Source organism: Globicephala melas, chromosome 3 (assembly GCF_963455315.2).
Source record: "Globicephala melas chromosome 3, mGloMel1.2, whole genome shotgun sequence".
In the NCBI taxonomy this organism is placed as follows: domain Eukaryota; kingdom Metazoa; phylum Chordata; class Mammalia; order Artiodactyla; family Delphinidae; genus Globicephala; species Globicephala melas.
In genome coordinates, this window is record NC_083316.1 from 53,559,758 (window position 1) to 53,631,846 (window position 72,089).

The window sequence follows — 72,089 nt, forward strand, 5'->3', positions numbered from 1 at the left end:
ATCTTTTCACTTCACTCCACTCTTTCAATTATTTTTACTTTTGCTTCCATCGTTATTGCTTGGCGCTTCTTAGCAGTACCAGCTATATCTCTGCTGCTTTTACACTTGCTTCTGGACATCCTGGGCTTGAAATAAAGATACTGTACTACTGTACTCTATACAGTACTGTATAGTAAAGTACACAAAAGCACAACCACTTGTAGAGGATGCATGCATATGACAGTGTACACCAGACACGTGAACTAACTTACGTGATTGGACATGTGAACACAACGTTCCCATCTTTGAAAGTCCTCAACCTGAAAGTTTGTATGTAGGGCACTTACTGCATATCTTATGAACTTGGATATTCAGTGCTTCCAAGTTTATGGTGACTGATGAAAATAAAAGTCATCTCTAAGTGAAAGACTTCATAATTGATGGTTTTGGACTTCAGAGATAAGAATTGACCTTCTGATCTTTTGGGTTTGAGGATGGACAGGGAAATCAGCCTCTGCTTTTGTCTGTCATATGATAAGCCCTTTATTTATAGCCTAGCCCAGAGCACTGAGGACCCAGTGCTTTCCCATATGTGCAGTGATGTGCTCCTCGCAGGTGAAAACCAAGACCTTGGCTTCTTTTTGAGCACTTGTTTTAATGTTTCAGATTTTCCATTTTATTGTAATTATAAACTATTTGGGGCTTTATTTTTAGACCAAGAAAAATTTTAATGATTGGTCTGAGGGCTTCAAGTCTGATAACAATGATCAAAACCCATGTGTCAATACCTGTTAGAAAACTCAACAAAATGCTTTGATTATGGGGATGACTTAATAGGCAATCAGTTAAAGTGTTTTAATGGAAGTGGTATGGTTAGGGCTCTTTTGCAAGGCGACTGGGCTGGATAGAAAGCAAAGCTCATCCATCAACAGAAACTTGGGCAAAGACGTTCTTCCCACAGTTTCCTTACATACTGCAATAAAGGAAGTATGAAATCCTGAGCAAGCAAATTAATTTTACAAAGCACTTAAAAGCTGAATTTAAAATGCCAGTGGAGACCATTGGAAAAATATGTTGAGTGCTTTTAGTGAAAATTCTACTTACTGCTCAGTTGTAACCAACAGATGTAGTGGTATAACTGCCAGGGAGTCAGATTGTTAAGTGGAGGACAGCTAACAGAGTGTAACATGATGAATCCATGGCAAACATGATTCCCACGTCTTGATTCCAGATCGGGACTATCCATTGGGATGTAAAGTACATTTTCCAGATCCATTCCCTTAGAAATTGTTCCAAAGATTTGTCCAGAGACATCAGAAGACATCTCACAAAACTGCAAGTTGTTTTTGTAAATACTTGACTTACGAATAAAATGACCACATAAATTATTATTCAGAATTTTATTTGGGGAGAATGTGAAATCAGGTAGAATGTTGAGACTCTACTGGCCACAATGAGAATTGTGGTCACTGTACTTAAGAAGAACTCGCCCAATGACGGAGAGAGTGACCGATGGTTCCTCTACCATCTCTCAGTGTGAACAGAACAAATTGCTTATTGATACTGTTTTCATTTCTCATTCCATTTGTACATGCTCCTGTCTAGCCAGCAACAAGCTACCCTAGGCAAACCTTTCAGAAAGACAGACATAACTGAACTCAGGGTTTTTCATTCGTTAATTTTGGAGTTATTTGTTAAAATTTTTTGAAGAAATTTTTACCTCCACGAGTATCTAGGACAGTGGTTTTCAACCTGCATCTTGTAACACATCGGAGTGTAATCAGAGGTGTATCATAAATGATAGGTAAGGCACCAAAATTTGTAACATACTATTTATGTATAAATTCAGGTGAATTTAGCATTATCACTATAATGATATAACCCTCAGATATTCCAAAATGCTTTCTGGAGAAACAGAATGAGGGAGAGCTTGAGAGCCAGCCTATCTTATTTTTTACGTCTGGTTGAGTTGAACAGTGCCTCCTGTGCCATTGTGTCTCTTACCTGTGTTTAATGAGGGAAAAAAGTTGAGAATCTGTCTTACGCTTATCTATTGCTACATAACATTCCAATCCATAGATAAAGGCTTAAAACAAAACAATATTTTTTTTTTTTGCTCATGAGTTTGCAACTTGGGCAGGCCTCAGTGGGAATAGCTTTCTTTTCCTCCACTCACAATCAGCTGGGTTGATGCTAAGGCTAGAGGTTGGAATTATCTGCAGACTTGCTCACTCTCATGTCCAGAGAAGAAATGTGAATTGTTGTGGACAGTGGACTGTGGCTACATTGTATTTTGCAAAAGTGGTTATAGCTTTATTTCTGGTCCCACATGCTTTCCCAGGACCTTGGCACTTGCTCGTCAAGAAGTGGGGTTTATATTCTTTCCCCTCGATCCTGGGAAGGATAGGGAATGCTCTGACTATTCGAGTATGGCAGAAGTCTTGCCAGCCTTGACTTTAGAGACTGGGATGGAAGAGGTAATATGGCTTTCCACCTGGCTCTCTCTCAGAATGCTTACCCTTAGAAGCCCAGTCCACATAAAGAAGACATGGGTAAGTGTTTGGTTGACAATCCCAGCAAAATCCTCAAATAGCAACTAGAATCACTCATCAGACATGTGAGTAAATGAGACTTCACTCACTCCAGCCCGCAGGTTTCAAGCCGTGCCAGCTGATGCCATGCAGAACAGAGACAAGCTATCCCCACAAGGTCTGGTAAAAATTGCAGATTTATAAGAAGAATAGATAACTTCAACAGATAACTGAAACATTATGCTTTAAAGATTAGAGAGAGGAAGTATTAAAATTTTTCTGAAGATCCCAGAGATTACTATGGAACAAAAATGGCTTTATTAATCGTCCCTGCTGAAATATTTTTCCTGTCTAGTTAGAAATGGGCATGAGGCTCTTGTCAAATTTCACTCCCTTCTACCAAAGCGTATACTGTGATTTTCTTTTCTAGAAAACATCCTTGCTGTAGAATGCAGACTCAACTGAGCTAAATTGGTAATTTGCAGATTTCTTTTATCTTTGGCAATGTGTACCCCCAAATTCTTTACCTCTATCCTCTTATTTCTGAGATGCTAAATGAGGTAATATGAAACTCTAATTTTTGAGCTGTATGGTAATGATAGCATAACATTCTTATTACATTAGCATTGGTGGATGCCAAAATTTTAGGGCTTTGGTGTTAGCATGAGTCCAACTTAATGAACACACATAGGGTACATAGAAAAATTACATGACAATGTGTAATGGAAGATAAACAAGACCAAGATTCTTTTAGTAGGATTTTGTCTTCCGCATGTTCCATGTTAAACAGAAACACATTGATGTATGGTTTTTCTTCTGAAATGTCACTATATTGTTTATTCATGACAAGAATTCTGATAAATGTGGAATATTTACCTTTCAGACATAAGAAATGATAAAAATGCTGTAAAATTTCCACAAATACATCATGGAAGAAAAAATTTCCTATAGATTTTAGCTATTGTGTTATTCTGTTCTCTTAAGTAGATCTTTAAGGATCTGTATCAAAGACCACCTGAAACAGTCATTCTCAAACTTTATATTCATTGGAATCATCTAGAGCGTTTGTTAAATAACTGATGGCAGTGCTCCAACCCCAGAGTTTCATATTTAGTAGTAGAGGGCAGCCCAAGAATTTACATTTCTAACAGTGCTGCTGCTCCAGGGACCACATTTTGAAAACTACTGATCTAGAGAAAGAAGTTAAAGGGCTATTGTGTGTGTAGAGCTTTCTCTAACCACTATTCTCTGAAATACTACTGTAAATTTGAGACAGCTTTCAAGTCATCACATGACAAAGTTGTTTTCATTTATCCATGGGTTAGATAAGCCATTTCTCTTAGGCACATTTCGTCACATATTGGGGTAATGTTAGAGAAGAAATAAATTGGTTCTTTCAGTCTGAATGTCGTCAAGTTCCAAATGAGTTCTAAAATTGAGGATGTGTCATGAGAAAGTTATTGCAAGCTTTTCTCACCAATGCACAACCAGAGAATTTGATTAGTTTTGCCAGTTTCATTATAAAATAACCAGTGTTCTGTCTCAAATATTTCAGTAATAAATGATGCAGTAGAAAAATTCAGTTATTCCTGGGAGCTCAAACACCAAACTAGTTCTGGTCTAGATGCCTTGGACATATGAGTTTCAAGAGAATTTTATATTCTCACTCCTAAATACTATCACTCTTAAATATTTTAAAAATCTTTAGCATTTTAATAAGCTAAAATGGCATCTCATTATGTTTTGTGATGATTTCCTTTTTTTAATAAACAATTTTCATAGGTTGAGTGACTATTTGCATTTTTTAATTTTCTGAATTGTCTAGATATAGTTGATGTCTATTTTTTCTATTATTATGTTCATCTTTGTATTTATTTGTAGTAAATCATTATATATTAAAGATACGTTGCAGTTTTTAAAACTAGTGTATCATTTGCCATTTCAATTATTCAGAAAAATTTTATATAGAAGTTTAAGTTTTTATGAAATCAAATACAAATTTTTTTTTAATTTATGGTCTCTGAAAACAGCCAGAAGATATTTGTTACTGTTTCTCACCAGTGAATAATACCTACTATCAATAATAAAAAATAATATTTTTTATTATTAATAGTCTTAATGAAACCATTTTGTTCCTTTTGTTCATGTATTTGCATAATCATCATCTGGGTCAAGACATATATCAGCCTCTCCCAGAATCATCTCTGTGCTACCACTCAGGCATCTCCTCACTCCCAAAGATAGCCAGACTCTGATTTTCTATAACAATAAACTACTTTTCTTGATTAAAAAATTTTATTGAGGTATAATTGACATATTCATTAGTTTCAGGTGTATAAAACAATGATTTGATACTTGTATGTATTGCAAAATGATCACAATAAGTCTAGTTAACATCTGTCACCATACATAGTCACAAAAATTTTTTTTCCTTGTGATGAGGACATTTACAATATACTGTCTTAGCAACTTTCAAACATGCAATACAGTATTACTAACTATAGTCACGCTGCTGTACCTTACCTTTTCATGACTTATTTATTTTATAAATGGAAGTTTAACTGATTGATTTTTGAATGTTAACTACCTTTGCATCCCTGGAGTCAACCCTTCTTGGTCATTATGTATTATCCTTTTTATATATGGTTAGATTCAGTTAGCTAAAATTTTCTTAAGAACTTTTCCATCTATGCTCATTAGGAATATTGGTCTATAGTTTTGTTTTCTTTGTTTTAAAATTTAATTTAATTTTTTTATATGAGGTTCTTATTAGTTATCCATTTTATACATATTAGTGTATATATGTCAATCCCAATCTCCCAATTCATCACACCACCACCAGCTGTCTGCTGCCACTTCCCCCCTTGGTGTCCATACATTTGTTCTCTACATCTGTGTCTCAATTTCTGCCCTGCAAACCAGTTCATCTGTACCATTTTTCTAGGTTCCACATATATACGTTATTATACGATATTTGTTTTTGTTTTTCTCTTTCTGACTTACTTTACTCTGTAGACAGTCTCTAGATCATCCACATCCCTACAAATGACCCTGCTTCGTTCCTTTATATGGCTGGGTAATATTTCATTGTATATATGTACCACATCTTCTTTATCCATTCGTCTATTAATGGGCATTTAGGTTGCTTCCATTACCCGGCTATTGTAAATAGTGCTGCAGTGAACATTGGCGTGCATGTGTCTTTTTGAATTATGCTTTTCTCTGGGTATGTGCCCAGTAGTGGGATTGCTGGGTCATGTGATAATTCTATTTTTAGTTTTTTAAGGAACCTCCATACTGTTTTCCATAGTGGCTGTATCAGTTTATGTTCCCACCAACAGTGCAAGAGGGTTCCGTTTTCTCCACACCCTCACCAGCATTTGTTGCTTGTAGATTTTCTGATGATGCCCATTCTAACTGGTGAGAGGTGATACCTCATTGTACTTTTTTTTTTTTGCGGTATGCGGGCCTCTCACTGTTGTGGCCTCTCCCGTTGCAGAGCACAGGCTCCGGATGCACAGGCTCAGCGGCCATGGCTCACGGGCCTAGCCGCTCCGCGGCGTGTGGGATCCTCCCGGACCAGGACACGAACCCATGTCCCCTGCATCGGCAGGCAGACACTCAACTACTGTGCCACCATGGAAGCCTCTCTCATTGTAGTTTTGATTTGCATTTCTCTAGTAATTAGTGATGTTGAGCAGCTTTTCGTGTGCTTCTTGACCATCGGTATGTCTTCTTTGGAGAAATGTCTATTTAGGTCTTCTGACCATTTATTGATTGGGTTGTTTGTTTTTTTAATATTGAGCTTCATGAGCTGTTAATATGAGTTAATATAGATATATGTGATTTATATTTTACATATTATATTTATAATATATAAATACTATATATTTTGGAGATTAATCCTTTGTCAGGTGATTCTTTGGCAAATGTTTTCACCCATTCTGAGGGTTGTCTTTTCGTCTTGTTTGGAGTTTCCTTTGCTGTGCAAAAGCTTTTAAGTTTCATTAGGTCCCATTTGTTTATTTTTGTTTTTATTTCCATTACTCTAGGAGGTGGATCAAAAAAGATCTTGCTGTGATTTATGTCAAAGAGTGTTCTTCCTATGTTTTCCTCTAAGAGTTTGATAGTGCTCAGTCTTACATTTAGGTCTCTAGTCCATTTTTAGTTTATTGTTATGTATGGTGTTAGGGAGTGTTCTAATTTCATTCTTCTATATGTAGCTGTCCAGTTTTCCCAGCTCCACTTATTGAAGAGACTGTCTTTTCTCCATTGTATATCTTTGCCTCCTTTGTCATAGATTAGTTGACCATAGGTGCGTGGGTTTATCTCTGGGCTTTCATCCTGTTCCATTGATCTATATTTCTGTTTCTGTGCCAGTACCATATTGTCTTGATTACTGTAGCTTTGTAGTATAGTCTGAAGTCAGGGAGTCTGATTCCTCCAGCTCTGTTTTCTCCCTCAAGACTGCTTTGGCTATTCGGGGTCTTTTGTGTCTTCATACAAGTTTTAAGATTTTTTGTACTAGTTCTGTAGAAAATGCCATTGGTAATTTGATAGGGATTGCATTGAATCTGTAGATTGCTTTGGGTAGTAGAGTCATTTTCACAATATTGATTCTTCCAATCCAAGAACGTGGTATATCTCTCCATCTGTTGGTATCAGCTTTAATTTCTTTCACCAGTGTCTTATAATTTTCTGCATACAGGTCTTTTGTCTCCCTAGGTAGGTTTCTTCCTAGGTATTTTATTCTTTTTGTTGCAGTGGTAAATAGGAGTGTTTCCTTAATTTCTCTTTCATATTTTTCATCATTAGTATATAGGAATGCAAGAGATTTCTGTGCATGAATTTTATATCCTGCAACTTTACCAAATTCACTGATTAGCTTTAGTAGTTTTCTGGTGGCATGTTTAGGATTCTCTATGTACAGTATCATGTCATCTGCAAACAGTGACAGTTTTACTTCTTTTCCAATTTGTATTCCTTTTATTTCTTTTTCTTCTCTGAATGCCATGGCTAGGACTTCCAAAACTGTTGAATAATAGTGGTGAGAGTGGACATCCTTGTCTTTTTCCTGATCTTAGAGGAAATGCTTTCAGTTTTTCACCATTGAAAATGATGTTTGCTGTGGGTTTGTCATATATGGCCTTTATTATGTTGAGGTAGTTTCCCTCTATGCCCACTTTGTGGAGAGTTTTTATCATAAATGGGTGTTGAATTTTGTCAAAAGCTTTTTCTGCATCTATTGAGATGATCATATGGTTTTTCTTCTTCAATTTGTTAATATGGTGTATCACATTGATTGATTTGCGTATAGTGATGAATCCTTGCATCCCTGGGATAAATCCCACTTGATCATGGTGTATCATCCTTTTAATGTGTTGTCAGATTCTGTTTGCTAGGATTTTGTTGAGGATTTTTGCATCTGTATTCATCAGTGATATTGGTCTGTAATTTTCTTTTTTTGTAGTGTCTTTGTCTGGTTTTGGTATCAGGGTGATGGTGGCCTCATAGAATGAGTTTGGGAGTGTTCCCTTCTCTGCAACTTTTTGGAACAGTTGGAGAGGGATGGGTGTTAGAGCTTCTCTAAATGTTTGATATAATTCACCTGTGAAGTCATCTGGTCCTGGACTTTTGTTTGTTTGAAGATTTTTAATCAGTTTCAATTTCATTACTTGTGTTTGGTCTGTTCATATTTTCTCTTTCTTCCTGGTTCAGTCTTGGAAGGTTATACCTTTCTAAGAATTTGTCCGTGTCTTCCAGGTTGTCCATTTTATTGGCATAGAGTTGCTTGTAGTAGTTTCTTAGGATGCTTTGTATTTCTGCAGTGTCTGTTGTAACGTCTCCTTTTTCATTTCTACTTTTATTGATTTGAGTCTTCTCCCTCTTTTTCTTGATTAGTCTGGCTAATGGTTTTTCAATTTTATCTTCTCAAAGAACCAGCTTTTAGTTTTATTGATCTTTGCTATTGTTTACTTTGTTTCTATTTCATTTATTTCTGGTCTGATCTTTATGATTTCTTTCCTTCTACTAACTTTGGGTTTTGTTATTTCTTCTTTCTCCAGTTCCTTTAGGTGTAACGTTAGATTGTTTATTTGAGATGTTTCATGTTTCTGAGGTATGCTTGAATTGCTATAAACTTCCCTCTTAGAACTGTTTTTGCTGCCTTCATAGGTTTTTGATTGTCGTGTTTTCATTGTCATTTGTCTCTAGGTATTTTTTGATTTCTTCTTTGATTTCTTCACTGATCTCTTGGTTATTTAGTAACGTATTGTTTAGCCTCCATGTGTTTGTGTTTTTTTATGTTTCTTTCCCTGTAATTGATTTCTAATCTCATCTTTGCTGTGGTCAGCAAAGATGCTTGATATGATTTCAATTTTCTTAAATTTACTGAGGCTTGATTTGTGACCCAAGATGTGATCTATACTGGAGAATCTTCAGTGCGCACTTGAGAAGAAAGTGTAATCTGCTGTTTTTGGATGAAATGTCCTATAAATATCAGTTATATCTATCTGGCCTATTGTGTCATTTAAAGCTTGTGTTGCCTTATTAATTTTCTGTTTGCATGATCTGTTCTTCGGTGTAAGTGAGGGGTTAAAGTCCCCCACTATTATTGTGTCGATTTCCACTTTTATAGCTGTTAGCATTTGCCTTATGTATTGAGATGCTCCTATGTTGGGTGAATATATATTTATAATTGTTAAATCTTCTTCTTGGATTGATCCCTTGATCATTATGTAGTGTCCTTTCTTGTCACTTGTAACATTCTTTATTTTAAAGTGTATCGTATATGAGAATTGCTACTCCAGCTTTCTTTTGATTTCCATTGGCATGGAATATCTTTTTCCATCCCTTCACTTTCAGTCTGTATGTGTCCCCAGGTCTGAAGTGGGTCTCTTGTAGACAGCATATATATGGGTCTTGTTTTAGTATCCATTCAGCGAGCCTGTTTTCTTTGGTTGGAGCATTTAATTCATTCACGTTGAAGGAAATTATTGATATGTATGATCCTATGACCATTTTCTTAATTGTTTTGGGTTTGTTTTTGTAGGTCCTTTTCTTCTCTTGTGTTTCCCACTTAGAGAAGTTCCTTTAGCATTTGTTGTAAAGCTGGTTTGGTGGTGCTGAATTCTCTTAGCTTTTGCTTTTCTGTAAAACTTTTGATTTCTCTATTGAATCTGAATGAGATCCTTGCTGGGTAGAGTAATCTTGGTTGTACATTCTTCCCTTTCATCACTTTAAATATGTTATGCAACTCCCTTCTGGCTTGTAGAGTTTCTGCTGAGAAATCAGCTGTTAACCTTATGGGAGTTCCCTTCTATGTTATTTGTCATTTTTCCCTTGCTGCTTTCAATAATTTTTCTTTGTCTTTAATTTTTGCCAATTTGATTACTGTGTGTCTCGGCATGTTTCTCCTTGGTTTATCCTGTATGGGAGGGACATTCTACACTTCCTGGACTTGGGTGGCTAATTCCTTTCCCATGTTAAGGAAGTTTTTGACTCTAATCTCCTCAAATATTTTCTCTGGTCTTTTCTCTCTCTCATCTGCTTTTGGGACCCCTGTAATGCAAATGTTGTTGTATTTAATATTGTCCCAGAGGTCTCTTAGGCTGTCTTCATTTCTTTTCATTCTTTTTTCTTTATACTGTTCCCCAGCAGTGAGTTCCACCATTCTGTCTTCCAGGTCCCTTATCTGTTCTTCTGCCTCAGTTATTCTGCTATTGATTCCTTCTAGTGTATTTTTCATTTCAGTTATTGTATTGTTCATCTCTGTTTGTTTGTTCTTTAATTCTTCTAGGTCTTTGTTAAACATTTCTTGCATCTTCTCAATCTTTGCCTCCATTCTTTTTCCAAGGTCCTGGGTCATCTTCACTATCATTATTCTGAATTCTTTTTCTGGAAGGTTGCCTATCTCCACTTCATTTAGTTGTTTTTGTGGGGTTTTATCTTTTTCCTTCATCTGGTACATAGCCCTCTGCCTTTTCATCTTGTCTATCTTTCTGTGAATGTGGTTTTTGTTCCACAGGCTGCAGGATTGTAGTTCTTCTTGTTTCTGCTGTCTTCACTCTGGTGGATGAGGCTATCTAAGAGGCTTGTGCACGTTTCCTGATGGAAGGGACTGGTGGTGGGTAGAGCTGCCTGTTGCTATGGTTGGCAGAGCTCAGTCAAACTTTAATAATCTTGTCTGCTGATGGGTGGGGCTGGGTTCCCTCCCTGTTGGTTTTTTTGGCCTGTGGCAACCCAGCACTGGAGCCTACCCGGGCTCTTTGGTGGGGCTAATGGCAGACTCTGGGAAGGCTCACGCCAAGGAGTACTTCCCAGAACTTTTGCAGCCATTGTCCTTGTCCTCACGGTGAGACACAGCCACCCCCCACCTCTGCAGGAGACCCTCCAACAGTGGCAGGTAGGTCTGGGTCCTGATGCACACACTACTTTGTGTGTGCCCTCCAAGAGTGGAGTCTCTGTTTCCCCCCAGTCGAAGTCCTGCAATCAAATCCTGCTAGCCTTCAAAGTCTGATTCTCTAGGAATTTCTCCTCCCGTTGCTGGACCCTCAGGTTGGGAAGCCTGACTTGGGGCTCAGAACCTTCACTCCAGTGGATGAACTTCTGTGGTATAAGTGTTCTTCAGTTTGTGAGTCACCCACCCAGCAGTTATGGGATTTGATTTTATTGTGATTGCGCCCCTCCTACCATCTGATTGTGGCTTCTCCTTTGTCTTTGTATGTGGGATATCCTTTTTGGTGGGTTCCAGCGTCTTCCTGTTGATGATTGTTCAGCAGTTAGTTGTGATTCCAAGGCTCTCACAAGAGGTAGAGAGCACACGTCCTTCTACTCCGCCATCTTGAACTGATCTCTAGTTTTGTTTTCTTGTAATGTCTATCATGTTTTGATATCAGGCAATTCTGGCTTCATAGAATGTTTGGAATTATTTACTTCTCTTCACTTTTCTGGAAGAGTTGATGGAAATTGATGTTATTTATTCCTCAAGTGTTTGGTAGAATTCACTAATGAATCCATATAAGCCAGGAATTTTCTTTGTGGGAAAGTTGCTATGAAGTTTCTTTAGCTGATATGTAGCTATTGATATTCTTGATTTCTTTTTGAGTGTGCCTTGATATTTAGCATCTTTCAGGGAATTTGATCATTTCATATAATTTGTCAAATTTATTGGCATAAAGTATTTTTTATAATTGTCCCTTATTATTCTTTTAATATCTGCAGAATTTGTAATGATGTCACTTTCTCATTCCTGACATTAGCAGTTTGTATCTTTTCTCTTATTTTTTTTCTTGCTTAGTAGTCTAGAAGGTTAGCAATTTTATTGATTTTTCTTAAAGAATCAGCTTTTGAGTTCATCGATATGGTATTTTTCTTCCATTTCATTGATTTCTGCTCTGATCTATATTATGTCATTTTCTCTACTTTATTTGTGTTTAATATACTCCCTTATTTTCCATTCAAAATACTTTCTAGCTTCCCTTTTAATTTTTCATTTGACCCATGGGTTATTTAGAAATGTGTTATTTAGTTGGTACATATTTGGGTATTCTGGATAGCTTTCTGTTATTGATCTCTAATTCACTTCCTTTGTGGTCAAAGTACATATTATGTACATCTTGAATCCTTTTCAATTTATTTAGAGTTGTTTTGTGGCACAAAATAATGTATATAATGTTAAATGTGTTGTGTACACTTGAAAAGACTATATTTGCTCATGTTGAATGGAGTGTTCTATAAGTATTCATCAGGTTGATAGTGTTGCATCTTTTATAGTCTTACTGATTTTCTGTCTACTTGTATTATTTACTGAGAAGGAGGGTATTGAAATATCTAATTTCATTTGTGGATTTTTCTGTTTATCTTAGCAATCTATCAGGTTTTGCTTTGTGTATTTTGAAACTATATTAACAAGAAAGGTAAAGTATCAGAAAGGATACATATGTGGGTGAACATAAAAGTCAGTTAAAAAAAAGATATACAACAAAATAACAATGCTTTGTGATATTTATAACATGTAGAAGTAATATATATGACAACAATACCAAAAGGCAGAGCGGGTGGTAAAAACATTTGTGATACCATAAAATATCCAAGGTAAATTATAATCAGTTAGGTGTGCATATTCTAACCTCCAGTGTAATCATTAAAAATAATACAAAAGATATAGCTAAAAAGCTAATTGAAGAAATATAATGAATAATAGAAATATGTGCTTAATTTGAAGAAAGTAAGGAAGAGAAGAATAAAAGATCAAAGAACAGATTAGATAATTTGAAAACAGATAGAAAAATTGTAGAGCTAATCCCAACTTTATCAAAAATTACATTTGCTGTAAGTGGTCTAAACATTCCAATTAAACGAGATTATTAGAATACATTAAAACACACCTGTGTTCACACATGCATGACGCAAATATACTGTTAACAAGAGACACACTTCAAATATAAAGACATAGGTTGTTTGAAAGCAAAAGAATGGGAAATGATATGTCATGCAAACTCTACAACCTCAGAGATTTTTTGACTACTTCCTTTTCAAAAGTGGGATTTTCTTGTAGGAAGAGAGGGAGAGGAGAGAACAAAAAATAGAGAAGATGGAAGAGAGAGAGAGAGGGTTTGCAAATTTAGAGGAGAAAATAATGGAGACAGGAGAAGGGAAAGGAAAAGGAGGTAGAAAAGAATAGTGAAGGACAGTGGAATATTACTCAGCCATAAAAAGAAACAAAATCGAGTTATTTGTAGTGAGGTGGATTTACCTAGAGTCTGTCATACAGAGTGAAGTAAGTCAGAAAGAGAAAAACAAATAGCATATGCTAGCACACTGTATACATGGAATCTAAAAAAAAAAAAAAAAAGATTCTGAAGAACCTAGGGGCAGGACAGGAATAAAGATGCAGACGTAGAGAATGGACTTGACACGGGGAGGGGGAAGCATGAGCTGGGATGAAGTGAGAGAGTGGCATGGACATATATACACTACCAAACGTAAAATAGCTAGTGGGAGGCAGCCGCGTAGCACAGGGAGATCAGCTCAGTGCTTTGTGACCACCTAGAGGGGTGGGATAGGGAGGGTAGGAGGGAGACGCAAGAGGGAGGAGATATGGGGATATATGTATATGTATAGCTGATTCACTTTATTATAAAGCAGAAACTAACACACCATTGTAAAGCAATTATACTCCAATAAAGATGTTTAAAAAAAAAAAAGGATAGTGAAGGATATAATAAGATGGAGAAAGTGAATGCTATAAATTTCACAAGTAATTTCTCTTTGGGCCTCAAGTGTCTGGAAGCCCCAGATCCCAATTCCTGACAGTTCTTCTAGTATCAAACACTCCCTAACTGTACCTTTACATTTTTCTATGTATTACATTTTCAAATGCCCAACTTTTTTTTTTCTTTTAAATCAGGAAGAGGGTCTCTCCTTGGTCAGGAAATGTAGTAAAATGCTTTCAAATGTGCAAGTGCCACTAATTACTTCAATTACCTGCCTTCTCCTTAGCTACTCCTTGCTAAGTACTGCATTCCAGACCACATGGCCAACACCCTATCTGTTGAGGGGCTGATTTAATAGGTGACTTCTCCACTACAAGGATTTTGAAACGAACTTCATGAGAAGGTTTTATATTTGAAATGAGTATGAGACTTCTATCACTGGCAGCACAAGGCCACAAAAACATGTGACAAGATTGGGAGCAGTTTATGCAAAAACAAGGCAGTCTCAATTTAAGGCCTTAGATGAGATTTTTTTTAAAAAATGATAAACATTTCTATGGAAAATGAGAAGTTGTTTCGCATTGTTGTTCCTGGATTGGCCTCAAAATAAAGAAGCATTTTGTAGAAATGCTTACAATGGAATTAGCTGCCTGAATTTTGCTTATAGAATGTTTGGCAGTAGTTAGTGGACTTAAAAGAAATTAGCATTTTTTATGATGATTGAACCATAATGTAGCTCATTATTTCCCCCCGCCCAACAAATACGTAAATATTGCCCATCGGTGTTGGAGTTGGGAATAGCATATAAATATAGCACACACCCCTGTATTTTCCCCCCATGCATGGCCAACATTGATAACTAAGGAGGCCCTCTTTCCCTAGCTCCTTCGAATCCTTCTTCATATATCACCAGGGCTGCACCACCAATCATGTAGGCTTGGTATGTGATTTCTTAGCTTTTGTGTGTCTGTGTGCCACCATCTCCTTCAGCAGTCTGGCAATGCCTGTGGACTCTCTCTCTCAGAATAATGCTAATTGGTTTTACTTTTCAGAAAAAAATTAAATGCATAAAGTAAAATGCTTAGGATTATTGTGACATGCAATTACCAAAATTTTAAAAAATCTGTAATACGGTGATAGATTTGCCCTTTTATAAATAAACTAAAAACAATAGCTACCAATGAGTTTTTATAAAAATTACCTGATTTGAACACAGCAATGAGCATAAATAATTCCTCTGTATGTACAGTTTTTACATGACATAAAAAGTCTGTAATTTATACTGTTAAAGTCACTGATACCACTACAATTTTTTTTTCTCCATCCAAGTTAAGAATCCTAGGAGGGTAATGTGACTGAAGGGTCATGAACTTTGGAAACTAGTGATTTTTTTTTTTTTTTTTTTTTTGCTGTACGTGGGCCTCTCACTGTTGTGGCCTCTCCTGTTGCGGAGCACAGGCTCCAGATGCGCAGGCTCAGCGGCCATGACTCACGGGCCCAGCCACTCCACGGCATGTGGGATCTTCCCGGACCGGGGCACGAACCTGTGTCCCCTGCATCAGCAGACGGACTCTCAACCACTGCACCACCAGGGAAGCCCCATGGAAACTACTGATTTTTAGCAAAAAAAAAAAAGCAATTAATATCCGAGGTAGAAGCAAAGAGAATTAAGTGATTGTTTATGGCATAAGAATTTCCCATAATAAAAAATAGGTGAAAAAATAATTGAAGCTCAATATTAAATATCAGTAGTAATGATTAGTAAGATCAGTATAAAGTATAAATAGATACATTTGAGGCCTCTATTCTTTCTCTCTGCTACTTCTATGAAAGGAGGCAGGCCTTTCTGTTCCAAAGTTGTGGTCTTAATAGCAGCCAAAATCTCAATATGGAACACACTTTGGGATTTGTGGGTATACGGAATATGACAATAAAAATGACATATACCCTAAATGTTGGACAGATAGTTCTATATTAAAAACAAAAACAAATAAAAAACTATTTCCCTTCCTGGCCCTGGAAGATGGTTTCTATATTTAAATTTCTGTGTAGACCAACAAGGAGTGGCATGCAACAACCATTGTTTCATGAAGTCCTTTCTGTCTGCTGGGCATAAACAATCACATCTCAGGAGGACGGACTGGTGGCCCTTGGGTTTGTATCTCATTTGACCCTTTTAAGAAAAACCAAGGGGATAAAAGCCTCCAACTAAAATGCAGAGCCTCGGTCAGACCTGCTCTGACATCAGATTCCTTCTCTCGTAAATTGTTATTAAGGCAACACCTTCTGATTGCGAAATTGTTCTTTACCATATACCATTCAGATGAAAATTAACCAGTGGGGATAGATGGAGCTGTGAAGTATATTGAGAACATCTGACTATTAAGAAAGCTGTGCAAAGCAAGGATAATATCCCTTTAAGCAAGGAAAAAAAACCTTTCAGAAGGAAGAAATTCAGAAGAGGATATAATTCAGTAACCAAACAAGTCTTGTCAAGTTTTAAAAAGTACAGTTTTACAAATGAATGGTTAGAAATTCAGTGGGGCATGTTCATCAGCAAAATGCTATAACGTGCTATAACGTTTGATACAGTATCCGCTGTTGAAGCCAGGCAGGGGCCTATCATGACTGGTCTAGAAGGGCAGACTTTAACTATATTAGTTCTCTTAGAACAAAAATAATTTGTTTTCCACTTTTGCTTTTCTTTCCCCATTGAAACTGAAAAGATAGTAGATGGAAGATGAGTGGTTTAAATTAATTTTCTTTATCTGGGAGAAAAGTTATTAGATGTTGTATAGTTAGAGCCATAATAAAAAGCATATATGATATGGGGGATTTTGTATGGTTATTGGTATACCTTATAGTCTTCCAAGAGACAGCTGACTCTTGAAATGCAAAATATTGAGCATGTACTGTTATAAACCATTTGGGAAATTATGCTGGAAGTATTTTTTGAATTGAGTGGAGTGACACTTATGTTGTTGATTCATATGCAAAGAAGGCTTGCCAAGTCGACCACAGTTTACCACACCACAGAAGTTTTCACGAGCCTGTTCCCTCTGCCAGCGCAGTGTATCCCCAAGGAGGCCCATGTGCAGACCACAGAGGCTCCCTCAGCTCACAGATCCCAGGCTTCCCACAGACGCACAGAATGCTGGAGGGAGTGGGCACGATTCTTTGCAAGGCAGCACTAGCCGCTGACCCCGTGCATACTGACATGGACAGCTTGCTCTGGTCCACACACCCGGCAAAGCAGGAGGAGGAAGGGCCATCACTAGGACATGGGTTCTCCAACACAGCGGCAGCTCTCTCCACCTAAAGCACTTTCCCTCAAGCCAACACCCGGACACTGTGTTCCGGACACTCACTGCCAGTCTCCTGGCAGGGGGGCGGGGGGCGCATTCTCCTGACTGTCCCATTTTCTATAGAGCATCTGAAACCTTCTCTGTAACAGGAAAAGGAGAAACAGGGTTTTTGCCAGTCTGGGCTCCACTTTGCCTCCAGTGACACCCAGCACATAGATCTGGAAGTCCTACTGCAGAAGCCGTTCCCAGCTGGCATTGCTTTGGTCTCGCTGTCTGCAGTGGCAGGCCAGCTCTTAATCATTCACACCTGGGTTCGACACCTCGGCCTAGAGCCTGCCCAACTGACAAGGTAACCTAGGAGGGGAATTCATTGTCATGTGTGGGACCTATAAGCAGAGAGGACAGGCCAAGCGTGTGAGCACAGTCTTTAATGAGTCATCCTTCTGTATTGTGCTGCTTGGACCTTGCCTCGCTAAGCGCCACTTAGAGCTTTTGCTGGGGAGCCCGGTTGCCTTCAGTTGATCCACATGATGTGCTTAAGAATCGCTTATCCAAGCAACATGGCCGCTCTTCACTGAGGTCACAGAACCTCTTACATTTCAGTAACCCTTCCACCACTGAAACACGAGCCCTTCCGCAGGGCAAGTGTCCTTAGAGCGGAGAGCCTCACCACTCTGCGGGCTCTGCTGAGTCCATGGAGGGGACGAATAGGGTCCAGGCAGCATTGTCCCTATCCTTGGCACAGGCCTTGGGGTAATGTGATAACCCAGCAGGCCAGCCTGGGGAGGAGGCCCCCGCATACATTACTCAGAAATCAACTTCTGACCTCCTGGCTCCCAGCCCCCATCCCCCAAATGATTTTGTTTAAAACACTAGCAGCTGTGCCATAAATTATTCTTTAGTTAAGGGGTTTGGCTCCTGTGTGAGTTACTGTGGTTTAAGAAGAAAAAGGAAAAAAAAAATCAGAATATCTTCTTTAGCCAAGATTCAATGCCTAACCAAGGAGAAGTGGAAAGAGGTTGGAAACAGCAAATAGAGGGGTGGGGAGAAGAGGTTTATGCTCGTGCTCTTTCATGCTGCGCAGCTCATTACTTGTTGATGATAAAATTGTTTAGAAGTAATTTTTTCTGTACCTGAATTTCTCTGGGAGTGGGTTAAGAAGAATATACATTCTGATGGTAGTTAGCATTGTCTTCTTTGGGTTCTTCTTCAAACCCCTGAAGGTGGTTCTTAGTAAGCCCTGGAGCTGCTTCTCTGAAAATCCAGAAACAGGCCAGGGAGCCGAGCTGCCCAGGCAGAGGTTGAACCTGCACTGCCACGTGGTTTTGCAGTGAAAATTAACTACTTTCGTTTGTGATTTAGCTGGCATTTCCCTGTGCCCTCACTGGCTGTTTAGCAGGAAAACAAAAATTAACTGAGGGCCTAAAGCGGTTTAAAGTTTTACTTTTGTCCCAATCATTTACTTACTCTTTTCAGGTAGAACAAAGACTTTTAAACAAAAATGCTCAGTCTTTGGAAAGTTTCTTCCTCCCCAGGTTTCTCTCCTTTCAATGGCGTCTGGCTTTGTGGGTCATTGGGAGGAAATGGCCCTGGCCTCTGGCTCACCTGTGCAGTGGCTTGTAGCAGCCAGCTCCTTGGCACTGTCCTTTGGCCCCCTGGGTACTCTTTCCTTACTGGCTTCATATCTGTAGCTGGAAAGTGCATGGCTTCTTTTGGCTTACAATGTCCCCACGGAGCCTGGGCCACCTTCTTCTTGCTGATTTGGCCTTCCCATAGCTCTCACGGGCTGTGAAACATCACCCTCCTGCCCTACCCTCCTTTGCCTTTGCAAGGTCACCTAGCCATGTCCCGTAAGGTCCCTGGCAGCCCACTCTCCCAGCTAAGTGTGTGGGCCACCTGGGGGCTGAGATCAGCCCAGGAGTAGAGCCCAGGGCTTCTCTGTTATATTACCTCGATGCCCTGTCCTTTTGGGGTCCAGCTCAGGTGGCTGTCTGGCAGCGTAAGAGGAGCAACCTGGCTTCTGTGTTACCTCGCGTGCCTCCCACCCTTGGGAACAAAGCCTAGGGGGCCAGTCAGGAAACACGTGTTCCATTGCTACTTTCTCCCACCTAGGTTTCCCTTTGTCTTCCTCAGGAAGGAGATGAAGGAATAGGATTTTCCTTTACCCACTTCTTCCTCTTGACTCTAGCTAAGCCTTAAACAAGGGTACTGGGGATATCATCTCTATACTACAGAAGGCCAGCACCTGGGCCCTCCGGGATTGCTCTCGATACGCTAAAGAAGGAGACAAAGGAATTTAGCAAAGCTTCTTTTTCCACAAAACCTGGTTTTTAAGCCTAAAATCTCCCTAAGAAGTGAAATTTCACCCTCTCCTGCTATGGGGTAATATTTCTCATAGCTTGACCTCCAGGATGAAAAACTGCAGTGGAACATGCATTAAAGGAAAAGGTAAAAATCATCAGTTTAATATTTGCTGATTTTCATTTTCAGTATTTAAACCTCATGTGGCCAGGATTGCCACAATGCACACCTCTGGGGGATGAGATTGCTGCTCTCTGGAACATCTGGTTTAGAGCCCTTGAAAAGAGAGGATTCCTGGAGGTAGAAAATCTTTCTAGAATGAGGTGTCAATCAAATTCTTAGCCATGGTCTTCTAATATTGTTTGCTCCTGCAATGGGGGAGTAATCAGGAAAAGGAGAGTTTCATTTAGGTTAAATGACGAGAAGCTCCAGGTGAAATATATTTTGACTATCCTGTTGTTTGACCTTCTTCACCAAGAATGTTTCTACATGGCACCAGTAACCACAGATGTTTAGTGTTTCAACTGTGCCTTTAAGGATAAACTTCTGATGCTTCTGTGTTTCTGTCCTCTGCTTGAATAAACAGTCTTTCTGCACTCCAGGTTTCCTTTGGTAGTTTTCCATGAAAGTTTAAAATAAATATAAAAATAAATGGCTTGCTTAATTGTACGCTTTGAAAGGGTAACTTATGTTCAAGCTCCATTTATGAAATGAACTACCTCTTCCCACTTATTGAAATATCACCTTAGTTATATATTAAACTCCAGTTGATATTAGGATTTATTTCTCTTCACTGTTTTTTATTCCACTAACTTATCTGTCTATTCCAAGACCGTAGTCTTTTATTAGCAGTACCTTTCTAGAATATTTTTGTGTCTGATAAGGCAAGTCCTCCCTTCAATAGTTTCAATGACCAGGGAGAAATGTAGGGGAGAATACCTACTAGGTTGTCCATTTTAGTTCATGAGAAGCAAGATGAAGAGGCGCTGGAGAGGTAGTAAAGGATAAAGATGGAAAGGGCAGAGAGAAGGCAATGGGGGGGAAAAATGGGGACTGCGGGATAAGAGCTGTCCATGAAAAAAATTATATGTAAGATAAAATGCCACCCAACTCCTTTTCTTCCTCCTACTCCGTAGAAGATGATGGTGTGAATATTAGCAGTGAAATACATTACCACCATCATGATCATGTCCAAAAGAGCATCATTGTGTTACTACCACCTGCTGTGGTTGGTAAGGCCCATGAGAAAGTGGCTGAGATCTCTGGCCTACTAGCTATAAAGTGAGTTTGAGCTCTGAATTCAGAGATGAATGTAATTGGTACAAAATGGCCCTCTAAAAGGAGAATCTTCTTTTCCCAAGAAATGGACCATACTAAATTATTAACTGTGGAGCTGGACACTGTTCTGGAAGGTTGAAAATCCTGATGGACCCAACTCATTGTTGCACATTTGTATTGCACTCTAAGTGCACAAAGAGAACACTGTTTCAGGGGAAAGATTGGAGTTTTCCCTTGAGTGAAAGGATCCTTTCTGCCTCAGGAGTTTTTATTTACACCAGCTCTCCCAAGGGTCTCTCCATCTGTCCTTCTTTCTCATGGCCTCAGTTAACGTTCTATGTTAAGACTACAGATTTACATAATTGGCTATTCTTGATTGGAATGGATGTATTTTAACCCACTTTGGGAAGCATATAGTAGAAGACCCACACTGTAGATTTTTGGTAGCTTCATTATTTATTTTTTTCTTTCATATCCTCTCTTTTTTTAAAAAAATTCTGATGTTTCTTCAGTCTTTATGATTTTTTTCCTTGTTTACTTAACTTGATTATATTCTCTATGAAACATTGTAGACACACCCTTTATCCTATATAATTAGAATCCTTCATTTAGTGTATAGATTTTGCGTTAAAGGAATTGCATGGGAAAATTTAATGAAGTCATTTTAGTGAAGCAATTAGCAGTCATTTTGTATGTGAACCTTAATTTGAAGCTGGGAGATATTTGTAGAAATAAAATGATGTAGGAAAGTCCAAATGCTCATTTTGTTTTTTTCTTTTTTGCATCACCTATTAATATAGAGTATTTACATTGCTCCTACTAGGGTATTTTATGTATAGTTTTCCTCGAACAAAAGTGGATATCATAGACTATATCTCTTTATATTGATTTTTTGAATGTTTCAATTAGAGTCATCAGATTTGCATGAACCAGAGTTCTGGATTGTTAATGCAAAAAAATGTTGAGAATGATGTATGGGACAAAGGTTTCAAATTGTATACCTTTAGTTTCTAAGTAGAGTTACCACCACTCTCTGAAACTACATCAGAAGATATATTTCAAGCCCTCTTGTTCAGCTCTTCTGAGTTTTTACATAAAGGCTTCTTAACTGGCTATCAGTGAGTAACACCTAGGTCTCTTCCTAAGGTCTTCTCCTAGGTTTTTTACTGGAAGATGCGGGAGAAACAAAAGAAGCATATACTCCACAATGTAATTGTCTTATAGACACAGGCTTTGATTCCACATCTGTAGATTTGATACTAAGGAAAAAGATTCTCCTCCCCTTCCTTTCTCCATTTTTCTAAAGCTGGTTTCAATTCAAGATAAAAAGAAAGTTCTAAAATTTAAGATTATTTTATTATCAAAGGGACACAATAAAACTGCATTTTCATCAAAATTATAGGCTTATATTTTCTTTTTAAATTAAGCTTAAAAAGCCAACCCCCAAATTTTAGCACAGAAGCTCACAAAGGTTAGGGGCATTGTTTATATAGCCAGGAGGGTTAATAAGTGTTGTGTCGATCTGACCTTGTTCGTATGTTTTTTTATTTCAAAATTATTTATTTATTTTTTAACATCTTTATTGGAGTATAATTGCTTTACAATGTTGTGTTAGTTTCTGCTGTATAACAAAGTGAATCAGCTATATGTATACATATATCCGCTTATCACCTCCCTCTTGCATCTCCCTCCCACCATCCCTATCCATCCCTCTAGGTGGTCACAAAGCACTGAGCTGATCTCCCTGTGCCATGCAGCTGCATCCCACTAGCTATCTATTTTACATTTGGTAGTGTATATATGTCAATGCTACTCTCTCACTTCGTCCCAGCTTACCCTTCCCCCTCCCCGTGTCCTCAAGTCCATTCTCTATGTCTGAGTCCTTATTCCTGTCCTGCCCCTAGGTTCATCAGAACCTTTTTTTTCTTTAGATTCCATATATATGTGTTAGCATACAGCATTTGTTTTTCTCTTTCTGACTTACTTCACTCTGTATGACGGACTCTAGGTCCATCCACCTCTCTACAAATAACTCAATTTCATTTCTTTTTATGGCTGAGTAATATTCCATTGTATATATGTGCCACATCTTCTTTATCCATTCATCCGATGATGGACACTTAGGTTGTTTCCATGTCCTGGCTGTTGTAAATAGTGCTGCAATGAACATTGTGGTACATGGCTTTTTTTGAATTATGGTTTTCTCATGACCTTGTTCATATTTTAATGCAAAGAGAATATTATTTTAAATGAAAGGAAAAACATGTTTCTAAACACCTTAAAAATAAAAAAGCAAAAGCAAAACTAACCTTTTGAATTCAGTTGAAAAATTTTTGAGATGAGTAAGACATAGAAAAAGGACTACATGATAGAAATATATTTATGAATTTATTATCTACTATGTTTTCTCCAAATATTTCCCATTTTTCTATCCTACCTTTCAATTTGATAGCTGGCCAGGGCTCACTGTTTCCTAGATGCTTTTTAGATTGAAAATTCCAAAGCACCAAGATTTACGGGAAACAGGTGGTGTGGATTTGAAGAAAGTGGTGCTTTTCTTGGAAAACAGAAAATATTCCCTTGGTCTGAGGAGGAGAGAGACTCTGTGTCCAGAACAGAGGGCTCTGGACCCTGATTCCTGGACAGTCCTATGAATGTAATGAGAGCAGACCTAGGAGACACCAGAGGAGAGTTTGAAATCCATTACGGGTACATTCTAGTAAGATCCTAGATTGCCTCTTCTGCACTGAAGCACCAGAATTGTCCCCATGTCCTTCCCCGAGTAGAGATTCTTTGGAATTAGTGGAGAAGACCCAGTCCTAAAAAAACCAAGGAGACGGCAGCGAGGGCTGCCTAAAGTACTGTAGGGATCAACCTGCCTGCCCAACAGGATAATGAATAGTTCAATACATACCCATGTAGACAAAAAGCTCCAAGAGTAAGAAGAATGTTGCATACTCCACCATGCCTTCATACATGGTCAGCCCTCTAAAACTTAGTGTTAAAAATGAGAGGGGAAGAGGGCACAGCATACTGACAGAAATTAGCTTGTGTCATCTGACATAATGGGAACAAAATAGAAATTCAGTTGAGTTATAGACAATAAAGTTACAATTTCCCACTTGCCTCAGCATGTGGATTGAAATTTATACTCACTATATTTGAAAAAAAAATAGTGGAGGGCAGGGGAGATGAGGATGAGTACTACAGTATCAGGGGACTTGTACCATGTTATTACCTTTAGCTGAAGTCAGAGAAGGAGGGTTCCTCTTTCTCTAGAAAGAACCTAATTTTCTCTGCTAACTGTTTTAAAGCATAGTCAGTATCAGTAAACTGGCAAGAGTTAAAAAGAGCTCCTAAAGGATTTCTGTCTCGAAGTTCTGCTGTGAGATACCCTGCTGCAGAAAGCCTGCCTTCAATGAGGTGTCAGAATTTTTTCTTTTCTTTCACTTTCTCTGCTCTATTTGCTTATGCCTTAAGCCTGTCTTCTGTTTTATTGCTCAGAAACTAGTAATACTTTGCTAGAATTAGATATTTTATGTATCTTTGCCATGATATAGGCTGTGCAATACCTTAAAATTTCTACTTTACTTCAATTGCTTCTCTAATTTTGTTTCTTTTTATCCATTGTTTTATTCTCATTACATTAAAGCCCTATTGTCATGTAATTTTCCTTTTTTTTCTCTTTTAAATTTATTTATTTATTTTTATTATTATATATACTTTTAGATCTTTTGGGAGCATTTACATCAAGTACTATTCTAAGAACTTGACATATATTACCTCATTCACTCTTCATGAGAAACTTATGAGGCAGTTATTATTATTATGCCCACCTTATAGATGATGAAAAGGTGGAACAAAGAGATCAAATAATTGGCCAGAGGTCACCCAACGGGCAAATGGCAGAGTCAGAATGTGCTCTTTTATTTTTTTAAATGTTTATTTATTTATTTTCTTATTAGTCATCCATTTTACACACATCAGTGTATACATGTCAACCCCAATTTCCCAATTCATTACACAACCCCCCCACCCCCCCGCCGCTTTCCCCCTTTGGTGTCCATACGTTTGTGCTCTGCATCTGTGTCTCAATTTCTGCTCTGCAAACCGGTTCATCTGCACCATTTTCTAGGTTCCACATATATGTGTTAATATACAATATTTGTTTTTCTCTTTCTGACTTAATTCACGCTGTATGACAGTTTCTAGATGCATCTACGTCTCTACAAATGACCCAATTTCGTTCCTTTTTATGGCTGAGTAATATTCCATTGTATATGTGTACCACATCTTCTTTATCCATTCATCTGTCGATGGGCATTTAGGTTGCTTCCATGACCTGACTATTGTAAATAGTGCAGCAATGAACATTGGGGTGCATATTTCTTTTTCTTTTCTTTTTTGTGGTACGCAGGCCTCACACTGTTGTGGCCTCTCCCGTTGCGGAGCACAGGCTCTGGACGCGCAGGCTCAGCGGCCATGGCTCATGGGCCCAGCCGCTCCACGGCATATGGGATCTTCCCATACCGGGGCACGAACCTCTGTCCTCTGCATGGGGAGGCAGACTCTCAACCACTGCGCCACCAGGGAAGACCCCTATTTCTTTTTGAATTATGGTTTTCTCTGCATATATGCCCAGTAGTGGCATTGCTGGGTCATATGGTAATTTTACTTTTATTTCTTTAAGAAAACTCCATAGTGGCTCTATCAATTTACATTCCCACCAACAGTGCAAGAGGGTTCCCTTTTCTCCACACCCTCTCCAGCATTTGTTGTTCGTAGATTTTGTGGTGATGCCCATTCTAACTGGTGTAAGGTGATACCTCATTGTAGTTTTGATTTGCATTTCTCTAATAATTAGTGATGTTGAGCAGCTTTTCATATGCCTCTTGGCCATCTATATGTCTTCTTCGGAGAAATGTCTATATAGGTCTTCTGCCCATTTACTAATTGGGTTGTATTTTTTTTTTATAATATTAAGCTGCATGAGCTGTTTTTATATTTTGGAGATTAATCCTTTGTTCATTGATTCAACTGCAAATATTACTCCCATTCTGAGGGTTGTCTTTTTGTCTTGTTTATGGTTTCCTTTGCTGTGCAAAAGCTTTTAAGTTTCATTAGGTCCCATTTGCTTAGTTGTGTTTTTATTTCCATTTCTATAGGAGGTGGGTCAAAAAGGATCTTGCTGTGATTTATGTCATAGAGTGTTCTGCCTATGTTTTCCTCTAAGAGTTTGATAATGTCTGGCCTAACATTTAGGTCTTTAATCCATTTTGAGTTTATTTTTGTGTATGGTGTTAGGGAGTGTTCTAATTTCATTCTTTTACAGGTAGCTGTCCAGTTTTCCCAGCAGCACTTATTGAACAGACTGTCTTTTCTCCATTGTATACCCTTGCCTCCTTTGTTATAGATTAGTTGACGATAGGTGTATGGGGTTATCTCTGAGCTTTCTATCCTGATCCATTGATCTATATTTCTGTTTTTGTGCCAGTACCATATTGTCTGGATTACTGTAGCTTTGTAGTATAGTCTGAAGTCAGGGTGTCAGATTCCTGCAGCTCTGTTTTTTTTCCCACAAGAATGCTTTGGCTATTCGGGGTCTTTTGTATCTCTGTACAGATTTTAAGATTTTCTGTTCTAGTTCTGTAAAAAAATGCCATTGGTAATTTGGTAGGGATTGCATTGAATCTGTAGATTGCTTTGGGTAGTAGAGTCATTTTCAAAATATTGATTCTTCTAATCCAAGAACATGGTATATCTCTCCATCTGTTGGTATCATCCTTAATTTCTTTCACCAGTGTCTTATAGTTTTCTGCATACAGGTCTTTTGTCTCCACAGGTAGGTTTCTTCCTAGGTATTTTATTCTTTTTCTTGCAGTGGTAAATGGGAGTGTTTCCTTAATTTCTCTATCAGATTATTCATCGTTAGTGTATAGGAATGCAGGAGATTGCTGTGCATGAATTTTGTATCCTGCAACTTTACCAAATTCATCATTAGCTCTTGTACTTTTCTGGCGGCATCTTTAGGAGTCTGTGTGTATAGTATCATGTCATCTGCAAACAGTGACAATTTTACTTCTTCTTTTCCAATTTGTATTCCTTTTATTTCTTTTTCTTCTCTGAGTGCCGTGGCTAGGACTTCCAAAACTATGTTAAATAATAGTGGTAAGAGTGGACATCCTTGTCTTTTTCCTGATCTTAGAGGAAAAGCTTTCAGTTTTCCACCATTGAGAATGATGTTTGCTGTGGGTTTGTCATATATGGCCTTTATTATGCTTAAGTAGGTTCCCTCTATGCCCACTTTGTGGAGAATTTTTATCATAAATGGGTGTTGAATTTTGTCAAAAGCTTTTTCTGCATCTATTGAGATCGTATGGTTTTTCTTCTTCAACTTGTTAATATGGTGTATCACATTGATTGATTTGCCTATATTGATGAATCCTTGCATCTCTGGGATAAATCCCACTTGATCATGGTGTATGATGCTTTTAATGTGTTGTTGGATTCTGTTTGCTAGTACTTTGTTGAGGATTTTTGCATCTATATTCATCAGTGATATTGGTTTGTAATTTTCTTTTTTTATAGTATCTTTGTCTGGTTTTGGTATCAGGGTGATGGTGACTTCATAGAATGAGTTTGGGAGTTTTCCTTCCTTGGCAATATTTTGGAGGACTTTGAGAAGGATGGATGCTCACTCTTCTCTAAATGTTTGATACAATTCACCTGTGAAGCCATCTGGTCCTGGACTTTTGTTTGTTGGAAGAGTTTTAATCACAGTTTCAATTTCGTTACTTGAGATTGGTCTGTTCATATTTTCTTTTTCTTCCTGCTTCAGTCTTGGAAGGTTATACCTTTGGAAGAATTTGTCCATTTCTTCCAGGTTGTCCATTTTATTGGCATAGAGTTGCTTGTAGTAGTCTCTTATGACGCTTTGTATTTCTGCAGTGTCTGTTGTAACGTCTCCTTTTTCATTTCTAATTTTATTGATTTGAGTCCCCTCCCTCTTTTTCTTGATGAGTCTGGCTAATGATTTATCAATTTTGTTTATCTTCTCAAAGAACAGGTTTTAGATTTATTGATCTTTGCTATTGTTTTCTTTGTTTCTATTTCATTTATTTCTGCTCTGATCTTTATGATTTCTTTCCTTCTACTAACTTTGGGTTTTGTTTGTTCTTCTTTGTCTAGTTCCTTTAGGTGTAATGTTAGATTGTTTATTTGAGATTTTTCTTGTTTCTTGAGGTAGGCTTATACAGCTATAAACTTCCCTCTTAGAACTGCTTTTGCTGCATTCCGTGGGTTTTGGATCATCGTGTTTTCATTGTCATTTGTCTCTAGGTATTTTTTGACTTCCTCTTTGATTTCTTCAGTGATCTCTTAGTTATTTAGTAACATATTGTTCAGCCTCCATGTGTTTGTGTTTTTTACATTTTTTTTCTGTGTAATTGATTTCTACTCTCATAGCATTGTGGTCAGAAAAGATGCTTGATACAATTTCAATTTTCTTAGATTTACTGAGGCTTGATTTGTGACCCAGGATGTGATCTCTCCTGGAGAATGTTCCATGTACACTTGAGAAGAAAGTGTAATCTGCTGTTTTCGGATGGAATGTCCTATAAGTATCAATTAAATCTTTCTGGTCTATTATGTCATTTAAAACTTCTCTTCCTTATTAATTTTCTGTTTGGATGATCTGCTCATTGCTGTAAGTGAGGTGTTAAAGTCCCCCACTATTATTGTGTTGCTCTCGATTTCCTCTTTTAGAGCTGTTAGCCGTTGCCTTATGTATTGAGCTGCCCCTATGTTGGGTGCATATATATTTATAATTGTTATTTCTTCTTCTTGGATTGATCCCTTGATCATTATATAGTGTCCTTCCTTGTCTCTTGTAACATTCTTTATTTTAAAGTCTATTTTATCTGATATGAGTATTGCTGCTCCAGCTTTCTTTTGATTTCCATTTGCATGGAATATCTTTTTCCATCCCCTCACTTTCAGTCTGAATGTGTCCCTAGGTCTGAAGTGGGTCTCTTGTAGACAACATATATATGGGTCTTGTTTTTGTATCCATTCAGCCAGCCTGTGTCTTTTGGTTGGAGCATTTAATCCATTCACGTTTAAGGTAATTATCAATATGTATGTTCCTGTTACCATTTTCTTAATTGTTTTGGGTTTGTTTTTGTAGGTCCTTTTCTTCTCTTGTGTTTCCCACTTAGAGAAGTTTCTTTAGCATTTGTTGTAGAGCTGGTTTGGTGGTGCTGAATTCTCTTAGCTTTTGCTTGTTTATTTAGCTTTTGATTTCTCCATCGAATGTGAATGAGGTCCTTGCTGGGTAGAGTAATCTCGGTTCTTCCCTTTCGTCATTTTAAATATGTTATGCCACTCCCTTCTGGCTTGTAGAGTTTCTGCTGAGAAATCAGCTCTTAGCCTTATGGGAGTTCCCTTGTATGTTGTTTTTCGTTTTTCCCTTGTTGCTTATAGTAATTTTTCTTTATCGTTAATTTTTGTCAATTTGATTACTATGTGTCTTGGCATGTTTCTCCTTGGGTTTAATCTGCCTGGGACTCTCTGCGCTTCCTGGACTTGGGTGGCCATTTCCTTTCCCATGTTAGGGAAGTTTTTGACTATAATCTCTTCAGATATTTTCTCGGGTCCTTTTTCTCTCTCTTCTCCTTCTGGGACCGCGCTAATGCGAATGTTGTTGCGTTTAATGTTGTCCCAGAGGTCTCTTAGGCTGTCTTCGTTTCTTTTCATTCTTTTTTCTTTATTCTGTTCCACAGCAGTGAATTCCACCGTTCTGTCTTCCAGGTCTCTTATCCGTTCTTCTGCCTCATTTATTCTGCTATTGATTCCTTGTAGTCCATTTTTCATTTCAGTTATTGTATTGTTCATCTCTCTGTTTGTTCTTTAATTCTTCTAGATCTTTATTAAACATTTCTTGCATCTTCTCGATCTTTGTCTCCATTCTTTTTCCGAGGTCCTGGATCATCTTCACTGTCATTATTCTGAATTCTTTTTCTGGAAGGTTGCCTATCTCCACTTCATTTAATTGTTTCTCCGGGGTTTTATCTTGTTCCTTCATCTGGTTCATAGCCCTCTGCCTTTTCATCTTGTCTATCTTTCTGTGAATGTGGTTTTTGTTCCACATGCTGCAAGATTGTAGTTCTTCTGGCTTCTGCTCTAAATTTATTTTTAATTTACTTGCTTTTATTAACTTCTCTTGTAATGCTTTTCTCCTCTCCGTTTTTGTGTTTTTGAATATATTGTGTTTTTATCCTATATCTTGAATACTGTTTTTGCTACCTTATATTATTTTTCTCTCTCAGATGTTTTATCCTGCTAGTTATTTGTAAGTTTTCTTCATCTTAAGATTTAATTCTCTTAGTCCTCTACCTTTTCTTTATATGTTGCTTTATCTTTACTGCCTTTGTCTTAAAGGAAATATTATGACTTAGTTTCTAAATTGCAAAGAGAAAACAGGGTTCTAAACATGGAGAAAACCTACATACAAAATAGAGAATACTGGAATGTTAAAGTTGAAAGGAGTTAATATTAATGTAATATTTTTTCAAGTTAAAATTATCGTAGCCATGGCTTGTGATTTCGGATTTTTCAAGTGACAGGTTGTCTGTCTGTGCTTGAATGGAGCAACCCTCCAACTGATTTTTGAGGAAAATCTGGGACCTGTTCATGGGTTGACCTTTGACTCACTTTCATTCTGCAACAGGGAGCACTATGTACTCCTTGGGCTTTCCAATTCTCAGAAAAGAGTAGCAGTGCTAGTATGAGTCTGAAAGAATTTAGATCTTTTTTATAGCCTCTTTGAAAAGCAATTTGAAAATTTATGCCAGAATTTGAAGTATGCACAGAACAATTCAACATTTAGGAATGAAAAAATATATTTTATGAAAATTCTCATAGAAGTATTCAAGGATGTCATTAAAACACTGTAAGTCATAGCCTTAATTGAAAACAATCTAAATGCTCACTTAGTGTGTTTCATTTTATTTAAGTACATACTTTGTGTACGTTAAAAAGGATAAGTTCGTCCTCTGATTCCAGCAACATGAGAGACTGAGCTTCTGAGAGCCCCACTCATTACAAATAGAAAACAATTTAGGATAAAATGTATATTTTAAAACAACTTCAATATATATCTGGGAAAAAATCTGGAGGAGTCAAAAACAAAGAAATAAAATAAAAAAGCCAAAGTGGTAAGTATGTGAGGTGATGACATGGTGACCTTGGGAGGATTTCAGTCCAAGACACAGGACTAAATAGTTGGAAATAATAATTTAAAAACACATTTAGAAACAAGAGTTGTAACCTGGTTCTATAAGGGTCACCTGATAGAAGTTTCTTTTTTTTTAAAGAGGCAAAAGAAAGTGATACAGATTTAGCAATAATTTCTGGGGAAATAGGAGTATAAAAGCTCACAATTGCAAATATTGTTTGTCATGATAAATAAGCCATTAAAAGGTAGCTTTATAAAGTTAGATAACGATTTGGGGGAAATGGTAGAAGTGGTATACTTTTTGAATCTTCCTGAATCTCTTTTTCCTTTTTTTTTTGGCTTCATTGGGTCTTTGTTGCGGCATATGGGCTTTCTCTAGTTGCAGCAAGCAGGAGCCACTCTTTGTTGTGGTGTGCGAGCTTCTCATGGTGGTGGACTCTCTTGTTGTGGAGCACTGGCTCTTGGCGTGCGGGCTCAGTAGTTGTGGCGCATGGCCTCAGTAGTTGCAGCGCATGGGCACTTGGGTGTGTGGGCCTCAGTAGTTGTGGCTTGGGGTCTCTAGAGCACAGGCTCAGTACTTGTGGCACACAGGCTTAATTGCTCCATGGTATGTGGGATCTTCCTGGACCAGGGATCAAACTCGTGTCCTCTGCATTGGCAGGCAGATTCTTAACCACTGGGCCACCAGGGAAATCCCCCAAATCTTTTTACAAATGCAGACAAGTAACTAGAATGTCACTTTGGAAAACAAGGGACACTATATGTAATACAACTAGGAGACAAGGTATTCTTTTTCTTTTCTTTTTTTTTTCCAGAGGCAGTATTCTTTTTTTAACAACTTTATTGGAGTATAATCGCTTTACAAAGGTGGGTTAGTTTCTGCCTCATAACAAAGTATCAGCTATACATATACATATATCACCATATCTCCTCCCTCTTGCGTCTCCCTCCCATCATCCCTATCCCACCCCTTTAGGTGGTCACAGAGCACCGAGCTGATCTCCCTGTGCTATGTGGCTGCTTCCCACAAGCCATCTATTTGACATTTGTTAGAATAAATAAGCCCATGCCACTCTCTCAGTTCGTCCCAGCTTACCCGTCCCCCTCCCTGTGTCCTCAAGTCCATTCTCTGCATCTGCGTCTTTATTCCTGTGCTGGCCCTAGGTTCTTCAGAACCTTTTTTTTTTTTTTTTTAGATTCCATATATATGTGTTAGCATATGGTATTTATTTTTCTTTTTCTGACTTACTTCACTCTGTGTGACAGTCTCTAGGTCCATCCACCTCACTACAAATAACTCAATTTCATTTCTTTTTATGGCTGAGTAATATTCCATTGTATATATGTGCCACATCTTCTTTATCCATTCTCCTGTCGATGGACACTTAGGTCGCTTCCATGTCCTGGCTATTGTAAATAGAGCTGCAGTGAACATTGTGGTACGTGTCTCTTTTTGAATTATGGTTTCCTCAAGGTATATGTCCAGTAGTGGGATTGCTGGGTCATGTGGTAGTTCTACTGTTAGTTTTTTAAGGAACCTCCATAATGTTCTCCATAGTAGCTGTATCAATTTACATTCCCACCAACAGTGCAATAGGGTTCCCTTGTCTCCACACCCTCTCCAGCATTTATAATTTGTAGATTTTTTGATGATGGCCATTCTAACTAGTGTGAGATGATACCTCACTGTAGTTTTGATTTGCATTTCTCTAATGATTACTGATGTTGAGCATCCTTTCATGTGTTTGTTGGCAATGTATATATCTTCTTTGGAGAAATGTCTATTTGGTCTTCTGCCCATTTTTGGATTGGCTTTTTTATTTTTTTGATATTGAGCTGCATGGTCTGCTTGTAAATTTGGGAGATAATCCTGTGTCAGTTGCTTCGTTTGCAAATATTGTCTCTCATTCTGAGGGTTGTCTTTTTGTCTTGTTTATGGTTTCCTTTGCTGTGCAAAAGCTTTTAAGTTTCATTAGGTCCCATTTGCTTAGTTGTGTTTTTATTTCCATTTCTCCAGGAGGTGGGTCAAAAAGGATCTTGCTGTGATTTATGTCATAGAGTGTTCTGCCTATGTTTTCCTCTAAGAGTTTGATGGTGTCTGGCCTTACATTTAGGTCTTTAATCCATTTTGAGTTTATTTTTGTGTATGGTGTTAGGGAGTGTTCTAATTTCATTCTTTTACAGGTAGCTGTCCAGTTTTCCCAGCACCACTTATTGAAGGGCTGTCTTTTCTCAATTGTATAATCTTGTGTTTTTTGAGAAATAAGGTGATCATATGTGCGTGGGTTTATCTCTGGGCTTTCTATCCTGTTCCATTGATCTGTATTTCTATTTTGAGACAAGGTACTCTTAAACCACAGATGAGAAGAGGTAAGGACAAAATATGACATTGTGTTGTATGTGACTAGGCAAGCATTAAGAATCCAAACACAGGAGTATTTCAAAATAATAAAACAGGTTCTTACTGGTAATTATCATAGGCCAATTTTAGAACAGTGGCTGAAATGGGAAAACCTTTTTATACACACCAATCTGAGGATGAGTGCAAGGGATATAGTAAGGTCTGAAAAGGCCAGAGCAGCACTATTGACTTTAAAAGCTAAACACAAATCTTTGAGAAACTGACAGAAAGATAATCTAAATTAGTCAGAACAGTGATAGTAGGATCAGAAAGAAAAGGTTTTTATAAAAGTGGAGGAGAAGAGACTTCCCTGGTGGCACAGTGGTTAAGAATCTGCCTACCAATGCAGGGGACACGGGTTTGAGCCCTGCTCCAGGAAGATTCCACATGCCATAGAGCAACTAAGCCCATGAGCCACAACTACTGAGCCTTCACTCTAGATCCCATGAGCCACAACTACTGAGCCCACATGCCACAGCTACTGAAGCCCATGTGCTTAGTACCCATGCTCTGCAGCAAGAGAAGCCACCACAATGGCAAACCTGAACACCACAATGAAGATTAGCCCTCACTCACCACAAGTAGAGAAAGCCCATGCACAGCAACAAAGACCCAACACAGCCAAAAATAAATAAATTTTTTAAAATGTTAAAATTTTTTTTTTAAAAAGTGGAGGAGGGGAACAGAGTCAAGAGATTGTCAGAAAGTAAGGGGCTTTACCTTTTAACAGTTCATTAAAACTACAAGGCAGAGTTTTAGGTAAGTGATGCTAGAAAAGCTATAATGGTCCATCCAACCCTCCTATAAGTTAAGGAAAAATGAATTTGATTCAGTGTAAATTAGTGATAAAAAAAAGATCATAAGGAGTATAACAATGTCCCTACAGAAAACTGAAGCTAGAAAGACATGCCCACAAAATGAATTCAAAATATAACATGAGGGCTTCCCTGGTGGCCCAGTGGTTGAGAGTCCACCTGCCAATGCAGGGGACACGGTTTCGTGCCCCTGTTCAGGAAGATCCCACATGCCGCGGAGCAGCTGGGCCCGTGAGCCATGGCCACTGAGCCTGCACGTCTGGAGCCTGTGCTCCACAATGGGAGAGGCCACAACAATGAGAGGCCCACGTACCACAAAAAAAAAAAAAAAATGATAATCTAGCATTTCAAAACAAGCTAGAAATTACTGTATTAAAGAGCAGCATCAATATAATAAAGTGAATGAAAAATGAAATAATAGAAGTCAGGAAAGAATCTGTAATCAAAGAAAATGAAAAAAATTGTTTCAGAATTGAAGACTAAACTTGAGCAAACAAGAGAATAAGTGTATAAAACCGTTAATACCTGAAGGTAAAGAGTAAGCAAAAAGAAAAAGAAACACAGGAAGAGAAAAGAATTCAAGAAAAAGTGAAAGATGAGGATAGGCAAAGAAGGTCCAGCATGTCATGTATATAGTTAGGAATCCCTGAATAAGAAAACCAAAACAATGGAAAAGAGCAAATATTAAAAGCTATAACTCAAGAAAATGTTTCTGAAATTAAAAGTAAGATAATACAGGGCTTCCCTGGTGACGCAGTGGTTGGGAGTCCGCCTGCCAATGCCGGGGACACGGGTTCGTGCCCTGGTCCAGGAGGATCCCACGTGCTGCGGAGCGGCTGGGCCCGTGAGCTATGGCCGCCGGGCCTGCGTGTCCAGAGCCTGTCCTCCACGGCAGGAGAGGCCACAAGAGTGAGAGGCCTGCGTACCGCAAAAACAAAACAAAACAAAAATAAAAATAAGATGATACAATACATTGAAAGAGCTTACCATATATCTGTTGAAATTTGGCATAGGATTATGTCATTTAAAATATGCATAGAGCAGCAAGTCATATTATAGTAAAATTACTGGGCTATAAAGAAAAAGAAAATAAAAACTAAGAAAAAAGACCAGTACATTCATCAGGAAAAGAAATTCTGATGTTATCAAACTGCTTGATAGTAATACTTTATGCCAGAAAACAATGGAGAAGCATGTTGAAGATACTCAATAAAATAAAGTGTGAGCCAATCATTTTCTTGCAGCCAAAATGTCTCTCTGATATAAAAGTTGCACCCAAACTGCTATGAATATGCAATATTTCAGGGAATATATTTTTTCCTGAGGTATTTACTAGAGAATGCACTTCAGGCAACAATAAAGAATGAAAGAAAATTGACAAAAGTGCTGGTGATTAATACTAAATATATATTTACATGTAGAACTAATACCAAATGGTAGTTATATAAGAGAAAGTATAGTGTGCAGTTGCTACATAGTCTGAAAATTATGATATACCATTACGATCAAAATATAAGGAAAATAAGAAAAATATATGAAAAGTATAAAAAGCTTACTAATTACTTTATGGTTATTATTAGGACTCAATTAATATTGTTTCAAACCAGATGCTGGGGGAAATGCAAGGAAAAGAAAAGAGGTTATTATCTTGTAATATTGCTCATAGTGGGGACCAAATACAAAATAACCAAAAAGTGGAGGTTGTTAAGTATATCATATAACATAAAACAATATGGCAGTGATTGGGTAAAGATGGCAGAGTAGATGGATGTGTGTTCATTCCCTCTTGCAAGAGCTCTGGAATCACAGCTAACCACTGAACAATCATCGACAGGAAGACACTGGAACTCACCAAAAAAGATACCACACATCCAAAGACGAAGGAGAAGCCGGAATGAGATGGTAGGAGGGACGCAATCACAATAAAATCAAATCCCATAACCACTGGGTGGGTGACTCACAAACTGGAGAATAGTTATACCACAGAAGTCCACCCACTGGAATGAAGGTTCTGAGCCCCACGTCAGCCTTCCCAACCAGGGGGTCCGGCAATGGGAAGATGAATTCCCAGAGAATCAGCCTTTGAAGTATAGCGGGATTTGATTGCAGGACTTTGACAGGACTGGGGAAAACAGAGACTCCACTCTTGGAGTCTCCACTCATGAAGTAGTGTGTGCATCGGGACCCAGGGGAAGGAGCAGTGACCCCATAGGAGGCTGAACTAGACCTAACTGCCAGTGCTGGAGGGTCTTCTGCAGAGCCGGGGGGTGGCTGTGGCTCACCATGAGGACATGGACGCTGGCAGCAGAAATTCTGGGAAGTACTCCTTGGCGTGAGCCCTCCCAGAGTCTGCCATTAGCCCCATCAAAGAGCCAGGTAGGCTCCAGTGTTGGGTTGCATCAGGCCCAGCAACCAACAGGGAGGGAACCCAGCCCCACCCATCAGCAGACAAGTGGAATAAAGTATGACTGAGCTCTGCCCACCAGAGCAACAGGCAGCTCTACCCACCACCAGTCCCTCCCATCAGGAAACTTGCACAAGCCTCTTAGATAGCCTCATCCACCAGAGGGCAGACAGCAGAAGCAAGAAGAACTACAATCCTGCAGCCTATGGAACAAAAACCACAGTCACATAAAGATAGACAAGATGAAAAGGCAGAGGGCTATGTACCAGATGAAGGAACAAGATGAAACCCCAGAAAACAACTAAATGAAGTGGAGATAGGCAACCTTCCACAAAAAAGAATTCAAAATAATGATAGTGAAGATGATCCAGGACCTTGGAAAAAGAATGGAAGCAAAGATCGAGAAGGTGCAAAAAATATTTAACAAAGGCCTAGAAGAATTACTAATTACAATTTGTAATTATTGTTTGTAATTATTGTTTATTGTTTACAAACAAATAAACAAATTGTTTGTAAAAGAATTACAAACAAACAGAGATGAACAGTACAATAACTGAAATGAAAAATATACTAGAAGGAATCAATAGCAGAATAACTGAGGCAGAAGAATGGATAAGTGACCTGGAAGACAGAATGGTGGAATTCACTGCTGCAGAACAGTGTAAAGAAAAAAGAATGAAAAGAAATGAAAACAGCCTAAGAGATCTCTGGGACAACATTAAATGCACCAATATTCACATTAAAAGGGTCCCAGAAGGAGAAGAGAGAGAGAAAGGACCCGAGAAAATATTTGAAGTGATTATAGTCAAATCTTCCCTAACATGGGAAAGGAAATAGCTACCCAAGTCTAGGAAGCACAGAGAGTCCCATACAGGATAAACCCAAGGAGAAATATGGTGAGGCACATAGTAATCAAACTGGCAAAAATTAAAGGCAAAGAAAAATTATCTAATGCAGCAAGGGAAAAATGACAAATAATATACAAGGGAACTCCCATAAGATTAACAGCTGATTTCTCAGCAGAAACTCCACAATCCAGAAGGGAGTGGCATGACATATTTAAAGTGATGAAAGGGAAGAACCTACAACCAAGATTACCCGGCAAGGACCTCATTCAGATTCGATGGAGAAATCAAAAGCTTTACAAACAAGCAAAAGCTAAGAAAATTCAGCACCATCAAACCAGCCCTACAACAAATGCTAAAGCATCTTCTCTAAGTGGTAAACACAAGAGAAGAAAAGGACCTACAAAAACAAACCCAAAACAATTAAGAAAATGGTAATATGAACATCCATATTTATAATTACCTTAAATGTGAATGGAATAAATCCTCCAACCAAAAACAGAGGCTCACTGAATGGATACTAAACAAGACCCATATATATACTGTTCACAAGAGACCCACTTCAGACCTAGGGACACATTCAGACTGAAAGTGAGGGGATGGAAAAAGATATTCCATGCAAATGGAAATCAAAGGAAAGCTGGAGCAGCAATACTCATATCAGATAAAATAGACTTTAAAATAAAGAATGTTACAAGAGACAAGGAATGATCAAGGGATCAATTGAAGAAGAAGATATAACAATTATAAATATACATGCACCCAACATAGGAACAACTCAATACATAGGCAAATGCTAACAGCTTTAAAAAAGAAAAGTGACAGTAACACAATAATAGTGGGGGACTTTAATACCTCACTTATACGAATGGACAGATCATCAAAACAGAAAATTAATAAGGAAACAAAAGCTTTAAATGATACAATAGACCAGATAGATTTAATTGATACTCATAGGACATTCCATCTGAAAACCGCAGATTACACTTTCTTCACAAGTGCACACAGAACATTTTTCAGGACAGATCACATCGTGGTTCACAAATCAAGCCTCTTAAATTTAAGAAAATTGAAGTCATATCAAGCATCTTTTCCAAGCACAATGCTATGAGATTAGAAATAAATTACAGGGCAAAAAACTTAAAAAAAACAAACACATGGAGGCTAAACAACACGTTGCTAAATAGCCAAGAGATCACTGAAGAAATCAAAAAGGAAATCAAAAAATACTTAGAGACAAATGACAATGAAAACATCCAAAACCTATGGGATACAGCAAAAGCAGTTCTAAGAGGGAAGTTTATAGCAATACATCCTACATCAAGAAACTAGAAAAATCTCAAATAAACAATCTAACCATACACCTAAAGGAACTAGACAAAGAAGAACAAACAAAACCCAAATTTAGTAGAAGGAAAGCAGTCATAAAAAGCAGAGCAGAAATAAATGAAATAGAAACAAAGAAAACAATAGCAGAGATCAAAAAAACTAAAAGCGGGTTCTTTGAGAAGATAAACAAAATTGATAAACCTTTAGCCAGACTCATCAAGAAAAATAAGGAGAGGACTCAAAACAATAAAATTAGAAATGAAAAAGGAGAAGTTACAATGGACACCGCAGAAATACAAAACATCATGAGAGACTACTGCAAGCAACTCTATGCCAATAAAATAGACAACCTGGAAGAAATGGACAAATTCTTAGAAAGGTATAACCTTGTAAGACTGAACCAGGAAGAAATAGAAAATATGAACAGACCAATCACAAGTAATGAAATTGAAACTGTGATTGAAACTCTTCCAACAAACAAAAGTCCAGGACCAGATGGCTTCACAGGTGAATTGTATCAAACATTTAGAGAAGAGCTAACACCTATCCTTCTAAAACTCTTCCAAAAAAACTGCAGGGGAAGGAACACTCCCAAACTCATTCTATGAGTCCACCATCATCCAGATACCAAAACCAGACAAAGATACTACAAAAAAAGAAAATTGCAGACCAATATCACTGATGATTATAGAAGCAAAAATTTTCAGCAAAATACTAGCAAACAGAATCCAGCAACACATTAAAGTGATCATAAACCATGATCAATTGGAGTTTATCTCAGGGAAGCAAAGATTCATCAATATATGCAAATCAATCAGTGTGGTACACCATATTAAGAAATGGAAGAATAAAAACCATATGATCACCTCAATAGATGCAGAAAAAGCTTTTGACAAAACTCAACACCCATTTATGATAAAAACTCTCCACAAAGTGGGCATAGAGGGAAACTTAACATGTTAAAGGCCATATATGACAACCCCACAGCAAACATCATTCTCAATGGTGAAAAACTGAAAGCATTTCCTCTATGATCAGGAAAAAGACAAGGATGTCCACTCTCGCCATTATTATTCAACATAGTTTTAGAAGTTATAGCCGCAGCAATCAGAGAAGAAAAAGAAAGAAAAGTAATACAAATTGGAAAAGAAGACGTAAAACTGTCACTGTTTGCAGAAGACATGAAACTATACATAGAGAATCCTAAAGATGCCACCAGAAAACTACTAGAACTAATAAATGAATATGGTACAGTTGCAGGATACAAAATTAATGCACAGAAATCTCTTGCATTCCTATACATTAACAACAAAAGATCAGAAAGCAAAAATAAGGAAAAATCCCATTCACCATTGCAAGAAAAATAATAAAATACCTAGGAATAGACCTACCTAAGGAGGTAAAATACCTGTACTCAGAAAATTATAAGACACTGATGAAAGAAATCAAAGATGACACAAAAGATAGAGAGATGTACCATCTTCTTGGAGTGGAAGAATCAATGTTGTGAAAATGACTATACTACCCAAATCAATCTATAGATTCAATGCAATCCCTATCAAATTACCAATGGAATTTTTTACAGAACTAGAACTAAAAATCTTAAAATTTGTATGGAGACACAAAAGACCCCGAATAGCCAAAGTGGTCTTGAGGGAAAAAAACGGAGCTGGAGGAATTAGACTCCCTGACTTCAGACTATACTACAAAGCTACAGTAATCCAGACAATATGGTACTGGCACAGAAACAGAAATATAGATCAATGGAACAGGATAGAAAGCCCAGAGATAAACCCACGCACCTATGGTCAACTAATCTATGACAAAGGAGGCAAGGATATACAATGGAGAAAAGACAATCTCTTCAATAAGTGGTGCTGGGAAAACCGGACAGCTACATGTAAAAGAATGAAATTAGAACACTCCCTAACATCATACACAAGAAAACTCAAAATGGATTAAAGACCTAAATGTAAGACTGAACACTATAAAACTCTTAGAGGAAAAACATAGGAAGAACACTCTTTGTCATAAATCACAGCAGGATCTTTTTGACCGCCCCCCTCCTAGAGAAATGGAAATAAAAACAAAAATAAACAAATGGGACTTAATGAAACTTAAAAGCTGTTGCACAGGACTTCCCTGGTGTTGCTGTGGTTAAGAATCCGCCTGCTGATGCAAGGGACACGGGTTTGAGCCCTGGTCTGGGAAGATCCCACATGCTGCAGAGCAACTAAGCCCGTGTGCCTAGAGCCCGTGCTCCACAACAAGAGAAGCCACCGCAGTGAGAAGCCCGCGCACTGCAATGAAGAGTAGCCCCCGCTCGCCGCAACTAGAGAAAGCCTGCGTTCAGCAATGAAGACCCAATGCAGCCCAAACTAAATAAAATTTTAAAAAGCTTTTGCACAGCAGAGGAAACCATAAACAAGATGAAACGACAACCCTCAGAATGGGAGAAAATATTTGCAAATGAATCAATGGACAAAGAATCTCCAAAATATAAAAACAGCTCATGCCGCTCAATATTAAAAAAACAACCCAATCAATCAATGGGCAGAAGACCTAAACAGACATTTCTCCAGTGAAGACATACAAATGGCCAAGAAGCACATAAAAAGCTGCTCAACATCACTAATTATTAGAGAAATGCAAATCAAAACTAGAATGAGGTATCACCTCACACCAGTTAGAATGGGCATCATCAGAAAATCTACAAACAACAAATGCTAGAGAGCGTGTAGAGAAAAGGGAACCCTCTTGCATTGTTGGTGGGAATGTAAATTGATACAGCCACTATGGAGAACAGTATGGAGGTTCTTTAAAAAATGAAACATAGAATTACCATATGACCCAGTAATCCCACTACTGGGTATATACCCAGAGAAAACCATAATTCAAAAAGACACATGCACCCCAATGTTCATTGCAGCAGTATTTACAATAGCCAGATCTTGGAAGCAACCTAAATGCCCATCGACAAATGAATGGATAAAGAAGGTGTGGTATATATATACAATGGAATATTATTCAGCCATAAAAAGGAATGAAACTGGGTTATTTGTAGAGATGCAATGGACTTAAAGACTGTCATACGGAGTGAAGTAAGTCAGAAAGAGAAAAACAAATATTGTATTTTAACACATATATGTGGAATCTAGAAAAATGGTACAGATGAACTGGTTTGCACGGCAGAAATAGAGACACAGGTGTAGAGAACAAACGTATGGACACCATGGGGGGAAAGTGGCAGGGGTGGTGTGTGGTGGTGGGATGAATTGGGAGATTGGGGTTGACCTAGTTACACTAACATATGTATAAAATAGATAACTAATAAGAACATGCTGTATTAAAAAACAACAACAAGATGGCAGAATTGAAGCCAAAATATTGATCATATCAAAAAATATAAAAAGAGTTAATAGACATAATTTTTTTTTCTGATTGACAAACAAATAACATCTAACGCTATGTTATGTATGAGACACACCCAAAGCACAGAGATTCAGAATGGTTGAAAATAAAATAATTGTCAAAGATATATCAAGCACATACAAATAAAGCAATGGTCAAAATATTGATGTCTGACAAGGTAGAATTTAAACCAAAAATAATAAAAAAGAGATAAAGATACTTTATAAAGCTAAAGGGTAAAATTCACAATGTAAATATTAAAGTTACCTACATTTATATACTCACAGAAACATCTTTCATTCTACAGGAGATTGAATGGAAATAGTCCATTTAATAATATTTTTAAAATTTAACACTTCTAAAATGCAGAACAGATAAATTAGACTGGAAATTGATGATGATATAGGACAAAGCCAGCAAATATATTCTGGAAAGGGCCAGCTAGTAAATATCTTAGATTTTAGGGCCATAGTGTCCCGTTGCAAGTACTCAACTCTGACATTGTAGTGCCAAAGCAACCAAAGATAATACGTGAATAAATAGGTGTGGCTCTTTTCCAAGAAAACCTTATTTACAAAAGCAGCCTGGGCCAGACTGTAGTTTTTGCTAACTAGCCTCTGGTATAGAAAACTAAAAAATATTATCAAATATATGTATATGCATATATCTTTCTATGTAATTAAATAGATTATATATAGCTATCTAATTACATATATATGTTTCTAGTGTGTGAGGAACATGCACAAAAATTGAGCCTCATGTAGACCATAGAAAAATTCATAAATTCCAAATATTAGATAAATTACAGGATCATTTTCTTACCATAATGCAATAAAACCAGGAATTAATGACCTAAAAAACTCACAAAATATTGTAATACATGGAAACTTATGCCATTAAATCCTACATCTGTAAGACTAAAAAAAATGGAAAATAAAGAATTAAAAAACTCAATTCAAAATGTTAAAAATTAAAGCAGAAAATAAACCAAAATAAGCCAAGAAAGGAATTAATAAAAAGCATATATTAACAAGTTAGCAAACAGACATACTATAAAACCAAAAGCTGTATTAAAAAAAAAAAAAAAGAAAGCCACTGATCTGATCAAGAAAGAAGGGGAGAAAGCATATTATACACAATTAGAAAAAATAAAAAATAAATAACCATGAAAAGAGGAAAATTTTAAATAATTTTAAGACTCTTTGGAAACACTTTGGAACTCTATGGAAATACTTTGAAAGCCTAAACTAAGTAGATAATTTATTTTAATGAAAATTACCAAAATTGACCCTAGGAGAGATAGTCTACACAGACAAATTACCTTAAAAAAATAGGAAAAGTAGCTAAAGACACCTCCATGAAAGAGCACTGTCTCCCAGGAGCTTCATGGGAGAATTCAACTATGCCTTTAATGATGACATGATTATAACGCTACTTAAATTATTCCAGGAATATAAAAAAGAAGAAAAAAATTCAAGTTTGTTTTTATGAAGTAGGTATTATATCCCCAAAGCTAACACAAGATTGCATCAGAAAAGAAACAATAGACTAATCTTGCTTCTGTATACTGATACAAACATCTCAAATAAATTTAAATTTTAGTGTGTTCAATAATAAACAGAGTCTATTGGTACATTTCTTTTTTTAAAGTATGAACAAGTGGGGTTCATTCTAGTAATGCAAGACTGTTTAATATTAGAAAAAACATTAAAAATCTATCACACCAATAGAACTACATTACAAAATCATATGATCATTTCCACAGATGCAGAAAAGGCCTACAGAAAAATCCAGCAACTACATGTTCAAAGCACTCAGTAGAGTGTAATTGATGGATGCATCCTTAATAAGGATAAAATATATCTAAAGATAACCCTACCTTATAATGCAGGAATTTTCCTTTCAAGGAACTCTGGCACATAGACACCCAAAAGTCTATGATAGTGTTGTAGCAAAAAGCTGGAAATAAGCTAAATAAGCCTCAAAGTACTACAATATTCATTCAACACATTACTGCTCAGTAGTTAATATGAATTAACTAGCACTAAATAGATTGGCTGTGCTGCTATCTGCTAGTTTCTATCAATATGACTTTGCAAATCTACTTAATTTCCCTGGACTTTTGGTGTTCCTATCAGTAAAATGGAGATAATATCTACATTGCAGTCAGAATTAGAGTTAATATATGTGTAAAGCTCTTTGCACAGTGTGAAACATGGCAGGCACTCAGATGATGATTATCTCATAAGTGCACTAACGCTGCCAAGTTTACTTAACTAGGTTATAGCAACTGAAATAAATAGAGCTTTAATAATAAGACAGAAGTTACCAGATCCTTTTCATTATGTTGCCTTAGCTGAGGTTCACATCTCTTATTGCTTGAATTACCACAATAACCTCCTATCTGATCTTCCTGACTCCAGTCTGTTTCTTCTTATCAAGGCTTTTTCAAACCATGGCTCACATCCCATTAGAGGGTTATGAAATCAGTTGAATAGGCCGAGACCAGAATTTTAAACAATGAAACAGAATACAAAATATCAGTGCATCACATGCTGTGCAACTCTATTTTGCTTTATGAAACTATTCTTTAGTTCTGTTTCTTTGTTTGAGTGTATTAGGTTGCTATGTAAGAGCATTTCCTCTGGGTGACAAAGTTTGATGTATCTCTATATATGATCCATCCTCTCTAAGTCAGCTGGAGTGATCTGCAGTACATATCTGGTTATGTCACTTTCCAACTTATTCTTTAAATCTCTCAATAGCTTTCATGGAAAAAATTAAGTTCCTTACACACAAGGCCTTTGGAGATCTTAAACTATTTTCTAGCCTTGACTCTTGTCTGTGGCCTCCAGATTACCCCATTGGCACCATGGTGATCTATTTGAAGCTCACTGAACAAGTTATACTGTTGGCCTTCACACCTTTGCACATGTGGTTCCCCCACTCTGGTTACCCCTCTCTTTCTGTGACTAATATCTCCTGATTATGTTTTAAAATTTAGCTTATGCCACTTCTTTTAGGATGCTTTCCCCCCTCAGGGCTCCACAAGTGCCCCTATGGTTATAATACTTGTACCAAGTAGGACAATTTTAATTTATTAGCCTGTCTTATCTACTAGAACATAAGTTTCTTGAAAACAGGGACTGTGTTTCATTTAACTAAGAATCCTCAACAAACAGCAGAGAACCTGGCATCTCCCAGGACCTCAGTTTGTGTTTGTTGATTGATGATTGAGTGCTTGAGCCTACTTGGGTGGCAAATGAGAGATCCTGGTACACATGATGAAAATCTTAGGAATATATATATATATATATATATATATATATATATATATATATATATATATATGTTTTTAATGTCCAAAATTTAGTCTTTAATTGATATTCAGTTTATTCTTTTTCTGGTAAGGCAAAAAAACCCAAAAAAACCCTTTGGAGTCACTGATAGAACTTTTGCAGGTATAAATGTGGTTACCCTTTGATATAGTCTTTTGTCTATTAGTTTTAACTAGAATACTATAGTTATGAGACCAATGCTTTAGCCTCTCTCTCTCTTTCTCTCCATATATATATATATATCAGCCAGTTTGCTGATGTCTGAAAGCAGCTAGTTAAATAAAGGTCATCTGCAGAGCTGCTTTTGTGCCAGCTGTCCCCAGTAAACACATCCCTTGCACTATAGCGTGCTAAGTTTTTGAGCCAAAAGATATGTCAGACCATTAGTTATCAAAGAAGACATGACATGTGGGTAGCGAAAATTCCTTTGGCTAGATTGCATGTGGATCTGATATAAATAAAATATATTGTTACTCTTCAAAGATGGATTTTCTGGGTTTTAGGCCATTTTTATTTCACATTTTCCCTCTCATTTCCTGTCTTTTGATCATTTCTTTATGGCTAACAGCTTTGTAAGAGCACAAATACAGGGAGAATAGAGGGAAATCAAAAATGTGATGTTAAGTTCCTAATATTCATAAAAATGAGAGTTAAGTACTGTTCACCACTCACTATCTGTCAGACACTATAATCAGTGCTGTTACGTGCACTGTGTATTAGCCTACACCAACCCTATAAATCTTAGTTTGGGAAATTAAACTTTGGCAAGATAAAGTAAGCTGTCACAGTTACATAATTAGAGCTGGTTTCTCATTCTTTATATTTAAAAGTGGCAAAAATATGATTGGAGAGAAGATAGAAGTGAGGGGCTAAATTGGGAATTTGAGTTTATAGTTGATTTCTTCAAAGAAACTTTTTCCTGTCCATGGATTACAGAGAATATTCTGGACAATGGATGTCCTACTGTACTTCACAGAGTTTTTACTTGTCTGGTGCATTTTGCTGTACCATTGAGAAATTAATAAAAATCAAGAAACAAATTTTATTCATTCATTCATTTTTTTATCCATATTTTAGAGTCTGGAGACAAGAAAAATAAGAAACACTAGAATCCATGAATTAAGGATTTAGACATGTATATAAAACTTATAGCATTGTAATCATACATATAATTGATACGAACAATAAGAGAAAACTAGAATGACCTCTTAAGCCCTTAACTCTTCTGGGAGAAATTGGGGAAGGCCTTTTGAAGAGGTGACACTTGAACTGAGAATTGGAGGATGAGTAAGAGATACCAGTCGATTCCTTACAAGCATGTTAAAAAATGTACAGAGCCTATGGCAACAGTGGCCCAAAAAACTGCTGAAGAACATCCAGAAGAAACATCCAGAAAGCTGATAAAAACGATAGTCTAGCTTCCAGGACATTTCCCGTTCCCCGGGCTTTCAAGTCTACTGAGACAACAAGCTCGAAATAAACCTGCTTCATGAATATATGATGGGAGTTTGATGGTGGGGAAGGAAGGAAGTATTGGGAATGCAGAAGTTTGACAGCTTCTGAAGTGCTAGGTGCCTCACCATTTTCATTTTTTCAGATTCTGTTTCTTTCTATGTTGAATGAGGCACTGTCATAACAGTGCCATTAGCCTGAACACTACAGTTCATTCCCAGGTAATGTGATAAGGATTGGTCCTTCTGTCCTTCACCCCTCCTTAACTGCTTCTGAGTTCTTGACAATGGCATTCATCAGAAGACCAAAGAAATATTATCAACTACCCTTGAAATTCTTGGAAGTACTAATTTTAGGGAGAGCCCTGAAGCCTCTTTCAGCTCTTGTTTTTGCACATGTGAAATAATGGAAAAGAGCAAAATCAAGAATGGAACACATTTTGCTTTTCCAGATCTACTTGGTACAAGTGCAAAGGAAGCCACAGATGGAAGCACACAGATGGATGCCCACTGATCATACAGCTGTTTCTTTGTTGGTACAGAAAACCAATTGTGGGTGGGAGCAATGGAGGAAGAGACAATATTAGAATGCAGTGGCATTTTAATTATACCTACCATAATTCTAATGTTCTGTTCTGTGGTGAATTGTTTGGGGAGTTGTCTTGAAATTAGAATCCAGTCCTGCAAACTTGAATCAATTAAAGCAGTACTGTTTGGAAATACACAGAGAAGTGAGTTTGCAAAAGATTTTCCCGTAATCTTGCTTTGTGATGTTTAGACTTCCTCTGCTGACTCTTGGGTTGGAGAGAAGAGGAAAGGGAGAAGGCCAAGATTTAAAGTGCCCCATTTCTCTTCCCAAGGGACGTCCATTGGAGAACATCTTTAACTCCTTGAACTGTTTAAACTCTAAATACCCTTACCAGAGGCCAGGGCTGCTGGGGGTGAATCCAACTTGCCTGAAAGAGGTAACATGACTCTAAGCTAGTGCTGCCATCCCTATTTTCCAGGAATGGAAACTTGAGAGCCAACTAAGTAAGCTACTTACTAAGAGTCAGACTGAATTTCATTTCATAAGATATTAGGAGCATGCTATGTTCCAGGCACAGGGGTGAGTGAGAGGAGAGACATACTGTTCTTGCCTTCCTGGAGCTTGTGGTCTAGTGAGGAAAACATACTTTGGACTAATGAATTAATTATGTGATTATAAATGGAATAAATCCAAAGTAAAGGGTTATATGAGAGTATCTAAGAGTGGAGCTAGAAATAGACTTGGGGGGTGGGCAGCAAAGGCTCTCCTGGGCAACGCAAGGCTTGCTTACTGAACAGAGTTATGCATGTTAAGCAAGAGGGCAGAAGAGCTCCAAATAGAGGGAACAGCGTGTCTGAAGGCTCTGTGGCTGAAATGGGATTGGCTTGTTTGAGGAACTGAGAGAAGACCAATGTGACTGGAGGACAGAGGCTGACAGGAGGCCAGGGAAGTAGGCAGGGACTGGACTAAGAGAGCCTTGTAAGCCACACTAATGATTTGACACTGTATTCTATGGACAATGGGAAGCCAAAGATTTTAAGGAGGGGAGTGACACTCCAATGTGAGCATTTTTAAAAGGTCCATTTGGCAATCATGCATAGGTTGATTTGGAAGGTGGCAAGCATGAAAGCAGATTTAGTCGAGAGGTGCTGGTGGCAGTGATGATAGAAAGAATCTCACAGGTCCAAGAAAGATTTCAGAATCATGTCAGCAAGGTTTGGTGAATGATTAGGTATGAATTATGAAAGAAGAAGAGGGTATTAAGTTTTCTCAGAGAACAAATGTGTATTTGATTGAGTCATTTGCTGACATTAAGACCCAAGAGAAAGACCAGGCTTGGTGAGTGGGTACAGTGCAGGAAAATTATAAGTTTAAGGTCAGACTGTTGGATTTGGTGTGTCTCTGAGAAACACCCAGGAGAGGTGACAAAATAAAAATGGAAGAGTAGAGGTGCTGAAGTGAGACGAAGCTGAATTTGTAATACCTGTTCTGCCACTTACGATCCATGAGATCTTGGACAAGTTTTGAAATAATCTTATATATCAATTTCCCCATCTGTAAAATGGAGACAACTATAACAGTACCTCTACTGAGTTATTGTGAAGATTAAATGAGAACACACGTCAAACTAATGGTAGATACTTGAGGGTGGGCGGGAGATGACGTGTTGTAGGAAGGGGAACAGTAGGTCGGCTGATATGACTCATCTTTTTGTATCATTTTAGTTTTTATAAGAATGTATATCTTATTAATGTATGTATACTTAGAAACGAAGAAAAGAATAAAATGTGATAATATATAAGAAACTAAATTAAAAACGTGCGCTACGGCACTTGGCAGAGCACTTGGCGAACAGTCAATAAATGTTAGCTTTCTGCAGGCATCGGGACCTGGAGCTCAGAGGGAGGTGTCTGCCGGTATAGAGGTGTACCTTTTGTAGTCCTTGACATTCTGACAGTAACAAAAGCCATGAGAGTTGATGAAATCATCTGGAGAGAGAATGCTGGGTAAAAGAGAACCAAGGGTTAAACTTTGAGGAAGTGCACTGTTAAAGATCAAGTAGAGGAGAGTGAAGAGCAAAGGAGCCTTAGGGGCAGCAGCCAGCAAAACAGGAGGAAAATTCTGCCCACGTGGGCAAGGTGAGCTTACCTTTGAAAGAAGACGTAAATCATACGGCATGTTGTTACAAGCTATAATGAGTGGAAAACTACAAAGTGTGCCTTGGATAAATTAAACTGGAGGCTTGAGCAGACTTTTTGGATAATCAGGCAACAAGCTTTGTTGAGAAACTATCTGGTTCTTTATTTTAAATCGAATCTTGGCTTCTGTCCTGGAAACTGGGCCAACCAGTTGGTCATCTGGAAGTTGAATCTGTATTTCTTAGAGACTCTCCATCTATAGGGAGGTGCTACTTAAAACTGAGTCAATTTATACAAAATGAAAAAATATCACTGATGTCAGAGAGGAAAGCAAAAAGGTACAAAGAAAGGAAGTTTCATTCTGTTCCCTCATCGTTCTGGCCAATGTATAACCTTTAATTTTTTTCAACAAAAATTATTTTGTTTCCTTGACTTATAACTTAATAGACAGCCATCCCTCTTCCTGATTTTCCTTTTTGTAACATTTCCTCCTTATATTTAGGAAAAAATGATGATTGTCTGACCTTACAAAAAAGAGCTGAGTCTTCATTATACTATTTATATATATATACACACACACACACACACACACACACTATTGTTTTATATATATACCACTTCATTTCAGATAAGTGGAAAATTTCCAAAGTGAGAGATAGGTTTACTTCTATGACCTGTTTTTCAATTGTATAGCATTTTACTTTAAGACACTAAAAATGCTAGTTTCATTGGGAAGTAATTAACCCTAATCACACCATAGAGAGAATGGGAACTGGAAGAAATAAATGGGTCACAATAAATTCGTGGTTTTAGGTAGCATTCTGAAGGCAAGAGTCCTAGCTCCAACTTCTGCTTGGACTCTGAGCCAAGGTAGTTGAGGGACTAAGAGGAGGATGCTTTAAATAGCCCCTCCCATTTTGCATCAGTTCTGCTTGTTCAGAATGCAGCAGAGCACTGAGGTTAACATCCTGTGTTCAGCACCTTTAACTTCCTTCTAGTGCAGTTTTGAATCCCAAGCAAGTCATTGCCTTCTATGAACATCACTCTCCTAATCTGTGAATTGGAGATAACTGTGCTGCTATCCTCATAAGGTTGTTAGGAAGACTGGATAAGTTAACACAGGCAAAGCTCATGGCATACAGGAAACTCTCACATGTGGCATGACCAACATTCTTAAACATGAGAATTCCCTCAGTAGAATTATTAATCTGTTTATTTTCATCTGTCCCAAGTTCATTTATTAAATGTCTTCCTGCTCTCCTTAATCGCCTTCTCCCAAACTTCAAGATTGTCTTTATAAAGGTTACAGGTATGGCCCCCAATCAGCAAACTCAGTTATACAAAATAAATTTTTTATTTTCCTCAAACTCAACCTGATTTTTATTTTGAGACTCTATTCTGCTAGGAAAGGTAAAAACACTCTCCATCAACTTGAGATCTCTCTCCCCGCTTTTCCCTCTCCTTCTCCTGGGATTATGTGTAAGTATGTGAAACATACATAATGCCCAAGCTTGGGAAGGAGGGGCATTTATCCTTACATGTGCAAGGAGTGGTCGCAGTGTTCATGCTCTGGCCTGGTCCTGATCATCCATCATCACTAGTCTCACTGGGAGGGTGTGATTCTTATGTGCACGGTCCCATCTCGTCTGATGTCTCCTCTAGTTGCATGTGTGCTAGACCATAGGACTCCTTCCCTAAGTTAGGGAAGCTATGCTTTCTTCCCAGATGCTCCTAATTATTTGGTCTGTATCCTGAGCCACTAAGTTCTTCTATGATCTTCGTTTTTAAAATTGTGTAAAAACCAAAGACTTGCACATTATTTCTACTCTCCCACCTGACACATCCCTCATTTGTAGCAATGAATGCAAAGCTAATTACCTACTTGATGAGGGAAAAAGGAAGGGACTACCGGAGAGGGAAGGACCAAAGGTCAGTATCACAAATCTATTGCCTGCCCCTCAAGTTTACAGACGTATTATGGAAGGTAATGCTTTCTACCGTAGAGCACACTGAGGTGATATGTAGGAAATGAAAGGTCATGCAGAGTTTATGACACATACCCAGCTCAGCAAAAAGACATTTTAAAAGTTCAGGTTTGGGCTTCTCTGGTGGCGCAGTGGTTGAGGGTCCTCCTGCCGATGCAGGGGAGGCGGGTTCGTGCCCTGGGGCTCGGAAGATCCCACGTGCCGCAGAGCGGCTGGGCCCGTGAGCCATGGCCGCTGAGCCTGCGCGTCGGGAGCCTGTGCTCCGCAGCGGGAGAGGCCACAACAGTGAGAGGCCCGCGTACCGCAAAAAAAAAAAAAAAAAAAAAAAAGTTCAGATTTTGTTTTTCTTAGAATGGACCATGACTGTATATACCGACTTAATGAATTTTAAAATCTTCCATAAGTAATACAAGAGGGCTTATTACACAACCCGTGAGGGGAACCTAAGTCATAATCATCACACCTATATCAAAGAGGCACACAAGGCCTGAAACATTAAACAAGCTTGGAAAAGTAAACTCATTTTCTCTGGTGTTTGAGCTTTGACTGAAGGTCCAACTCTGTGCTTTTTGGCATTGTAAGAATTTCTCTTGACTTCTTCTGGACCCGATGAATTCTGCAGAATTTAGCAAGAGTGAAAAAAAATGTTTGCCTTTACCCCTCTGGTCCACTCATAAATGTGGCTTTCTTGTTCCCCTTGGTTCCATCCTGTGTTAACAGTAATTGGAGGGAAAATAATTCAAAGTTTGGTTTTCAGAGGGGACAAAGGGATTGGGAAGCCTTATTTACCTACTAGACAGAAGCAGACCTTGGTGGCCATCTGGTGCACCATGTTTTTGGGTAATTAACATGCATCCACACTTCTATTTTGTTTCCTTTTTGAAGTGGATCTGAAAATGTGTGCTAACAGACTGTAACACAAAGGAGCCAATGCTAAAAAATGATTATACTCATCCGCCTTCAAAAACAATGCAGAAAAACCACCCAAACTTTGTTTTGCCACCAAAGGCAGAAGCTGCCCTGAGGGCTGCCAAAGACTCTGGGTCCTGTACAGAATTGCTTGTTCGATTTAGTCACCACATTTGGTGAGCAATGTTGGAGGCCTGATATTCCCCCTTCCCTTTCATCAGCATTGTCATGCAGAGCCTTCAGGGGAACATTTACATGACCGAATGTTCAACAGCCACAGTGGTACAGCCCCATTCATGGACTGGATTTTGAATCTGGGATTAGTTCTCACTGGTTAACAGCTTGAGTTTGTTTTTCCAAATGACTTTATTATAACTATAAATTCAAGTGAGTCAACCTACTGGATGGTGGCTTAGTGTGTCTGTGTGCTGGCAATATATATTTGATTAAATCTACAGGGAGAAGAAATGATTCTGCCTGGCATAAAGCCTTGTGGGAGAATTCAACAAATAGGTCACACATATGCAAGTCTAAACAATTTCTTTTTGGAAGATTTTACTTTATAATGTCAATGCAATTGCTTCATCCACAAAATATCTGGATGTATTTTAAGTCAACCTGAATAAGTAGATGAGAAAACTCAGGCTGTCATGGTGAACATAACTGAAAACATATATAGATAAAAATGTGCAGCTGAAAAATGTAGCTCAAGGGTAAGGGTGAGAATTAAATGAAATTTCATTGTAGAACATTAATCTCACAGTGTGAACCTTTAAAACTAAATTGGTTTTAACACAAATTGATATTTAATATTTAGTTTTTAAAAATGTGAAAGGGTTAGCTTGTTTTGGGTGAACACAAATTGGTTACTGACTTAAGAGCAATTCTAAATTTATATTTCATGTAGAGTTATATGCACTAGAAAAGAAATATTCTAAATGCATTATATTGCCCTTTTACACTTGAGAAAATTGAGGTTTAGAAACAAATTACTTGACCAAGTATACTTGTATAGGTATATCTTAAACTTAAATGGACCCTAGATTCATTTAGTCCCTCCCTCTCTTCCTTTCTCCTTGAATTATTTGATGTCTACTATGATTCTTCTGTTAAGATAGGCATTTGGGTACAATGATGCATAAGACAACAAGACCAGAATAATCACCCTAAAAGTGATTATGTTTCACATAGAAGAGAAAAAACACTATGAGTCATAGAGGTGTGGGTATGGGGAGCTTTGAGAGTAGAGTGCCCGAGGTGTGTGTGTGTGTGCGAGTGCATGTGTGGTGTGCTGGGGGACAGGAGTGTGAGGCGTTTCAAAGATCCACAGGAATAGAAAAAAGTTTAAGTATTTTATGCAAGCAAAATAAGATATAACTGTTGCATTGTTTTTCTGCATGGGCTCCCTTTTACCAATTCCTTTGGCACCAGGGAAAAAGCCGCAACTGGGGCTAATTCTCAGTTCAAGATATCTGCAAGTAGAACTAAGGGTAGCCATGGGTAAGTAGGTCATGAGCATTCAAATCCGCAGCTCCTAGGATCATAAACCTTAAAGCTTAAGGGTTTCCTATGCAAAGAAGTGAACAAGGAAGTTGAGACAGGCAAGTGAGTGGGGCCCAAAATAGACTATTCATATTCAAGACAGAGTGGGATCCATGGAGCCAGAATTGGGTTATTGGAAGGAATAATTGACAAATGAGTAGTCTTTTGAATAACTGGCAAACAAATAGTCACTTACAGTGTTTTCTGTCTTCTGTGTGAAACATAATCATTTTTAGGGTGATTATTGGTGGGGTTTGAATTGGACCTTGTCAATTGAGATGATTTTTCAGTGCTCATCCTAACCTGATGATTGTCTAGGCAAGCACACAGAGGTGAATGACTATTCATTTGTCAAATTCTAACCTTAGAGGCTGCCTGTCAACATCATCCCACAGGCAGGGGTGTGTGGCACATATTAAAGCTACCAAAACAGTGGACCAGAAGGACAAGCACATTTCCAGGGATAGTGCAGAGGCAAGGAAACAGACAAGGAACCAGAAACATGCTTGTTAGGAGGAAGCTCTGCATAAGGTGCGTCTAACTAAGATGTAACCGTTGTCAAAGGCAGCATGAGGAGGAAGAGGAATGTGGTCCCATCCCTCAGAAAAAAAAAAACAAAAGTTGGGCTTCCCTGATGGCGCAGTGGTTGAGAGTCCACCTGCCGGTGCGGGGGACACAGGTTCGTGCCCCGGTCCGGGAAGATCCCACATGCCGCGGAGTGGCTGGGCCCGTGAGCTGTGGCCGCTGAACCTGTGCGTCCCGAGCCTGTGCTCCACGACGGGAGAGGGCACAGCGGTGAGAGGCCCGCGTATCGCCAAAAAAAAAAAAAAAAAAAGCATCAATGAATCTTGATTACCTCTGCAATGGGACTTCTCTGCTGTTTCTCTAGGGTAAAGGGTATCTCAGGAAGAAAAAATATGCTGATGGAATTGTACAGGTAGTGACAACTGGATACAATGGGAGTGCCAGGGCCAGGAGGCCAGCAGGAGCAAATCCAGAGGTCTTCAACACCCTTCCACAGGAGCCACTCCACTCCATCCCACCCTCTTGTTTCTTCTTCCCCAAATTCTCTGTTCTCCTTTCCTTCCTTCTTTTTTTCTCTAAATTTTATAAAGGGAAAGTATGGGTGGGGTGGGGTGGAAAGGAGCCCTTTTAAAAACTCTCTGGGAAGGAACCATTTTCTAGGCATAATTTCCTAGACTGGTATTAAAAATATATATATTTTCTAAGCCTCATATACGGTGATGAAGCAAAACAGCTTTCTTGTTTTCTGTGCCTGCATGTTACAGTGTCCTTAGGAAAGAAAAGAGTAGAGACTGAAGCTTCTCTGCCCCTCTATGTCACTTGAGTCCCCTGGGATAGAATTCAAAGTACAGAGATTTATTGGGGGTAATGCTCATGAAAGATAAAAGAAAGAAGGAGAAATATTAAGCAAGGAAAACCTTTAGATCATGGTGTAGGTCTGCTACCTATAAAAGGAGAAGGGAAGAGAAGGGGAGTTAGGTAGGAGGAACTTCAGACTGCACTGCAGCTCTACGGAGTCTTGGCCAGTCCAGTGGGGGCTGTGGCACAAAAAGTACCATGGAGCCATCCCACATTGTCGGAAATGGTGCCCTGGTACCTCTGCTGTGCTGAGACATTAGCTAGAGACTGCCCAGGAAGAGCATGTCTTTGGCTCCAATGTTACTGATCACAACTGACTGGCAAGTTCTTTCTTGAAGGCAGATATGGACAGTGCATTTCCTTGGCTGCCACACAAGGCTGGAAATAGGGTGCGGTTGGTTGGCCCTGTGGCCATATCCTCGTGACAGCCTGAATCTTGTATTGTTATGCATAAAATGCCACTGAAGAAAACGTTTAGCCTTTCCAGTTACTATGAAAGTCCCATAGAAAGCTCTCCTATTTTATATACTATCAGAAAAAAGAATTTTAGAATCTTCTCCATAAGAGAATTAATACATTTTACTTACACATTTAACACTCACAGTACAAGGAACTTCTTGTGATAATGTTTTAAATCTCTCATCCTGCTCTGTTCAACCCACTTCATCTTGGCTTGACTTAGTGGAGAAGAAACAGCTGATTTTCACCTACCCTGTAACAAATAATTCCCCTTGCTTGCTTTTCTCATTTAAGTTAAAGTGGCCCAACTGATTTTAACTTTGTACAGTGGCCTTATTTTTTTAGAATATATATACATAGATATGCATTATAACATACATTTATTAGTACATATACGATATATAGTGTAGATTTGTATTTATTAATATAACACACACACACACATCCCCATAGAATTGTAGCCTGTGCTTTGGTTTATTGCTAATGCTTTGCTAATAGAACTAGTTGCCGTAAGAAAAATTCTGAAAGACATATAAGAAACTATAGATGAGTGATTCTTTTTTTTATAAGCAGATATTCATTTTAAATTAATTAATTAATTAATTATTTTTGGCTCTGTTGGGTCTTCGTTTCTGTGCAAGGGCTTTCTCCAGTTGCAGCAAGCGGGGGCCACTCTTCATCGCGGTGCGCGGGCCTCTCACTATCACGGCCTCTCTTGTGGCGGAGCACAGGCTCCAGACGCGCAGGCTTAGTAGTTGTGGCTCACGGGCCTAGTTGCTCCACGGCATGTGGGATCTTCCCAGACCAGGGCTCGAACCCGTGTCCCCTGCATCAGCAGGCACATTCTCAACCACTGCACCACCAGGGAAGCCCCTAGATGAGTGATTCTTAATGTAACTTCATTGAAAAACTAAGTCGTGAAAATAAATACACTACTAAAAATCAAATCTGGGTTTTAAGCCAGTGCGGCCATTAACTAGCTGGATGCCCTTGGGCATGTCATAAAGCCTTCTCTGTAAAATGAGGAGCTTAAGTTAGATGACATCCAAGGTTTTTTCCTGCCCCAAGAGTCTTTAATAGTGGTTTCCAAACTGTTCATGCCCTGGAGATCTAGGATTTCATGAAGGAGTTACCGGGTTGAGGGAAGGGATGTCCAAGGGAGAGATTTGAGTGAACCATGATCCAGGCCTCCCATTCCCCACTTCAAATAGAACAGCCAGGTTTGATTTGTTTTCCATGTTGAGTTTCAGTGTAAGATTATCATTTTATAAAACTTTAGTTTGGGCTTCCCTAGTGGTGCAGTGGTTGAGAGTCCGCCTACCGATGCAGGGGACGCGGGTTCGTGCCCCGGTCCGGGAAGATCCCACATGCTGCGGAGCGGCTGGACCCGTGAGCCATGGCCGCTGAGCCTGCGTGTCCGGAGCCTGTGCTCCGAAACGGGAGAGGCCACAACAGTGAGAGGCCCGCATACCGAAAAAAAAACAAACAAAAAAAACCTTTAGTTTTTGCAAACATCTATCTCTGATAAAAGGCAGGATTAGCTAATCAAGGAAAAGCAATGTGTTTATTTATTGGCTTAAACAGCTTTATTATAAAATATGATATGCAGAAGATTGTGTAAGTTTATAGGTACTTTATAAAACATTTTTTAACATTTGTCTATAAAACAAATAGCCATATAACTCCATCAAGTCAATTGCTGAAACCACAAAATTTCCCTTACATCCTTTACCACTCTGACTTCACTATGTCCTCATAAGGTGCCTTATGGCATCTTAAGGTAACTATGACCCTGGCCTCTGTAGTACTTTTTGTTTCTCTGCATTTTTTTTTACCACCTGTGTATACATCCTTAAAAATTAGGTTAGTGCTGCCTGTTCTTGAACTATAAGTGAATAGAATAATACCGTTATTACTATTTTATGACTTAAGTTTTCCTGCACATACATTGTAAATTTTGTGTACACATCTGTAGTGTATTCAAATCTGTTTTGATGTAGTATCCCATTGTGAGAACATAAACGTTTTATGTATCTACTCTGCTAATGGTGTCAGAAAGTTGGTAATTATAAGCAATATTATTATAAGCATATTTTTATTGAGGTATAGTTGACATATATCATTAATTAGTTTCAGGTGTACAGCATAATGATTCAATATTTGTATACATTTTGAAGTGATCACGGCAATTAAGTCCAGTTAATGTCCACAACCTTATTCAGTTAGAAAATTTTTTTTCTTGTGATGGGAACTTTTAAGGTGTATAGTATTTGTCTTTCTCTGTCTGCCATTTTACTTAACATAATGCCCTCAAAGTCTATCCATGTTGTCCCAAATTGTGATTTCATTCTTTTAGTGTCTGAATAATATTCTATTGTATATATACCACATTTTCTTTATCCATTTATCCACTTAGGTTATTTCCATATCTTTGATCTTGTAATTAATGCTGCAGTGAACATGATGGGGGGGGGCATATATCTTTTCAAATTGTTGTTTTTGTTTTCTTCAGATAAAATGAATACCCAGAAGTAGAAGTGCTGGAGCATATGGTAGCTGCATTTTTAATTTCTTAAGGAAACTCCATACTGTTTTCCATAGTGGCTGCTCCAGTTTACATTCTCACCTACAGTGCACTAGGGTTCCCTTTTCTTCACATCCTCACCAACACTTGTTATTTATTGTCTTTTTGATCATAGCTATTCTAACAGTTGTGAGGTGATAGCTTATTTTAGTTTTGATTTGCATTTCCCTGATGATTAGTGATGTTGAGCATCTTTTCATGTACTTGTTGGCCATTTGTATGTCTTCTTTGGAAAACTGTCTATTCTGATCTTCTGCCCATATTTTTAATCAGGTTGGGTTTTTTTGCTATTAAATTATATGATTTCTTTGTATTTTGAATATTAACCCCTTATCATATATATGATTTACAAATATTTTTCTTTCATTCTGTAGGTTGCCTTTTCATTTTGTGAATGGTTACCTTTGCTCTGCAGAATCTTTTTAGTTTTATGTAGTTTCACTTGTTTATTTTTGCTTTTGTTGCTTTTGTATCAAATTAAAAAATTATCACCAAGACCTATGTCAAGTAGTTTACCACCTATGTTTTCTTCTAGGAGTTTTATGGTTTTAGGTCTTATGTTCAAGTCCTTCCTCCATTTTGAGTTAACTTTTGTGTATGGTGTAAGATAGTAGTCCAGTTTCATTCTTTTGCATGTGGCTGTCAGTTTTTTCCAACACCATTTATTGAAGAGACTGTTTTTTCCCCATTGTATATTCTTAGTTTCTTTGTCAAATTAACTGACCATATATGGGTGTGTTTATTTTTGAGCTCTCTATTCTGTTTCATTGATTTATGTGTCTGTTTTTATGCCAATACCTTTCTGTTTTGATTACTATAGCTTTGTAATATAGTTCAAAATTAGGCAGCATGATGCCTCCAGCTTCTCTTTCTCAACATTGCTTTGGCAATCTTGTGGTCTTTTTGGGTTCCATACAAACTTTATTTGGCAATCTTGTGGTCTTTTGGGGTTCCATACAAACTTTATTTCTGTGAAAAATATTATTGGAATTTTGATAGGGATTGCATTGAATCTGTAGATTGCTTTGGGTAGTATGGAAATTTTTAACAATATTAACTCTTTCAATCCGTGAACATGGAATATCTTTCCATTTATTTGTGTCTTCTTCAATTTCTTTCATTAATGTTTTAGAGTTTTCAGTGTACTCTATGGGCATTTTATAATGTGAATCCTGGTATACATAAGAAAATATATCTTTAAAGTATATATGTATGAGTGAAATTGCTAAATCATAGTGTTTACATGCATTCAGTTTCACCAGATAATGACAGTTTTCTAATGTTGCTGTAACAATTTACACTCCTACCAGTAGAATAATTCCTGATGCTTATGTCATTGCCCATGTTAAGCACTGTCAGACTTTTACTTTTTCCCAATTTAATGGATGAGTAGGAATATCTTATCATGACTTAAATTTTTATTTTCCTAATGTTTGGCACCTTTTCATTGGGTTACTGGCTATTTGGACTTCTTCTTTAGTGAAGTGCCTTTTTAAGTCATTTAACCATTTTTCTATTGAGTTGTCTACACTTTTCTCATTGAATTATAGGTGTTCCTTATATATTCTGAAAAAAATAGCTATGTTTTAGTTAATATATGTTTCAGAGTTCTTCAACTCCATGATTCTTCTTTTCACTTTTTTTGTGATGTATTTCAATGAACAGAAGTTTTAATTTTAACTTGGCCAAATTGATCAATCTTCCACTCTACTAAAATTTGTGTCTACTTTAAAATTTTTTCCATAGATCCCAAGAAACTAAAGATAAAAGAATAATTCCTCGGGGCTTCCCTGGTGGCACAGTGGTTGAGAGTCCGCCTGCTGATGCAGGGGACACGGGTTCGTGACCGGGTTCGTGACCCGGTCCGGGAAGATCCCACATGCTGCGGAGCGGCTAGGCCTGTGAGCCATGGCCACTGAGCCTGCGCATCTGGAGCCTGTGCTCTGCAATGGGAGAGGCCACAACAGTGAGAGGCCTGCGTACTGCAAAAATAATAATAATAATAATAATTCCTCAAACTGATACAAGACACCTATAAAAACCCATAGCTAACATCATACTTAGTGTTTAAAGACTGAATGCTTTCTCCTTAAGACCAGGAATAAGACAAGGATGTCTCTTCTTGCCATTTCTATTCAACATTGGAGGTTCTAACTAGGGAAATTAGGGAAGAAAAAGAAGGGAAAACATCTAGATTGTAAAGAAAGAAGTAAAATTGTCTCTATTCACAAAGGATCTTATATATAGAAAATCCTAAAGAATACTCTGAAAACTAAAAGAACTAATAAATGAGTTCAGCAAGATTGCAGGATATGATCAATATATTAAAACAATTTTTTTCTAACACTACCAATGAAAAATCTGAACATGAAGTTAATAAAACAATTTTATGAGCAATACTACCAAAATATAAAAATAAAGTTCTTAAGAATAGATTTAACAAAAGAAGGACAAGATGCACACCTATAAAACTTTATTAAAAGAAATTAAAAAGACATAAATAAATGGAAAGATATTCCATGTTCATGGATTGAAAGACTTAATACTGTTAAGATGGCATTACTTTCTAAAGTAATGATTACTGATCTACACATTCAATGTAATCCCTATCAAAATTTAAGTTGCATTTTTTGCAGTAATTGACAAACTTATCCTAAAATTCATATGGAATTACAAGAAACCAAAAATTGCCAAACAATCTTGAAAAAGAAGAACACAGTTGGAGATATCAGTCTTCTCAATGTCAATACTTACTATAAAGCTATAATAATTGAGACAGGGTAGTATTGTCATAAGAATAGATATATAGATCACTGTAATAGAATTGAGTGCAGAAATAGATCCTTACATTTATGGTCAATTGAGTTTCAGCAAGGGTGTCAAGACCAGTTATTGGGGAAAGAACAGTCTTTTCAACAAACGGTGCCAGGAAACTGGATATCCACATTCAAAAGAATGAATTTGAGTCTCTATCTCACACCACACACAAAAATGAACTAAAAATAGATCACAGTTCGAAGTGAAAGAGCTAAAACTATAAAACTCTCAGAAGAAAGCCTTAGAGTACATCTTTATGACCTTTGGTTAGGCAATGGTTTCTTAGATACAACACCAGGAGCACAAATGACAAAAGAAAAAATGTATAAATTAAACTTCATCCAAATTAAAAACTTTCATGCTTCAAAGGAAGCCATCGTGAAAGTGGAAGACAAGCCACAGAATGGGAGCAAATATTTAAAAATCATATATTTGATAAAAAACTTATATCCAGGATGCATAAAGGACTCTTACAAGTCAATAATAAAGACAAGCCAATTAAAAATATGCACAAGGAATTTGAATAAGACATTTGTCCAAAGAAGATATAAAAATAGCCAATAAGCACATGAAAATATATTCAGCATCATTAGTCATTAGAAAAATGCAAATCAAAACCATAATGGGAAAGCACTCCACAATCACTAAGATGGCTGAAATAAAAAGATAGACAGTATCAAGTGTTGACAGATTTGTGGAGAAAATGAAACCCTCATATATTGTTGGTGGGGATGTAAAATGGTGTAGCCACCATGGAAAACAGTTGGGCAGTTCTTCCAAATGTTAAACATAGTAATATCATATAACACAACAATTATACTCCTAGGTAATGAACACACAAGAGAAATGAAAATATGTCCACAAAAAAATTTGCACATGAATGTTCATTGAAGTATTATTCATTATAGCCAAAAAATGGAAACAACCCAAATCTCCATGACCTGATGAATGAATAAACAAAATGTAGTATATCCAAACAATGGAATATTATTCATTCATAACAAGGCATTAATTACTGATACATGCTGACTGCAATGTGGATGAACCTTAAAAACATTAAGCTAAGTGAAAGAAGACAGTCACAAAAGACCAAATATTGTATAATTCCTTTTAAATGAGATGTTCAGAATAGTCAAATTCACAGAGACAGAAAGTAGACTATTGGCTACCAGGGGCTGGGAGGAAGAGTAATGGGTAAAGGGTGAAGGGGATTTTAGGGGTTAGGAGTTGAAAATATTCTAAAATTGGTTAGTGGTGGTGGTTGCACAACTCTATGGATATACTAAAAGTCACTGACTTGTACACTTTAAAGGAATGATTTTTATGGTATGTTATTTATAACTTAATAAAGTTGTTGTGTAAAAAGAGAATCTTTTTAAACCTCAGGGTTGAAAGACAATTATCATATAGTTTCTTCTAATAGTTTTATATATTTGACTTTCATATTTAGCTTTTTTATCCAGCTGAAATTGATCTTTGTATATGGTATGAGGTAGGTGTTCATTTAAATACCTTTTCAAACAGATATTTGTCCTGGAACTATTTATTATGAAGTTCATCTTTTCCCACTGATCCTTGGTGCCAGTTCTCTCATAAATCTAGCATATATTTATTTCATGGGTCTTTTTCTGAGCTCTCTATTTTGTTCCATCATCTATTTGCCTATTACTCTGCCAATTATTGTTACAGCTTTATATTTTTCGACATCCCTTAAAACATGTTCCTCCACATTGTTCTTTTTTCTTAAAGGGTATCACTGTTATTCTTAGCGTTTTCATATTATATGCATTTCTAAATAAATTTAAGAAGTTGTCACGTTAAAAAGCAAGCACATACACACACACATACACACACACACGTAAGTGCACTAGGATTTTTACTACAATTGCAATGCATTTATAAGTCAATTTGGGGAGAATTGACATCTTTTCAAAATCTTCCAAATTATTTACATGATAGGTCTCTTGTTTATTTAGGTCTTAATATTTCCAAAAAAAGTTTTATAATTTCTCATCTAGAGGTCTTACACACCTTTGATAAGATTTACTCCTTGTTTCCCAATTGACATTGTTGATGCTGTGGGTAAATTAATTCTTTTAAAAAATTTTGTTTTCTAATTGTTGCTGGTATATAAAAAAACAGTTGACTTTTGTATATTGAATTTTATATCCAGTGACCTTGCTAAATTAGCCTATTATTTGAAGATTTACATAGGATGATTTTGGATTTTCTATATGCTTGATCCTATCAATGGCAAATAGTGACAGTTTTTCTTCCTTCAAATTCTTATGTTCTCTTAAAATTTCTTGATTCACTAGGTAGGATCAATGTTGCGTAGAAATGAAGACAGCAGGATACCTTGTCATATTCCTAGTACTAAAAGAAAAACTTCCAATTTTTCACTATTAAATAGGACATTGTGTCATATCTAGGTCTTTACTGTAAACCTGAGGAAATAGGTTCTTGTGATCCATCTCCATGGAGAGAAGTTCTCTTACAAGTATCCCTACTCTGGACAGAGCTTGGACTTCTGAACTCTATCTCTCTGGCCCAGCTGGAAGCAGAGTTCAAAGGCTTGATTTCCAGACAAAAGTAGCATTTGAAACTTCAGCATTCTCCTTATCCTTTGATTATAGACTTTAACCAAAAATTGGCCAAGAAGTTTCCCTGTATCTTTTTAGATTTGTATTGAGAGTCAGAGTAAAGTCAGAATAACACATAGAGATGATGATAAAATTTAAGATTATTCTAATCTTAATCTGTGGGTTTCTGATATTCTCTAATAATGATAAATGAAAGGCACTCTGGGCTTCTATTGGGTTGGCCAAAAAGTTCATTAACATCGTATACAGAAAAACCCAAATGAACTTTTTGGCCAATCCAATACTTTCTTTTTCTTCCTGTGAATGATATGCTCCATATTCCATTTTCTGGCCAACTATCAGCTAAAACATTGAATCTCTTCTTTCCAGGATATAAGTTCCTTTCAACTGGGATGAAACACAGGCAGTAAAAGAACCATCCCACCACCTACAATTCCCTATGGGAACTCATTAAACTTTTCTAGGATAACTCTACACGTTATAAAAGGATAGGAGGTCTAGGTACACACCTAGGTTTTTTTGTTTTTTTTTTAAATTAAAGTTGCCGATAATGACAGCAGTCAGACCCTTCCAGAAAAAAGTGCTTAGGGCTGCTATGTAAGACAACACCGAGCTGGATAAATCTTTGGCCTATCTGAGGATGGTATTTCTTATTAGAATCTAGCCAGGTAATTACTTCCAGTGCTGTCGTATTTTTCTTCAAATAAAGACATCTCTTTCTGAGCACTGCTTGGCCTCCTGGCTGCATGGTTTGGCTTCTTAGTGTTAGCTGTCTATGTGTACTTTGCCTTTTCACAAAGGGCTCCTGTGTGTTTCTTCCCTCTACTTGATAGAGGATTTCCTCATGTCTATACAGAAGCAGCTGTGATGTTTGTAGTGCATGGTTTAACATTAAAAAAGAAGAAAGTAAGCTAGTTTAATGAGAAGAGACACTAATAGCTTTATAGTAGCTTGTTGTGATGCCAGGAGGCACCTCCAAATAACAATGATGATGACTGATGATATGGCAATGTCTTCCGGGGCCCATCTATCACATGCAAACTCAGTTCAGTGCTGCTTCACTAGTGCTAGATGTGGCCTCTGAGACAGGCATTTGGCTGTGCTCCAATGCCATTTTCTGGCTTCTGTCCTGGTGTTTTTATATATGATCTGCAGGTGTTACTGATATAATTTGTCAGGAGTTATATATGATGTCATGCTTACTAACCTAATTTTCCTGTGGACAGTATAATATAAGAGAAAACCCTAAAAATGAAATGACTGATGATTACATAACTAAATAACATCCTAGAAATAGCTTTGTGTGCCTGTGTTTGAGATGAGAGCATATGGTTATCTCTGATTTAGGTTTGCTTCTGAGAGTTAATTTAATTTGGAATGAGAGATCCAGACTAACATTTAGAATCAAACATATGATTATAATTTTAGAATTAAAAAGAGACATGATTCAATCGCTTTTGTGGATTTTGGAGATAAGGTGTTTCAAAGGAGGTAGAGGAAGATCTTGACCTGAGATGTTTTGATACAAGCAGATGTGATGGATTAAAATTAAGGATGGGTTTTATTCACACTGAATGAGAGTGCATATTCCATGGCTGCTGTGTTGATTTGTGCAGTTTGTTCTAAGCACTTTGAAAATCTACTCTTTCGGGCTTTCTCTCCTAAAACCAATCTAGGTGGATGGAATATACCAAGCTACATATCAGTAAAGAAGAATGACTCTTGGAATATAATAAGACTATAAAATAGCTTCATTTGGGAATTTCACTATATCTAGGTTTATAATAAGAAAAATTCCAAAGCAAAATAACAAATGACCTCAGTGTAAATTTTAAGCCTACATCTTCTATGATTTGCATATAACGAAACAAGCTGGACGAGAAAAGGGTCTTTGGGCTCCTTGGAGTTAATAAAATTTGTGTCCTGCTTACATAACCTTGCTCTTTTCAATGAGCTATGAGGAGTCTGGTGAAAAATTCAGGAAAACTAAATTAAATGAAATGTTCTAGAAAATGAGCCAGGACATTAGACTGGATGCGGATGCTTTCTGTTCCTAAAATATCTCATCTTTATTTTTATTCCTCTCATTCTTCAACTAGTTTGTAGACAAAAAATATTTTCTTGTACAAATGGTTTTTCTCACTCAAAAAAATTGGATATTCCCAGTTGTGCAATAATAATTAAATCAATAATATATAATATGTATTGAGCATCTTCTATGTACTAGATATTATTATTAAATGTTTCAAATACATGGTTATGAATCCTCACAACAAATATTAGGTTAGCTAGTATTTTCTCTATTTTATAGACTTGAGAAACAGAGGCTCAGAGAGGTTAAATATTTTGTTCAGGTTAATACAGCTGGTAAGTGGTAAAGTGGGGATTTGATTAGAGATCTGATTGATTCTCACTCTACAATGCTATACTGCCTCTCCTAATAATATATAATACTGTTTATCTGTTTACAGTAAACAAGTACATCACACGATCTTGGTTAATTCAGTAATTACCTTGCAGAGGCTATTTCTGCTTTAAAGTTGAGGAATTAAGAAACAAAAATCCAGAGAACTGAGTGATGTGCCCGAGTTTACTCAGTTAGAAAGAGGTACAGTTTGGACTGAACTTAAGTCCTCTGCATTCTTATCCATGTCACTTTCACCATACAGCCTCAGCTTGGCCACAAGTTTGCAAATCGGCAGGAAATATTAGATATGAATGCAATTTCCAAGTAGTAAATGTTGCTGTTCCATCAAAAATATTAAAAGGAGGAACCACTTAGCAAATAAGTACTACTGACCTGTTTCTTCACTTTGCAGTCAGTGGAATTTAAGTTTAGTTCAGTCTTTGGTTCTAGTCAAAGAAGCACAGCAAGTGTATGTTTAAGAAGACTTCCTTTTTTTTTTTAACATCTTTATTGGAGTATAATTGCTTTACAGTGGTGTGTTAGTTTCTGCTTTATAACAAAGTGAATCAGTTATACATATACATATGTCCCCATATCTCTTCCCTCTTGCATCTCCCTCCCTCCCACCCTCCCTATCCCACCCCTCTAGCTTCCTTCAAAAGCTATGTTCCTGTAGCAAGGAAGCAAACAAAGAACAGAGAGGAGCCCATGGCTCTAAAAAAATTTTTGCAATCCTGGGATGCAGCGTATAAAACCTGAAATAAATACACCTGAGTTTGGAAAATCAACTCCTGAGAGTAGGTGGCACAACTACACAGGACTGTAACTCAGCGATTGATGTTTTCTGGTTGAAGGACAGTGGTGTGTGTGGTGAGTGCTGTTCTAGAGGATTAGCTTGGACGATCAGTAAAGCCATAGATGTCTTATTGAGAATGAATGTTGGTTGTATGACCAGGTTCCTCTTAATGCAACTGTTGGTAATTGTGTGTGTATAGGGAGAAGTTTGGGTAGAGGGAAAGAAAAAGGAAACAGAGTAGAACTATGAAGTGAGAGAGAGAGAGAAGAGAAGACTTCTTAAAGAAGACAATGTGCATTATTTGCCCTTGATTTTACCTCCCATTCTTTCCTCAACTTGCTGAAAATGGAAGGCTGCTGTTGCTGATGAGCTGTCAAAGTCAGTTATCACTTTGCTAGAGCTCTCTGTAGCTTTTTGAATCTGTTGACCATCTTTCATCTTTTGATCAAATACCTTTCCCTTGGTTCCTTCATATCCTATTTCTTCATTTGTAATCTCCTTTTCAGGCTATTTTCATCTATGTATTCCTTAAATGTTCTAGTTCTCCCCAAATAAATCAGTAATGTAACAAATCCTGTATACTTTATGACATAAGTTCAAATATCATTTGTAATAATAAATGTTAATGGACATACTCTGCTATTAAAAGACACAGTCTCTCAAGATAAAATATAATAAAAACATTAAAAATAAAAAGGACAGAGTTGTATTAGGCAAATGCTAACAAATCAGAATTAGGAATTGCCATGCTAGCATAAAAATAAAATTTAAGTAGAAATTACTACAAAAAACTAAGAGCATTATATTTTTGTATTGATTGAGGATAAAATTTATGATGAAAATATAGCACTTACCACTATCAAATACATTTTTTGTGTATTTGCTTGCTTGTTTTACTGACAGACCGCTTTACTGGAATGTAAGCTTCACAAGAACAGGAATATTGCTAGAGATTAAAGAGAAGTTGCCAAACACAATGGAACACAACTGTAGTGAAAGATGTTTTAACTAGTCTTTGATTACATCGCCAAAAATCAAACAAAATGAAAAGAGATAGAGGGACTGAATAATTAACAGTTGGTATATCAGATGTATCTTGAATGATGTCTCTCGCAGCAGAGAATTAACTAATTTATTTAACAAACACGTATTAAGCACCTGCTAGTACATATGTTTCCTAATATCATATAATTTGTGGTTTGTCTAATACAGTGCCTATAAAAACACTTACCTTTCTCATCACTGCCTCATACCCCACATACTTTTGAGGAGGAGATTGTCTTAGAGAAAATGTCTCCTGCATCCAATCATAATCATTCGCTGCCAGAAGTGAGTTCTGACCATAATATTCACTGATGACTTGCTTTTTATGTGAAAAATGGTAAAATGAATAAGCTTTAAAGTTTAGTGTCTACATGCAGAAAACATGGAAAACAAACTAGTCTGAGACTCTACAGAATCTTAGAAACGAGGGAGAGAAATGGAATGTTTTAAAATCAGACATTTAAAGGTTGTGGAAAAATGAGAAACCAGCATGAAAATTATAAACCATTCACGAGGGAATGGTTTCAGTAATCACCTCAGCACTAGGCTGATTTCATAACAACCCATTTTTAATAGAAATTTTAAGATTAGACATAATTCACACTTATATATTCAAAAGTATGCCCAGAAGGAAACCTTTGGCATGCTTGACTTGCAATTTTTTTAAGATGACTAAAATAGTTTCTAAAATAATTTGATTCAATTTCACAATAAAAAGCACATAGAGAAGAGATAAGGCAAACATAAAGTAACAGTAAACATTTGGTATAGACCACTGTGATTCAAGGTAAACAACATTATGATAATAACTAAAGAATTTTAAATCACAGAATACCATATTTGTTGGCAATGTTAAGTACCAACACATTTGTTGGATGATAAATACAATAAGCATAGGTCACAAGAGGATTTCTGAAATTATGCAGATTCGTGACTCCAAAAAAATAACTTTACATGGAAGAAAACATAATTTTATAAGGACTTTTTAAAAATTCCCCCCAAAATTGAGGTATAATTCTATTATATTTCTCATCTAATAAAAAGCGAGTTCATAATTTTATGATTTGATACCCTGATCCCCAAACTGAGATGAAATTCATTCCTTTTTTCAGTTATGCTGCAAAACTCTATGTATTGCTGTGCTTGGGCTAAGTTTAAGTACCATATGAATTATTGATGATTGCTTTACTGCATTGTGTATCTAAGGGTTTTAAAAAATATGCCCCCCTTTGGTCAAAATTGTTATAGAAAAATTTTAAATTATTGGCTAGCCAAAAGAGTAAAATAAATTTTTTTCATTAATTAAAAAAAAAAAGCATATACCAGGGAAACTGACCTAGTCTGAAGGAGATCAGAATTTTTTTCTGAGGAAATAACTTTTAATCATGAGATCTGAAGGATGTCAGAGTTCAAGTGAATAGTGAGAGAAGACTCTTTTGGGTATGGAAATAGTGCGTGCAAAGGACAGAAGTTTGCAGCTGATGTATTTCTAGAAGTAGCCATTTTCATCCCTATTGTTAAATTGCAATGATTTTTTTTTTTTTTTAACATCTTTATTGGGGTATAATTGCTTTACAATGGTGTGTTAGTTTCTGCTTTATAACAAAGTGAATCAGTCATACATAAACATATGTTCCCATATGTCTTCCCTGTTGCGTCTCCCTCCCTCCCACCCTCCCCATCCCACCCCTCCAGGCTGTCACAAAGCACCGAGCCAATATCCCTGTGCCATGCGGCTGCTTCCCACTAGCTATCTACCTTACTGCGTTTGTTAGTGTGTATATGCCCATGACTCTCTCTCGCCCTGTCACAGCTCACCCTTCCCCTTCCCCATAACCTCAAGTCCGTTCTCTAAGAGGTCTGCGTCTTTATTCCTGCTTTACCCCTAGGTTCTTCATGACATTTTTTTCTTAAATTCCATATATATGTGTTAGCATACGGTATTTGTCTTTTTCTTTCTGACTTACTTCACTCTGTATGACAGACTCTAGGTCTATCCACCTCATTACAAATAGCTCAATTTCGTTTCTTTTTATGGCTGAGTAATATTCCATTGTATATATGTGCCACATCTTCTTTATCCATTCATCCGATGACGGGCACTTAGGTTGTTTCCATCTCCGGGCTATTGTAAATAGAGCTGCAATGAACATTTTGGTACATGACTCTTTTTGAATTTTGGTTTTCTCAGGGTATATGCCCAGTAGTGGGATTGCTGGGTCATATGGTAGTTCTATTTGTAGTTTTTTAAGGAACCTCCATACTGTTCTCCATAGTGGCTGAACCAATTCACATTCCCACCAGCAGTGCAAGAGTGTTCCCTTTTGTCCACACCCTCTCCAGCATTTATTGTTTCTAGATTTTTTGATGATGGCCATTCTGACTGGTGTGAGATGATATCTCATTGTAGTTTTGATTTGCATTTCTCTAATGATTAAAGATGTTGAGCATTCTTTCATGTGTTTGTTGGCAGTCTGTATATCTTCTTTGGAGAAATGTCTATTTAGGTCTTCTGCCCATTTTTGGATTGGGTTGTTTGTTTTCTTGTTATTGAGCTGCATGAGCTGCTTGTAAATTTTGGAGATTAATCCTTTGTCGGTTGCTTCATTTGCAAATATTTTCTCCCATTCTGAGGGTTGTCTTTTGGTCTTGTTTACGGTTTCCTTTGCTGTGCAAAAGCTTTGAAGTTTCATTAGGTCCCATTTGTTTATTTTTGTTTTTATTTCCATTACTCTAGGAGGTGGGTCAGAAAGGATCTTACTTTGATTTATGTCATAGAGTGTTCTGCCTATGTTTTCCTCTAAGAGTTTGATAGTTTCTGGCCTTACATTTAGGTCTTTAATCCATTTTGAGCTTATTTTTGTGTATGGTGTTAGGGAGTGATCTAATCTCATACTTTTACATGTACCTGTCCAGTTTTCCCAGCACCACTTATTGAAGAGGGTGTCCTTTCTCCATTGTACATTACTGCCACCTTTATCAAAGATAAGGTGTCCATATGTGCATGGGTTTATCTCTGGGCTTTCTATCCTGTTCCATTGATCTATCTTTCTGTTTTTGTGCCAGTACCATACCGTCTTGATGACTGTAGCTTTGTAGTATAGTCTGAAGTCAGGGAGCCTGATTCCTCCAGTTCCTTCTTTCGTTCTCAAGATTGCTTTGGCTATTCGGGGTCTTTTGTGTTTCCATACAAATTGTGAAAGTTTTTGTTCTAGTTCTGTGAAAAATGCCAGTGGTAGTTTGATAGGGATTGCATTGAATCTATAGATTGCTTTGGGTAGTAGAGTCATTTTCACAATGTTGATTCTTCCAATCCAAGAACATGGTATATCTCTCCATCTATTTATATCATCTTTAATTTCTTTCATCAGTGTCTTATAATTTTCTGCATACAGGTCTTTTGTCTCCTTAGGTAGGTTTATTCCTAGATATTTTATTCTTTTTGTTGCAATGGTAAATGGGAGTGTTTTCTTGATTTCACTTTCAGATTTTTCATCATTAGTATATAGGAATGCCAGAGATTTCTGTGCATTAATTTTGTATCCTGCCACTTTACCAAATTCATTGATTAGCTCTAGTAGTTTTCTGGTAGCATCTTTAGGGTTCTCTATGTATAGGATCATGTCATCTGCAAACAGTGACAGCTTTACTTCTTCTTTTCCAATTTGGATTCCTTTTATTTCCTTTTCTTCTCTGATTGCTGTGGCTAAAACTTCCAAAACAATATTGAATAATAGTGGTGAGAGTGGGCAACCTTGTCTTGTTCCTGATCTTAGTGGAAATGCTTTCAGTTTTTCACCATTGAGGATGATGTTTGCTGTGGGCTTGTCATATATGGCCTTTATTATGTTGAGGAAAGTTCCCTCTATGCCTACTTTCTGCAGGGTTTTTATCATAAATGGGTGTTGAATTTTGTCAAAAGCTTTCTCTGCATCTACTGAGATGATCATATGGTTTTTCTCCTTCAATTTGTTAATATGGTTTATCACATTGATAGATTTGCGTATATTGAAGAATCCTTGCATTCCTGGAATAAACCCCACTTGATCATGGTG